General features: G+C 32.9%; 4 protein-coding genes and 2 long non-coding RNA genes across 10 annotated transcripts; 4 read left to right on the forward strand and 2 right to left on the reverse strand.

Annotated features, from left to right (window-relative positions):
- Positions 1 to 24,358: 24,358 nt before the first annotated feature.
- On the forward strand, positions 24,359 to 28,629 carry LOC118056901 (probable disease resistance protein At1g61300). Of its 2 annotated transcripts, none has more exons than XM_035069321.2 (2): positions 24,359 to 24,497; positions 25,245 to 28,629. In XM_035069321.2, the coding sequence occupies exon 2, from the start codon at positions 25,268 to 25,270 to the stop codon at positions 28,295 to 28,297; it is 3,030 nt and encodes a 1,009-aa protein (XP_034925212.1). In that variant the 5' UTR covers positions 24,359 to 24,497; positions 25,245 to 25,267; the 3' UTR covers positions 28,298 to 28,629. The 2 variants fall into 2 exon arrangements, with proteins under 2 accessions (XP_034925212.1, XP_073267306.1); XM_073411205.1 differs by lacking the exon at positions 24,359 to 24,497 and adding an exon at positions 24,597 to 24,733.
- A 5,531-nt stretch (positions 28,630 to 34,160) lies between these two features.
- On the forward strand, positions 34,161 to 36,756 carry LOC140955476 (uncharacterized). The gene is made up of 4 exons (XR_012169589.1): positions 34,161 to 34,845; positions 35,077 to 35,180; positions 35,262 to 35,381; positions 35,475 to 36,756. It is a non-coding gene; the product is annotated as an uncharacterized lncRNA (long non-coding RNA).
- Positions 36,757 to 36,932: 176 nt separating this feature from the next.
- LOC118056900 (desmethyl-deoxy-podophyllotoxin synthase) lies at positions 36,933 to 39,094 on the reverse strand. Its single transcript, XM_035069320.2, has 2 exons — positions 37,864 to 39,094; positions 36,933 to 37,788 (listed from the first exon to the last, which is right to left on the reverse strand). Exons 1-2 carry the CDS (start codon positions 38,767 to 38,769, stop codon positions 37,177 to 37,179), a joined length of 1,518 nt encoding a protein of 505 aa, XP_034925211.1. The 5' UTR covers positions 38,770 to 39,094; the 3' UTR covers positions 36,933 to 37,176.
- A 9,465-nt stretch (positions 39,095 to 48,559) lies between these two features.
- On the forward strand, positions 48,560 to 52,930 carry LOC118056898 (probable disease resistance protein At1g61300). Of its 4 annotated transcripts, XM_073409749.1 has the most exons (3): positions 48,560 to 48,807; positions 48,993 to 49,043; positions 49,561 to 52,930. In XM_073409749.1, the coding sequence occupies exon 3, from the start codon at positions 49,584 to 49,586 to the stop codon at positions 52,596 to 52,598; it is 3,015 nt and encodes a 1,004-aa protein (XP_073265850.1). In that variant the 5' UTR covers positions 48,560 to 48,807; positions 48,993 to 49,043; positions 49,561 to 49,583; the 3' UTR covers positions 52,599 to 52,930. The 4 variants fall into 4 exon arrangements, with proteins under 4 accessions (XP_073265850.1, XP_073265848.1, XP_073265845.1 ...); XM_073409747.1 differs by having other exon boundaries at positions 48,560 to 49,043; XM_073409744.1 differs by having other exon boundaries at positions 48,993 to 52,930.
- A 10,973-nt stretch (positions 52,931 to 63,903) lies between these two features.
- LOC140955503 (uncharacterized) lies at positions 63,904 to 66,400 on the forward strand. The gene is made up of 4 exons (XR_012169702.1): positions 63,904 to 64,601; positions 64,833 to 64,936; positions 65,019 to 65,138; positions 65,232 to 66,400. It is a non-coding gene; the product is annotated as an uncharacterized lncRNA (long non-coding RNA).
- A 260-nt stretch (positions 66,401 to 66,660) lies between these two features.
- Positions 66,661 to 68,847, reverse strand: LOC118056897 (desmethyl-deoxy-podophyllotoxin synthase). Its single transcript, XM_035069317.2, has 2 exons — positions 67,622 to 68,847; positions 66,661 to 67,546 (listed from the first exon to the last, which is right to left on the reverse strand). The coding sequence occupies exons 1-2, from the start codon at positions 68,525 to 68,527 to the stop codon at positions 66,935 to 66,937; spliced, it is 1,518 nt and encodes a 505-aa protein (XP_034925208.1). The 5' UTR covers positions 68,528 to 68,847; the 3' UTR covers positions 66,661 to 66,934.
- Positions 68,848 to 72,089: the final 3,242 nt, after the last annotated feature.

The following is a 72,089-nucleotide window of genomic DNA, read 5'->3' on the forward strand; positions in this document are numbered from 1 at the left end:
TAAAACCGAAATCAAACTAATCAGTTTTTTTTTAATTTTAATTGATTTAAAAAGTTGTTATTTTTCACGGTTAAATTTTTTCAGTTAATTTTTTTTTATTTTTTTTATTTAATTAATTTTTTAGTTTTTTTTCTAACCCTTACTGAATACTTTTAGCTAACCTGCCTTATCTGTGGATGGTCTATAGGAGGGATGCATCTTTTAATGTGCTCTCATCGCACACTTTGAAAGATATAATTAAGGAAGTATTTTATATGTTTTGAGGAAGAAAAATGAAAAGTTAATTTTCATTTATTTTTTAATAAAAAAATAAAAAGGGTTGTGTAAAGGACGGTAGTAGTGATTTATTAATTATTATACCTACATATGATTTTAATAGTCAACTTGGGAAAATGCTCCTTTCTTTCCTTGCCATTGCTGACTTTTTGTTTAAGAAAGTTACCAGGAAAAATCCCCAAAATTGACCATTTCCTTGTAAATAAACCCTTATGAAAAGGATTTGTTCAGATTTAATCAAATTTAGTTAATTTAATCCAATTGAACTAAATTGCATTAAATTGTGGGACGGAGATAGATTAAGATTCTCAATAATGTGTAAGGAATAAAATAAATTGAGAATTTTTCAGGAATGAGAAGAATATAGAAAAACAAATTAACAAAAACGACAATACATGTACACCATAATTTTCATATCTAAGTTATTTTACTATTTTATTTCTTATAAATTTTATTTTTTAAAATAATTTTTTTATTTTTAATATTAACATTTTAAAATAATAATAAAAAATAATTAAAAAAAAACACAATTAAACCACAATAGTTAATGCACGGAGTTAGCATTCAAGATTTCTCTCTTTAGCATCATTGAGAAAAATCTTGAAGACCAAGTAATGTCGAATATTTTTTTTCCTAGAATTCTTATCATTTTTTTCTCTTTTGAGACATTAATTTTTTTCATTATTTAATCATTTTCACAAATTTTTAATTATTTAAAAAAAATATTTAAGATCTTTAATTTCTTTGACTTGTTTTATATATATTTGAACTGAACAGTCACTTTACAAATTAATGCAATGAAGTATGATTGGACAATTCTGTAATCTGCTTTCAGGAGTCATAGTCACAACGAACCAATCCTTTAATTTATTTGCAGTAACAAAAGGACAAAGTGGCTAACACTCAATTTTGACGACTAAAAGAAAGTCTCCGCCGTGGTGTGGTCACCAAGAAATGGATGCGGTGATCGCCGCCTCTTGTTTCTTGGATATAAAAACACAAAGTTTGAATCAGATGGTGAAACAACAATACCTCCACCTCAAAACACAATACAAGTAGAGGCACTGTAGCTGATAATATATATATATATATTATTTAGTGTTCTATTATTTAAAAAAAATATAAAAAAATATTAAGGGTATATTTTAAGTCTTTTGAATTTGATGGCTAAATCAATCCAAAAGATAAAATGAGAAATTAAAAATGAAACTACTATTATAATTCATAGTAAAAAATTTATTATTTTACAATAATTTTTTCATTTTATTTAGCTTTTGTTATAATTATCTTTTTTTTTTTGTTATTAAGCTTGATTTTGATGCAAAGCATGTGCTACACATCTATAAAATTAACTTAATTTTTTTTTTAAGAAAACATTTAGATAAATATTGTTTTAACAATCTTCATTTTTAAAAAAATCAATAGATTTTTTATTGGTTTTTTACTGATCACTTCTCAACTTTAGATTAATATCATTCTAACAATTCTCATTTTAATTATTGATTTTTTACTAGATTTTATTTAGATCACGGATAAATTTTTGGATTTTAACCGGATTAATTTTTATTTTAATTTTTTTATAAAATCTAAATTAATTTATATTTCCAGTTAATTGCTAAGATGATTTAAATAAATTAATTTATCAAAAAAATTTCAAATGATTCTAAAAGCACATCTAATGTATGGGCTCATGTATTCATAGAAATAAAATAAAATAAAATAAAAAACGAAGGGAGTTATAATTATTTGGAGTCATGAAAGAATAAAAAGAGTTGAAATTTCAGAGATGCCAAAGGTTCCTTTCTGGTCGAATGACGACAAACCATTTCCTTGGGCAGCAAACCATTGACCCGTTCCATTTTAAGTCAGCATAGATAATTACAATTATGTGGTCGGCCTTCCTTCCAAGCTGCTCATGTTTTTGCTAAATTCTATAGTTGGTAGCTTGTGACAGTGATTCCATTAAACTGAACAATATTAATTGTCCATAAAATATAAAATTAAGTTTATGAAATCTGAGTTTTTAGGATAAAATTAATTTCTCATAGCTCTACCATCACTAAAATCTTGTTTATTTTTACGTTTTAAAAGTATATTTTTTTAATATTTGTAGATCATTTTAATATGCTAATATCAAAAATAATTTTTTAAAAATAAAAAAAATATTATTTTAATACATTTCTAAGTAAAAATCATTTTAAAAAGCAACCACAACCACACTCTTAAACTTAGAGTCTTAGTTAGACTATAACTCTTGGAAAGACTCAAAGTATAACTAAAATTTGAGATATGATTGATAGGTTATGCTATTTGGACTAATACGAAACTAGTTTGGTTTATAGGCCTTAAAAGCCTACATGCTAGGTATTAGGCTTTATTATCTATATGAGCTTGTAAATCATATGTTATAACCTTGTGATGTGAACTTCGTGAATAAAAAAAATCTAAAAATTTATAGTGAAATTGACTCTTTCTAAGAAAGCTAAGATTATGTTTGGAATTGAGAATGACACAATGATAACTTGTACGAAGACATTAAAACCATAAATAACAAAACCCCCACCCAAATGCATATAAAAATATGCAAATAAGAAGTATATAAGATATCATGAAGCCTGGTTAATTCTTTGATAAATTAGAGTAATTTAATGGAAAAACAAATATGAGTAAAATCTCTCATACACAAGAATAATTGCTGAAATCAAAATCTGTACCTAAAAATATAAATACAAGATAAATAACCATATTTATAATAAGTAAAAAGTCTCAAATAATGCAGGAAAAATAATAAAAGAGTTTTAAATAAAATAGAAAAAATAATCATAAATTAACTAGTAAATTAATGTAATTCTCACACAGTATCTTATAGAATTTATCATAAGGCCTTTCTGATGTTTAATTGCCTAAAATTTTAACCCAATATAAAACAAGACCTCCAAAAACATCTGGTAAAATTTCAGTTCGATGCAACAATCGAATAAACAAATATACTTGTTAGAGTAAAATTATGTATTGAAAAAAATAAGCCCAAAACCACCTCTAATACCAAATTAATTACCCGCCATTATGAAATAATTAGGCTTATATTGTAGATGAATCAGGCCCCTCTTGCATATAGACTAGATTGACTAATGTTTGATCATCACTTATTAAAGTTGTAATCTTATTGAAATTTACTTTAGCCCAAATACTCTAAATAAACTCATTAAATGTATCTTTGAGTTCTTTACCCTTGATCTTGTAATTGGTCCAATTAGAACTTACAATGGATTTTTTGATGTAGTCTTAACCATATCATCTCATTTCTCTTTAAAAAGATTTGTTCATGAATTACAAAGGTGACGGTCTCATGGGGTCCATGTAGAAAAAAGGAGCAATGCCTCCTTGATGCTTGAATTGAATACGTAAATGTTTGATATTGGGATGAAAATATTATTTGTTAAAAATTTAATCTTTGTTTAAAATTATTTTTTTAATTTTAAATCATTTTGATATGTTGATATCAAATATAAAATTTAAAAAATAAAAATAAATATTATTTTAATATATTTTTATATAAAAAAATATTTTAAAAAATAATCACTACTGTAATATTAAACCCTACATATGTTATCCATCTTTCTTCTTAATTAATCCTGGCTATAAAGCCTTGGATTTTGATGTTATTAACTTTTCAATAATATACGGGCCTAAGTCCTGGCTAACATTTTAAATTTACAAATATACTTAGAAACAAATAAAGAACTCAAGCTCAAACACTAAGAATATAACTCCTAAATAGCACATTTGGAACTAAAAATTGCCAATAAAATTATCTTTTTAATTTTATTTTTGAGATTTCAAAAATAATTTTGTTGATTGAGATGCCATTTCCTCCTCGCTATATATGATTGTAAAAGGATAATGACAAGGATCATGCATGCAATATCCCTTTCCCACGATATGTAAATGTCTTCCATGGTATTAGTATAGAGATAGTCAAGGCATAAACTTCATTGCTATAAACCCATCAACACCCCCAGCTGCACAACAACCTCTACCAATCACAAATTAGGAAAAAAAATAAAAATCAAGAAAGAAAGAAGAACAATGAAACAACGGTAAAGTAGCAGAAAAAGACAGCATGCCACCAAAGCTTCAAGCTCTCAAATCTAGCTCCACCGCCAGTGGTGGCTTACACTGACACTGCCAAAAGCAAGAAGGCGACGTGTTGTAGCCTCACGGGGGAGTCCACATGCCTCCCCTCCCCACCAATAAACTTAACGACATGTTGAAAGCCTAGCTATCTAGCTAGAAACGAAAACAAAATTAGGGGCAAAAAAAGATCAAAACTTTTTGACATTGTTCTCCTTCTGTAAATGGAGGTGACTTACACCGCTAACACCATGAGGAAGAAGAAGAAGAAGTCGTGCTTCCTAGGGACTAGTCCACACCTCCTCTCCACATGGTTTAGCTGAATGGTGCGACGTAATCTGAGTCACCGCTGCCAACTTTTGCAACACTGTTCCAACGTTGTTTTGTCCACTTTCACTAATTATTTTAGCCTATTCTGGTCCGCCACATCCACTCCAAAAGATCTATTTAGAGTCTAAATATTTTATGAACTATTATTTTGGTTTATGGTTGCTTTAGATGTGCATTTATGATGAAATTGTTGGATTTCAACAAACTTTAAGATTAATTATGTATTTATATGGGCGTTTTGATTTGTTGACGTGATTTCTGACATGTTGTATTTTGAATATCAATTTATTGGTAGTTTATAAAACTAGTCAAGGGTTTAGCTCACATTAAAAAGACCAACATTCTATAATCCTTTTAAAAAATATATATTTTTTAAATGCATGTCAAAAAATAATTTTTTTTTGTTATTCATTTATAGTATTTGAGGAGATAAATAGACTACTATGAACAGAGCAATCACTGCTGTCTCTGCAAATTTCATGTGGGAGCTAAGACATGATCTTGGTTGCATGGAGATTGTGTCAAGGGCATCAATTACTGCTGTCTCTTAATGACATGATCCAGTAGGAAACTAGTCAGGTCTTTATTTAAGATCAACATGAACAAGAGGAGATCCATGAAAATGGATTCCAATAATGATTAGATAAAACTCGAGTCTATCATGAAACTCTTGTGAGCAGAAAAAAATATCAATCCGGAGTAATTGTCCCTCAACATGCTGCTCTTCTGGCACCAAAAAGCCCACTGCTGAAAAGCTCTCTTCTTCTGCTAAAATGAGAAATGATCTTCTCACTGTAGCCATAAACGTCCAATATATCAAATCTGCTCACAAGTCAATATACGAGCAAAGAATAGTTTACAACATCTCATAACTTTCACATACAAAGCTGAACATGCGTCCATGAAGTATGAACTTGTGTTAATTAGTTAATGTAATTAGAGTTAGCTTAAGTGGTAATTAAAGTGAACAAGTGTAAGGAAGGTGTGTTGATTCTGTATGTATAAATAGGGTTGAATGTTTTGCAAGGAACTATAAGAGAGAGAGAGAAGAGTGAATTAAAAGTTCAGCAGTTTTAGTGACAACTCTCCCTTATTCATAGCTGACTCTGCAGAAAAATTGCAGACTTGTGTTTTCCTTGAAGACCTGCACTTTTGTTGTTTATTTGGCCTCACACAAGCTGATTATTCAGCCAATAGAAAAGCACTGGAAGATGGTTAATGAGAATTATGGAGAGATCATTTTTCGTCTTAACTAGAGCCAAAAACCTGGGACGTGGCAAGATCTGCTGATCTCAGACCATTAAAACCATAGCAGCTGTGCAAGTGGAAGCACCACGGTAGCCATACCAAACAATATTCCAGAACCAAATGGGATGAATTTAAAATCAATCCCCTTATAATCCATTGAGCTATCAAGAAATCTCTCTGGATAGAATCTCCCAGGTTCAGTCCAGTTAATGGGTTCCCTCCCAATTCCCCATATGTTCACAGTAACTCTGGATTGTGCAGGCATGTCGAAACTAGTAATCTTACATGCCTCTTTGCTTTCTCTTGGAAATAGCAACGGAATTGGGGGTATGTTCAAGAGTTTCTCAGACAAGCAACTGTAAGTAGCCCAGTTTGTGAAGACCTGCTTCATCAACATCTGCGAAGACCTGCCTGGCTTCTGCTTGTGCCTTTTCCATTACTTTTGGATGTTTTACCATTTCCGTTTTGCCCATTCCACCGTCCTAGATGATGTCTCACTACCAGCAACGAACATGTCCTGAAATTCAATTATTGTCTTATTCTAGACAACTGTACATCATTTACTGTAGAATCATACATCATATTTTATAGACAAGAAGAGATATTACATAGAACTTGCAGCTTGACCTCAGTAGTGGAGGTGCTCCATATTATAAATCTTATTTACTCAAAGTTGATGCAGGTTATGCATTGATGAGCGGGGTTTTCATTATCACGTGTTACCTATTTATAAAGGTAGAACCGCAGAACCTTGAATTTCTTAGCAGCGTCAAATTTGGCAAACTCTCGTGTGTGTGTGTGTGTGTGTAGATGAAGCAATAAATATACTAATCAAGATAATTGCTTTAATGTTCTTTGTATTCAATGTAAATTCAAGGTCTGCTTGGCCGTAAAGATTCAAAAGAACATCTACAGTATCATGTTCTTCCCCAACAAACCAGTCTTTGCCACTTTTTTTTTTTTATATATAGATATACTACTCTATTGACTCGTGCTCTTACAGGTTGAATATTTTTTTTTCAATAAAACAATCATATGCAAACTATTTTAATATGATTCTTTACCAAAACAAATTTTAATAAAAAAATGAAGAGTTTATACATATATTTAATTAAATAAATCAAGAACTATTTATAAAAATAAATATAAAAAAGTCATTAATGATACCTAAAGACTAAACTGGAAAAATCAAGAGATAAATGTATATTAAGATATTTAATCTCGCAACATAGGTCTTGGACCTGGTTGTCTTTAATGATTTTATTTATTAAAATCAATTTTTTATTTAATCAAATGATAAAAAAAAAATAGACACACACATGAAAGAGACTAAATAAAATCAAATAAAAAAATTATACAAGGTTGCACATATCTGGAAAAAAATATATTATCATTTTGAGTGAAAACCAAGTAAAAAATAAATAATATTTAATCAAAGACTAAATTGAAAAGTTAAAAAATAGATATAGATGTAAATATCTAATATAAAAAAGGTCATAAACTTAATTGTATTTAATAAATTTGTTTCTGAAACCAATGCTTCATCTAATAAAATGATAAAAAAGAAACTTATATAAAAGATATTGAATAAAATTAACACACACACACGACTACACATAAAGAATGACTTCTAATATCAGAAAAAGACATTCAAAACTTATTTGTAAACTAAGTAAAAATTAAATCATAATATATTAAAACAAATCATAAAAATAAAAAAATAAAAAAAAATCAATACAAAAACTTAATAAAAAGTCAACATTGAAGGATGCAATTAAAGAAAAAAAATATAAAAAACCTAAAAATTCAAAAAAAACAAAAATCTAGTATGCGAACCGGGACCAAGTTTTATTTTTTATTCTTTTTCGTTTTCAAGGGGTGGATGACACGTCACCTGCTAAGGTAGATGATGCATCATATGCTGGTCTAGTTTCAGGCAACTGAAAGGTCATTAAAAATTCAGGCCATTTTTTTTTTTTGTTAAAAAACTTGATTTTAATAAATTTTGATCCAAAATACCTAGAAAAAACCCTAAACACCTTAACAAACCTATTCATTGCATCAATAACCCAGGATATTATCTAAAAAACTAAAACCAATAGTAATAAAAAACCTTCCCGAGCTCATATCAACCACTTTAGCCAATGGGAAGGGAAAATAACACTTAGATGGAACTTCTCTCATCGAATAGATCCTGTTGACACCAAAATCATTCTTTTCATGACCCAAATTAGTGTCAACCGAGATTTTCTCTCTCTACAACCAAAACCCAACCACTTTCTATCTCTTCTTTTACATCAGAAACTAAAAAAATAAGAAAATAAAGTTTTGTACCACAATTGAATTTTTAAATAATTGAGGGATTGAAAAGTTATATTTTATAAAGTTAGAGAACCAAAGTGAACGTTTTAAATGAATTTTGGAATTTCCACCTATTGTGTTTGCCTTTTTCACTTTGGTCCCTTTCTTTGAATTTTGTCCTCTCTTAACAAATGTATTTAAATTGGTTATCAATTTGGTTCTATAAGGGAAAAATAACATAAAAAATAGGGATGAAGAAAGACACTATAACAATTCATAACACTTTGTGCCTGTGTGAATAGTGTGGTTAACAGAGTTTTCATCACTTCTTTTCAAATTTATCATAACTAGTTAGTTGCCTATGGAAACTCTCCAGTAATGTTATTAAATCAAGCCAAGCTCGTTGGGTCAACATAATGACCTAAAAACCTAGGACGAAGCCAAGTATCAAAGTAAACCAGGTGAGAATTGACACGTGACCCAGTCAACTTGGTAAGTGCGCCTACTACTCGGTTGACCTAGCAAAACTAATTTTGAATTTAAAAAATAAATTAAAAACAAAGTTGCTTTGATGTTTTCCTTATGAAAAAAGAAAAGAAAATTAGAATGACGACGTCATGGATTGACTCAGGTCAAACAAGGTTAACATGTATAACTTATGACTTAGCTCATGGTTGTGGCCCTGGCTAGGTTAAATAATCTTGCTTTTTAGAATCTTTTTTTATTTAATTAAATGATTATAAGAAGATGTATTTACAAGAAATTTATTGATTTATATTTAAAAATTAAGTGCAATGTCTAGTAACATGTCATGCTCCTTCAAATATTATAATACCCATATATGGTTTGACTTAATCTTTTAGTGACTAGTTTTTTTTAATATAAGTATTATTCATTCATCAATAATATTTCAATTTAGATATTCAAGCATGAAGTATTTCTGCTCTATCAAATCATGTTTATTCTAATTTTTCTATTTTATTTTATTTTTATAATGATAATTATAAAAAAGAAAATAAAAAGAAAGAAAAGAGTTTAGAAGGTGAAATAAAAAGAAACATAAACCAAATGGATTGATATTGTCATAACCCGAATTTTTACCCTTTTATTCTTACTTAAAAAAAAATCCAAAAACTAGAAAAAAAAAACATTAAAAAAATCCAAAAAATATATTTTTGATGTAATTGTGTCGTTTTTTGCATTACCAGCTTCTTTTCTAAAGAATTAAAAATTCAAAAACTTACTTGCAATGCATTTAGTTTTTACCACGCTCATTTTAAAATCATTGATCAATTTTATTGTGTCGATATTGACGTTGTCTTTTCAAAACAAATATCAAAATACAATAAATAAGAAAAATAAAAAAGAAAAATAAGAGACCAAAGTTTTTTTAGTTGTTTGGGGACCAAGAAATTAGGAGGAAAATGACAAATTATTTTGTCTATAAATAGGGGGAGGAATCTTATGAGGGAATTAGTTAGAACAAAAATGACCCATACACCAAAACATTTTACCACACTTTTCTCACTAACTCACACACTCTTTAAAAAGGCACACTTAAAAATCCTAAATCTATTTTTGTTTAGGCCAACCGTTAGTTACAGAGGAGAATAAAAGGGGATCATCTTCAACCTATCATCCTCTTTTCCTAAATGCAAGTAAACATTGGCCTTTCAGCTCCCCTCCAAAACCTTCATTTTCCAAGAAAAAAAGTAACAAAACTTGTGACCTCACTCTTTCTCTTTAAAATGAAGAACAAAATATGAACTACCTTTTTCCATCTTGGACCCATGTGCCACCATCTCCTTCACCTTCATAATGGACTCCACCAGCCCTTTTTCAGGACAACTTACCATCTTCTCTATTGAGCAAAAAAACCCTTCTCCATGGTCAAACCTCAACACCACTGTAAGCTAAACATCACTGCCCCCTCCAAAACTAAAACCAACGCCAACCACATAACAAAAACAGCCACCCCATCTTCATCCTCTCTCTACACCACTGTCAGCCACCAAGAATTCATCATAGTTAATCACACGAGCCTAGCATCACTAACTACCATACCCAACCATAGACCTCAACTTCTAATGCGACCATATTATTTGATAGTTTTACTCATATTTACCTAGTATTTTACCTATGTTTTATATATAAAATACTTTGATATTATTTGTTCTATATTTTGAAGGTACTTTTGAATATAAGATTAAAAAAAGAAGTAAATTCGAGATAATTGGCAGATTTAACCAACGATTGATGTTTTTTGCAGAGCTTGAGCTCTAGAAGTCAAATCGAAGTGATTCCAGTTGAATTAGAAAGATAACATCCATACCTTTCTATATATATATGGCAAGAAAAAAGAAAAAAAATAGAGCATATAAATCGCAGCCTTCAAAGTCAAATCTTGCATTTTGCCAATGTTGACCTTCGACTATTCCAACTTGAATATCTTGAGCTAAAGAAGTCCATTTGATACAAATTCAATTTTTATAGATTCGTGACTCGAAGACCTATTAGTCTACCAAAGTTCAGCAGAAAAAGAGCTCATATGAGAAAAATATTATTTTTTAAGATGACATGAATTCTGCCAACAGAGAGGTTTTGTTAAGAAACAAGTCCAAATTACGTCCCAAAGCATCCAAACTGACATCCAAGTCTTTATTTCAGAAATTTAGCTCCTCTAAGTCAAAAGTCAAAGCTTGAAGATTTTATGCAATGCTATATCTCTTTTTTTAAAAAAATAGTTAGTGAATTAAATTACTAGTGCGGACACTGTGGTTGTTTGATGGTTAGGATTAGTTATACAACGAATATGCTAACTAATCAATGTAACAATAGATAAATATTCAGAGTATAAATTGATGTTTCATTTTCATGATCAATTCTAATTTATGTGGGTAGACGTTTACTTGTGACCAAGGTTTGTTTTCTTGATAAATTTTGGTTTTCTTTTATTTAACATTGATCGTTTCTTTTTGTTTAATATAACATAGCATAGATAACTTCAAAACCCCTCCAGTTGCATATCATATAGCATAAAAATCCGAACTAAACCTTCTTTGTGGGATCGACCCCTTGCTTGCTCCATACTATCTTGTTTATTTAAGCTAGAATAATTAATTTTTTCGATCACGACATTGCAACAATCTCTCATCTGGTTCCCTCAAAACTGGCACCCCATCAACAACCTTCAACTCAGCAACCAAAACCAACCCTAAAACACCTTAAAAAAGCCCTTCAATAGCAATACTCGTCGACAATAACTCCTTCTAACAGCAGCTACCTTCCTCAAACCATTAAAGTCGCACCCCTACAATTCACAGACTCCAACTCCCTTCTCAATTTCTTTAAATCTGGGCTCATCTTCATCCTCTTGCTTTTAGCTAGTAACTCATTTCCTTCTCTTTGTTCGCCAACTTCATGGATTAAGAAAATCAACCACCATGATCACCAGTCACCAAAACCCAACACCACCGATGGTTTAATTTCTATAACCCTTAGATTCTAATGATGAAAACAACATCAAATTGAATACATAAAAGGAATGATGAATTAATTATAGTTGAAAGAAACTAATAATAAAAAAATCCAAAACTTTGCTTGTGAATTTTTTTTATCTTTGCAAGAGATGGTGAACATCACCGCTAGTATAAGAAGAAAGAGGAGGAAACATTGTTCCAGATCCATCTGGTCTCAGCTTCCCATAAGTGGGAATGCATAGTTCCATGCATTACTAGTGGCAGCGACGTGTGTATGTGTTCCTTCGCTTTGCAAAGTCCTATAACACTGTTTCCTTGGTTATTGCAATCTCTCTAATTAATTTCTCATCCTTAGAAGGTCGATTTATAACCCCAAATCAATTTTTAGACAAATTACTAAAGCTGTGCAATTTTAGGACCAAATGCTTATTATTGTGTAATTTTGAACAATTTGGATATTATTTAATTTGGTTTGAAGAGTGTTTTTTATTTGAAAATATGTGATTATTTGTGTTGAATTGTGAGATTATTTTTAGGATTGAGATTTTTTTTTTTTCGACATTAAGTTGGTGCATGAGTTATGTTTGGATTTCTTTTGAATTAGTATACAATTTGAATATATGTGGGTGAAATTAATAAAATTTATATGGATGTTTGGTGTTATTCAGTTTTAAGTTGATGAACGATAATTTTTTTTGAATTAATATCTTGGTTAAAGTAGATTTGATAAAAATATTTTATTTGTGTCTTGTCAAACACGGTCTTCATATAATTTTTAATAAATTTTTAATTTTTGAAAGATCATTTTGCAATTAATTCTGAATTCCCTATTTTTTTCTAGCTTCATATATTTAATATTGGAATTGTGGTCTACACATGAGACACTTTTTGTATTAAACAAATCAGTTTCCTTCCACATGAACAACAAAAGTCTTTTTTAAAAAAAAATGTAATTTTATTTTAATTTGTATATGGCCAAGTCTCTCAAAAATAAATTATATTTTCATATTTTATCATATTAAAAAAATCACAAAAATAGTCTGTTTATTTTTACATGTATTTTTGAATTTAGTAACCAGTTTAATAAATTTATATTATATTTTCATATTTTATCATAATAAAAAAAATCACAAAAATAGTCTTTTTATTTTTACATGTATTTTTGGATTTAGTAACCAGTTTATTAAAGTGATTAGAATTTGGCTATTTAAAAATACCAAAAGGATTATGAACTTGGCTACAGTTTATTAAATTTATTTTGTTTGTCCCAATATTAAAGATTGCGAACTTATATGTAAGATTTATTTTCATTATTAAAATAAAAAAATATAAAAATATGTTTTGACTCTAGAATGACCAAGTTTTAACCTGATAAGATAAGAACTTTCTTACCAAGAAATAATTTTATTAAACCAAAGACAAACCAACATCTTGAAACACAATAATATATTAGTTTATATTAAACAAATAAACAATGCAACTTACCTTATGTAATTTTCTTTCAAAAGGCATTTTATTTCAAGTTAAGCCCTTCAGTCCAATGGTAATTTTCTTTTTAAATAGCATTTTACTTCAAGTAAATTCCATCAATCTAATGGAAAATTTCTTTGAAATAATATTTTCTTTCAATGTAAAGCCCATCAGTCCAATTACATATTTTCTTTCAAATAACATTTTATTTTATCTCAATAATATTTGTTTCTCTTCTAAATTGTTTTAAGGGTAATTACCTCTCAATTAGACTTGTTTTTAATGTTTTTTATTTATTTATTTAGAGGGCAGTCAATCTTTATGACATTGTTTTGTTTTTTTAACGGCAATCACCTCTCAATGAGACTTGTTTGTTTTTAGAATTTTAGTTTTGAGGATAATCACCTCTCGATGAGACTTGTTTTTAAAATTTTGTTCTTGGTAGTCCCCTTTCGATGAGACTTGCTTGATTTTTAAATTGTTTTGAGGGTAGTCACCTCTCGATGAGACTTATTTTGATTTTTTCTAGTTGTTTTGAGGGTAGTCGCCTTTCGATGAGACTTGTTTTGATTTTTAAATTATTTTAAGGGTAATCACATCCTAATAAGACTACTCATCCAATTATTTTATTATCAGAGTAGTTGTCTTTCAATGAGACTTGTTTTGATTTTTTACTTGTTTTGAGGATAGTCGTCTTCCTGTGAAATTTGTTTTGATATTTAATTTTTTTTAGAATAGTCATCTCTTAATGAGATATGTTTTGGTTTTTTTAATTGTTTTAAGGGTAGTCACATCCCAATAAGACTACTTATCTAATTAGTTGATTATAAGGATAGTTGTCTCTAGATGAAAGTTGTTTTGTTTTTTTAATTTTTTTAGGGTAGTTGTCTCTCGATGAGATTTGTTTTAATTTTTAATTATTTTGAGGGCAGTTGCCTTTTAATGAAACTTCTTTTCATTTTTTAATTATTTAAATGTTAATCACCTCTTAACGAGATTTATGTTGCTTTTTATATTATTTTGATGGTAGTCATCTCTTGAAGAGATTGTTTTACATTGAAACAAATTCTTTCTGATGTTTTTGTTCTTTATAAACTTACTATACAAAGTTAAAATAAAATAAAATAATGTGTTTAAAGAGTGAAATAAGAAAAAAGAGAGAGCAAAAGGACTTATTTGATTAAGAACAAGAAAAATAATAAGAGATTATGTAAAAGAGAAAATAAATAAATAAGAAGGATAAAATAAAACTTAAAAAAAAATATATGAAAGAGATCCTACACATTAAGAAGATGAAATATAATTAATTAGGAATCAATGGTTAAGAAAGAAATAGTATAATTGCTTGACATTATTTTTTCAAATTAGTTTTTTCTTTTTTGTAAGGGACGCTAGACAATATAAATATGATACACTCAGATAGTATGAGGAGGGCACACATAAAAATTGAAATGAGAGACTCTTGCAAAAAAATATAGCAAAAAAAAATGAACTAGTAAAAAGAATACAATAAGAAGGGGGGACCCAAGCACAAGAAAAAAAGAAGAAAAAAATAGTAGTTTTCTAGATTTTCCAACAATAGACTTCAACTTTAGAGCCTCTGATATCCCATTTTGATGGAGGTGGCATGCAATTGCCACCGTAAAAAAGATGAGAAGCAATTTATGGACTAACCATATACCTTTTTTTTTTTTTTTTGATTTACGTGGATGTCCGGGCCAACTTGCGTGCACCACGACTAATCCCATGGCTCACTGAATATCCTGCAAACCTAGTGAGCATGTAAGGCACCGCGGGGATGACAGACGTACACGCTGAGGCTTGAACCCAGGATGCAGAGGCAAGGAAGCCCTTACCACCGCTGGGCTACAAGCCTCGGTGTAACCATACACCTCTTTAACCTTATGGCATGTGGAACAATGCTCTAAAAGTAAACATGTCATTTGGTAAATGCAGTACACGCACTAATATTATTATTTTTCCAGCATTTTTTCTTTGTTCAATCTTTTCGATCTAATTCTAATTTGCTTTGACAACTCATAAAGGTCAATTTTAGTTTTCACATGTGATTTATGTTCTTAGCTCAAAAATTTTGTTTGTTAATTTTTGACTTGCGTGTGTGTATTAATTTGTATGTTGTTTTAAATAAATTCACGATGACCACATGATTTTTTTTCATGTTTATACTCATGTTAATTGAATTGGTTGGGATATTTATGGTTATTTATGGTGAATATTTTGGAGAAAATAAATAATTTGTGATGGATTAATATGAATTAGATATTTAAAGGAATTGCTTCAAAAATCAAGTCTCTTTTGCTATTATTTCAAATCTTGTCCTATAATTAAAAATTGATGATCTGGCTTCTTTGTAAAGCAAAAATCACAAATCACTATCCTAGAAATATCTACCTCTAATAAGCATAAGTATTTAGTTTAGATGAAATATTAGCATGGATATATAATATGTATTTTTATCATTAAAATCAAACAACAATGCAAATTACTTAAGTTAAGATGTTTTACAATGATTTTCATCTTTTTTTAGCATAATCAGCTCTTTACCCAAAATAATTTAAAGAACAGTTAATGTTTCTAGTAACCATTAAAGCAGGTGACAACTCCTTTCCTTATTTTCAACCCTTTCAAAATAATTAAATTTGTTTATATGTCTTATTTTACCTTGTCATTAATTCTTTAAATAAGATTTTAAACTCTTTTCAAATCTTATTCCAACTTGTATAAATATTTCACAATCAATACTATTTAAGAAAATTTGAAACATTTTTTTTTTAATTTACCTAGGGTGGTAAATCCTCTATTAATCACTCAAATACATTTATATAGTTTATGTTATATCCAATATTTGTTTATTTATCACCTTTGATTGAGGCAACATACAGTTAGAATTAAAATATATCATTCCCTATATAAAATCATTTAGTGATCTCAAGTCCAAGGATCATTTACACAATTTTTATATGAGTCTTTTCATAGATAAGGGTTATCTCTCCATATGGAATCCTCATATGGGTTAGTTCAATATAGTTATCATTTTATAAACATCTATATATTAGTTTTAAGTATCCTTCATACCCTAACTTATAAGAATAATTTTTTTTCTTTTATAAAGGAAAAAAACATAATATATATTAGTCTTAATTATTCTAATTAATGTCTAGTCTTAATAGAAACATTGACCATGAATATCTAGGAACAATATTTTGATGGGAAAAAATCCTTATAATTATAACCATTTTACAATATTCTTGGCAAAGCAATTTTTTCCCAATGACTTTATCTTTACCCTTAACTTATTAATCAAATATAAACGAATATTAAAGATAAAAATACCATTATAAATAAAAGATATGCTTTATATGAATAAAACTAGTGTCATGTGTAACCAGCTGATTGGTTGCAATATATATACTCTAACAATCTCTCACTTGCATTAAAGTTAATTACTCATGTATCTAATATCATATCACTCTATATAAAAATCTAGTTTCTTCTAGGATAATGACTTAATGAGAGGATTAACAAGATTCTTTTTAATGGATATTTATTTTATCTTTACATCTTTTTATATGATTTATTTAATCAAATGGTATCGTCTAAGTATATGTTTGAATCCTTAATGAGATTTTGATTTCTTTGCTTATATAATGGCTTCATTGTTATGATAGTACAAGGTTACCAAATCAATAATGCTCAGAACCACTCCTAGTTATGTAATGAACTTATTAATCTAAACAACTTTTTTTACTGCTTTAGACACTGAAATGTACTCAACTTCAATTGTAGAATTTGTTATGGTCTCTTGTTTGTAACCCTTTCAACTCACAGTACCACTATCTAGAGTAAAAATATATCTAAACTAGGTAAATTCATATCATCAATATCTTATTGAAAACTAGCATTCAAATAATCATAAACTATGAGTTTATCTTCTCTACATACTAGAAAGATATTTTTAGGTCTTTTTAAAAGAATGTTTATAATTATTTTTCAATGACCCTCACCTGAATTAGATTGATATCTACTAATTATACTCAAAGCATAAAATACATTTGGTCTTGTATATGAAATCCATCATATATGTGATGCCATGTACAAGATATATAACATCACATATATGACGGATCTAATAGTTAAAGCATCTTTCATGCAAAATAGGTAAGTATCATTTTGTGAGTTATTTCATTATAAATTATTCTAACATATTGTTTATATACTTAGATTATGCCAATCCAAGCAACATAAGATCTATCTTTATATATTTTTATTCCCAGTATATAGGTTTCTTCTTCCATATCTTTCATGAAAAAATTCTTGGACAACCATATATTAATTGAATAGAGTAAATGTATGTTGTTTCCAATCAATAATATTTTATTTACATATAGCACTACGAAAACGACTTCATTCATACTAACATTTATATAAACATAAGGCTCATCCATATTTTTTTATAAAATCAAACTATTTAATTGTCTCATCAAAATAGAAATCCTAACTCCTTGTAGCTTGTTTAAGTCATAAATTGATTTTTATAGTTTATATATTTTATTTGCAAATCCTTTGTATTCAAAACCTTCAAGTTATGTTATATACACCACTTCATAAAAATTTCCATTCAATGGTGTATTTTTGACATTTATTTTTTAAATTTCATAATCGTGGTATGCAACTATAACAAGTATAATCTTTATGGATTTTAACATAATTACCAACAAAAAAGTTTTATCAAAATCAACTCATTATCTTTATCCATAATCTTTGGCAACTAGTTTGGCTTTATACATTTGCACATTACTATCCATATTAGTCTATCTCTTAAAGACTTACTTACATTTAATGGGTTTTATTTCTTATATGGATTAATCAATGTCCAAACATGTTTGGTGTGGAATCTATTTCATATTTCATGGTATTTAGCCATTTTACAGAAAGTATTGCTTCTATATAGTTAGTAGGCTCATCAAATATGAGTAATTCATCATTTTTAGCTTTCATGATAAGTCCATATCTCATTTATTAATGACTTGTCATAATATATCTATAAAGATGTTACGTTACTTGAGTCAAGTTAAACATCCAATGTTATAGCTTCAGGCTCGAATTCTATTTCAATGTTAGTTTATGGTTCTTAAACTTCTTCAAGTTTTATTTTTCTTTTATTTCCTTTTTTTTATAAAAAATTCTTTCTTTAAAAAGGTAATATGCTTTGAGACAAATATATTTTGCTCAATAAAATGGTAGAAATAATATCCAATAATTTCTTTTAGATATCTCATAAATTTGGATTTATCCGACTTAGCTCCTAACATTTCTGATACAATATGCTTCACGTAATCATCATATCCTTAAATATTTAATTATGATAATTCTGGTCTCTTACTTATCCATATCTCATATGGAGTATTATCAATAGATCTTATTGGGACTTTATTTAAAAGGTAAGTGACAATTTATAGGACATAGCCTTGAAAAGAATATGAAAGATTTGCATAGCTCGTCATGGATCACACAGTATCTAATAGGGTATAATTTCTCATTTTAAAAACTCTATTATGTTATAGTGTTCTAGTAGATGTTTATTTTGAGATATTATCATTCACTTTTAGATAATCTTGAAATTCTTAACTCATGTATTCTCCACTTTAATCTAATTGAAGCATCTTGATGCTTTATTTTTTTAGCTTTATTTCTGAATTATTTGAGCTTTTCAATTGACTCAAATTGGTGTTTCATCAAATACACATAAACATATCTAAAATGTTCATTAGTAATTATGATGAAATATGTGTATCCATCTATATTATGAATCGTCATTGGTCTACATGCATCTATATGTTTTAGATCTAATAATTTTTTCGTTATTTCACTCTTTTCAATAAGGGGTGTTTTTGTCGTCTTATTAATAAGGAGTGTTTTTGTCGTCTTATTCAATAAACAAGATTTATAATTGTCATATGATCCATAATCAAAAGGATCACAATATATTTCTCTATGTAACTTAGTGATTATTGTTTCATTTATATGACCAAGTCCACATTGTCATAAATATAATGGATATTGATTATCGAATTTATTACTCTTTTTATTTATATTGAACATAAACATTTCTAAATCAAGTATATATAAATGATTTGTATAAATAACAAATCCATTATAAACATCATTATTATAAAAGAAACAACATTTTCTCTCAATAATAAATTTAAATCCATTCAAAGATAAATAAGAAATGGATATGATTTTTCTAGAAAATATTGAAATAAAATTATAATTATCAAGTTCTAGTATCATTCCTCTTTGTAAAGTCAAATAATAAGTTCCTGCAGCTAAAGCATCATCTATTGCTCCATTACCACCTCGTAGATCCACTTCATCTTTAAGTAATCTTCTACTTCTCTATAGTTCCTACACATTCTTATAAATGTGAAAACCACATATGATATCGAATACTTAAGAATTTTCATGTGAAGTAGAAAGATAATTTTCAACCATAAACAATATATGGGTGTTCATAGAGGAACCTTTTGCCAAGCGAAACAATTTCTTAAAGATTTCATACCTCTTAATCCTACAAGCTGTATATATAAAAAAAAAAAAAAACTTTTTAAGATGCATAATCATAGTATACACATCAATATTCTCAAATTATATTTGAATTTTATATGACATGTTTGCTAATATTACACATATAGCCTACCTATTATCATTAATATGACATTAATATTCAGTTTTAGCTTAATCATTAATGACTATATCAAAGACATGAGGAATTGGGTTTTCAAGAACATAAAATCTTTTTTCTTGTTTAAGAACAAGTCTCACATTGTGGTACCAGTCCAATAAGTTTAATCCAATCAATTTTCTTACATCAAGTATGCTACGACAAGGACATATTGCTACTCATAGTGATCTATCAATTCATTCATATAAAAATAACATGTATTAGTTTTATATAAATATCTATAGAAAAATTTAGATGAGATTTTTAATTATAATTTATTCTCCCATTATTTTCATGCAAATTAATAGCCCTATCAATTAATTTGAGAAATATAGCTTATATATCCTAGTAGGTTAGGATCAAATTTAATTTATATGATTTTAAGTTACTCTATAAGTCAAAATAAATTAAATTAGATAGATAATATAGTATATCAATCACATCTTTATATGACTTCTAGATTAATTAGATGACAACTCTTTCTTTAAACTCACCTAACTACAATCTCTAATCTTAAGTGTTTATGAGCATATCATATGACTCATACAAATGTTGTTAATTAAGACCAGAATTTTATAGGATTAAACATATTCGATGTACAATAACCTTTGATGACTCAACAAATTATTCATAAATGGAACTCTCATTTTATGCTTATAAAATTAGATGACAATAAATCATATTCTTAACATGTATAATATAAGGAATTTTTATTTATTTATTAATTAGGTCTCCTACATTGGTATGGTTGTTATATCATACATAAAAATTATATATAAACATGTATCTCTAGCATTTAATTCTAATTGAATAATTATTAATATATCTAAACTAATTTTCTCTAGCCATCAAAGAAATATAGGTTGTCAAATCCTAGGTAGTTAATGCACATCTTTATAAGTTCTTGTGAGCGCCATGATTGTATGCTTTTACGTTATTTTTCTTCATCTTAGATTACAAAATAAGTTTTCTATTTAAATTATTACCTTTTTAAATTACATAATATTTATATAATTGAACAAAAATAACAAGATACATTCAAGAGAAATTAGATGAGAAAAATAGCAAAACAAGAAGGCATATAGGTTTTATTTAATATTACAATCAACCAAAAAAAAAATTCACATCAGTCTTTTAATATCCGTACTCATCCATTATTTACAAATCACACACACATATATGTGTGTGTTACATGCTTCAATTCTAATTATTAGCTTTATGTATAATTTTAAAATAGTATTTTTAACTTTTGGAAATATTAAATAAAACTTAATAAGAAATTTATTTAATTTATTTTTTCTTGAAATTTTATTTTTCAAGATTTAATAATAAAATTGATCGTATTAAAATTCTAAACTACTTTAGGATCTATTAAATAAAGTTTTTGAACTTAAGAACACTCTTTATTTTAAAAACTTTTTTTTCTAAACATAGTTTAATTAAATATTTTTAATTCAATTATAATTCAATTGGGATTTTACAAAAATATTATATATATATATATATATATATATATATATATAATTAAATAATTTAATTCAATCCTCGTCTAATTAGAAAAATTAATTTTATAATTAATTTAATTTGGGGTCTTTATATACAACATAAAATTAATATTTTTTATATACAGGGGTAACATCATATTTATGCCCCTTAAATACCCTAATTATAAAAATCATAATTCTAACCCTTATTAACTAATATTTTAAAATGCGTGGGGAAAGTATTATAGCTTTCCCCACATGTTTTTTTTTTTCATTTTTCATTTTTTGTTTTTTTTCCATTCCCCGTATGCTTTCTTTTTTTGTTTTGTTTTTAACGTTGCTCACATGTGTTTTTTTTTTCCAACATTATCTTTTTTTTTATTATTTTTTGTTTTTTTTTTAAATTATCTTTGTCGATTTTTTATTTTTTTTTGCTATTGAACTAGTTGAGAATTTAGCAAAAAACCAAGAAACCTTTTCCCATCATATATGGGTTTTTTTTTTGGATTTTTTTAAATTGGCTTACATTAAATCAGGCTTTAAAATTTTCTTTTTAAACCAGGAAACCGGATTTTTCATATGGCAAGGAGAAAACACAGGCACAGAAAGAAGATAGATTTTACAGCATCTTTTATATGAAAGGCATAGAGAAGTTCAAGATAGAAACTTCCTTGATGGAGCTAGATGAAGGATAATTATCTTTAATATCCAAAACAACTCCTCCATGGTTTCCACTGCCATTATCCCATCGATCTCAGCCATTATCACGAATACTTACCACAAGAAAGATTGGTTGGGAGATTTTTGAAATTGACAAAAAAAAGTCCTCAAGTCCCGACCCACAAATGAATAGGAAACAGGGCGAGGGTCTTTCATTAAAGGGGGAAAGGAAGGGCGGGGCTTTGTTTTGGGGGGGCCGCCTTTCGCAACTTTAGAAAGGAAAACCTTGAGTTGCAGGAGTGAAAGAAAGAGTCTCGACTAAGAACTCAAAGTAGAGGAGTCTAAGGTATAGCTAATAATGAAAAGGGAGGAAAGATAAGAACAAGAAAAAGATACAAGAACTGACAAAGATACGCAAAGATCACTGTACATCAATTTTCTTTGGATGTGTATGTGATGTTGAAAAATGTGATCTTCTCATTGAAAGCTCATTCAACAACCCATCGGAAAGGAAGATTGGGAAACTGGAAAAGTAAGATTGGGAATTAATTGAGAGGAAGATTGGAAATTTCTCTGGGGAAGGGGGTGACTTTTTGTCAGAGACAGTAAAATTATGTTAATTGTTAGGGTTAGGTTATAATTTAACTATTTATACCTCAAATATTTTTGTAATTTTTAGCTTTTAGTGGGTTTGGTTCGGTTTGTGCTAGTTTCTGGTTCAAAACCGAAACCGAACCAGACCTGTTAAAATTTATAATTTTAACAATTGGTTTAATTGGTTTCTCATTTTGATTCGATTTTTCAGTTAATTTTTCTTCAGTTTTCTCGGTTAATCGGTTATTTTGAACACCCCTAGTTATGGTTGTGATGCCAATAGCATAGGTAAGTTGGCGATGTCTAGATAGGGTAGAACCTTTGACCGTAGCTTTTTAACCAGCGACTATTTCGTCTAGAATATGTTTGTTTTTTTTATTTTAAAAATAATAATTTTTTTATTTCAAATTAATTTTTTAATATTTTCAGATCATTTTAATGTGTTAATATTAAAAATAATTTTTTTTAAAAAATATATATTATTTTGATAAATTTCCAAACAAAAAACAATTTAAAAGATATCTATTCTTACACTCTTAAACACCCAACATTATGCATTGGTTTGGTACGACAATATTAGCAGTGTCATTGGTCCATTGGTAGCTAAAAAATATTTTTTAAAATACATAAGAGAAAAATAGTTTTTATTAGGAAATCAATATTTTGCATATGAATTTAATTTATAATAAATGTCAATAACAATCAAAATATTCAATCGACAAGTTAATTATTTAACGATGATGATTTTGTTGTGCTATTGGGTATTTTGAAAGATAAATGCAATGCAATGAAAATAATAAATTAAAAATTTCAAGTTTTATAGATTTTATTAGACAATCTGTTAAGAATTTATAATTTTTTTAAAAAATATTTTTATTTCAATAACTTTACTTTTCAGACCAACTTTATACCAGTTTAAGGTTCTGGCAAGATGGAATCTAACTAAAAGTGCTCACTGGTATAATTTTTGTTATCATCATCATCATCTCACAAGCTCTCAGTTATGAATTATTTTATTATAGGTAGTGGTGGCCCATCGATATTATAAAAAAAATCGTAAAAAATAAACTTATTTTTAGTTTCTCCTTTAAAATATTTATTCCAGTCAATGGACCTGCCACTATACAGAAAAGCCAATCTTTATTTTTAAAATTATATATAAGCTATTTCTACAGCCATCTCTTGATGGAATCTCATAGAACAACATAGAAATTATAAATCAAGCTTTAGAATTATATATAAGCTATTTCTACAGCCAGCTCTGTCCAAGTTTCTACATCAATAACTTAAATTAACAGTTCATCCTGCTCTGTCCAAGTTTCTGTCCAATTTCGTGGATGTCTGTCCTGCATTCTTTGTTTCTATTCTCTCTCCTGTTCATGTGCTTACACTTTCATATGAGCTTCATCAAAGTTTGAACATTGCGGTGGGTCCACACGTTAACTCACTCAACAATTAGCATCTGATTCTTTTGCATATAATTCTTAATTATATGCAGCACTTGCATATAATTAAAGGTTAAAAGCAACTTGCTATATCTTATAATATATATAATCTTGGGTAGGAAAGCTGCTGCTTCCTTCTTATTAAACAATACAACTAATAATTAATTATTTTTAAAAATGACATTGTCTTCTGCTTGATCTCTCTCAGTATACCATTGACCTCCTAATTTCCCTCGCCAAATTTCTTAAACCTTTCTCATGATCTGTGATTCCCTTTTCTGATTGAATCGAATCATCTCATCTGGAGTTCAACAACTTTCTTGCTTGCAAGGTGAGTTTTACTTTCTTTTCCTGTTTTTCTACCACTAATTTTGTTTCAAATAAGATCTGCCCATTTGGTTGTAGAACCTAATTATATGTGTTGCTTAATCTATCTTAGAACTCAAAACTCATATTATAGCTTTGTTCTTACATGTTCATATTGCCTTCAACTTCAACTACTTGTCTTAAAAACAGCTGCTCTCAAGGTTTCTTTTGTCTGTTGAGTGCCTCTTGTCAGCTTGATAGGTGACTAGTTACAGTACTCTTTCTCGTATTCTTGCGCTTACATTTTCAGATCACTCCGTAGTTAGCTTCAGATTCTTTTGTTGAAATTCTTTTGAATCCTTTTTAAGTACAACACAAGTTTCCAAATATAAATCAATTTACCTTTCTTAATTAGTTTTTATAATCCATGCCTTGTGGAGTTCATACCAAGTTCATTGTTTTTTCTTTTCATGTTCTTTGCTATTTTTAACTTCTTATTTTAGTTTCAACCTTTCCTTCCACTTGATCAATTTTAGAACTCAAAACTCATATTATAGCTTTGTTCTTACATGTTCATTTTTCTGTCAACTTCAACTACTTATCTTCAGCAGAATTTCTTCCAAATTTTTATTTTAGATTGCTTTTCTGACAATTATTTAAATTATTCAATATTTGTTATAATTTTTTTATCTACTTGAAGTACATCTCTATAGGAAAATATATAGTTAAGTGTCTGCCTTACTTTTGACAATTTTTTATGTGATGTTTGAAGGGTCAAAGAAGAAAGCGGAGAAAATGGCTAGACAGAATGATCCATTTTGGGATTTTGTTGGGAAGCTGAATGATGGTCGTTTCAACTGTACATTTTGTGACTATGAATATGCAGCTGCTACTTCCGTCACGAGGATTAAATGGCATTTGTCAGGAGTCCAAGGGCGTGGTGTTACAATTTGTAGACAAGTGCCTGAAGACGTTCAAGAAGCAGCTTTTCAAGCTGTGCATGGTGGCAACAAAAGACATAAAAGCATAGCAAGTTCGAGCAATGTAAATGATGATGCCATTTCAACCATTCCACAAGAACAAAAGAATAATGAAGTCGACAATTTAGCAGGGGATGCAGGAAGGATACAAGCACCAGTTACAATGGTTCAAGCACTTGGAACATTTTTGGAAGAGATCACTAATGTAATGGAGGATGATATAGAGAATGAGACTGGAGGAGTAGTGCAGCCTGGTGCAGGAGCTAGCTCTTCTGCAGGGCTTACAGGCAACACAAATGAGATTCCAGGAGACGCAGTGCCAATGACAAAGCTGGTGGGTCAAGCATTCGAAGACCATAAGAAGACTATCTGGTCTTGGTTGATGCACGACGAAGTTTCAACAATTGGCATCTATGGGATGGGCGGAGTGGGTAAGACAACATTGGTGAAACATATATATGATCAGCTTCAAAAAAGACGACACAGTTTTTGTCATGTTTACTGGATTACTGTTTCACAAGATACCAGCATTAGTAGATTGCAAAACAGTATCGCCAGACGGATTGGTTTAGATCTTTCTAATGAAGGTGAGGAGCTGTATAGAGCTTCCGCTTTGTCAAAAGAATTAATGAAGAAACAGAAATGGGTTTTGATTTTAGATGATCTGTGGAAGGCTTTTGAGCTACGCAAGGTAGGAGTTCCTATCCAAGCTGTTAAGGGATGCAAGCTGATTCTTACAACACGATTAGAAAAGGTTTGTCACCAGATGGATACCCAACACAAAATCAAAGTAAGTCCTATATTGGAGGAAGAAGCTTGGACTTTGTTTATTGATAGACTTGGACATCAAATGGCACTTTCTCCAGAAGTGGAACAGATTGCAAAATCTATCACAAAGGAGTGTGATGGTTTGCCTCTGGGAATTACAACAATGGCTGGAACCATGAAGGGGGTGGAGGACATACACGAGTGGAGGAATGCTTTAGAGGACCTGAGACAATCAAGAGTTAGGAAAGATGATATGGAGCCTGATGTATTCCACATACTGAGATATAGCTATAACCATCTAAGTGAGGCAGCACTGCAGCAATGTTTCTTGTACTGTGCATTATTCCCGGAAGACTTTGAGATCCCTAGAGAGGATTTGATAGCTTATTTGATTGGCGAGGGAGTGATTAAAGGGCTGGAAAGTAGGGAGGCTGAACTTGACAAAGGCCACTCGATGCTTAATAAACTTCAAAGTGTCTGCCTTTTGGAAAGTGCTAAGAAAATGAACGCTCGTCGTGGATGTGTCAATATGCATGACTTGATTAGGGACATGGCCATCCAAATACTACAAGAGAACTCTCAAGGCATGGTTAAAGCAGGTGCACAATTAAAAGAATTGCCGGATGCAGAGGAGTGGACAGAGAATCTTACTAGAGTTTCACTGATGTATAACCAAATTCAAGTAATTCCTTCCAGCCATTCACCAAGGTGTCCCGGTCTTTCAACTCTATTGTTATGTGCAAATTCAGAGTTGCAATTTATAGCAGATTCATTTTTTGAGCAGTTGTGTGGGCTCAAGGTTCTTGATCTGTCTTATACAAGTATCACAAAACTGCCTGATTCTGTCTCTGAATTGGTGAGTCTCACTGTATTGTTGATCAAACACTGTAGGGAGTTAAGGCATGTACCATCATTGAAAAAGCTGAGGGCACTAAAGAGGTTAGATCTCCATGGTACCACACCTGAAAAGATTCCTCAAGGTATGGAATGTCTATGCAACCTGAGGTATCTTAGAATGAATGGATGTGGTGAAAAGGAGTTTCCTAGTGGGTTGTTACCTAAGCTCTCTCGCCTGCAAGTCTTTGTATTGGAGGAGTTGATTCCTCCTACCAAAGATAATATAATAGGACAATATGCTCCGATAACAGTTAAAGGAAAGGAAGTGGGATGCTTGAGGAAGTTGGAAACTTTGGTATGCCATTTTGAAGGTTACTCAGACTACGTGGAGTATCTCAAATCTCGGGATGATACCAAATCACTAAACACATACAAAATTCTTGTAGGACCAATGAAGTATTATTATGATTATGATTATGATTATGATGATTGCAGAATAAAAGAAATTGTTTGGGGTAACTTGAGTATCGACAAAGATGGAGATTTTCAGGTTATGTTCTCGAAGGACATTCAACAACTAAACATTAATAATTATGATGATGCAACAAGTTTATGTGATTTTTGGTCTCTAATAAAGAATGCAACTAAACTGGAGGCTATCCATATTAATAGTTGCAATAGCATGGAGAGCTTGGTTTCATCTTCTTGGTTTTGCTCTGCTTCAGTACTATTGCATTCTTGTAGTGGTATATTTTCTAGTCTTAAGAAGTTCTTTTGTTTTGGATGTACTAGTATGAAGAAGTTGTTCCCTCTTGTCTTGCTGCCCAACCTCGTAAACCTAGAAATGATTGCAGTTGAAGGATGTGAGATGATGGAGGAGATAATAGGTGGAACAAGATCAGATGAAGAAGGGGTTATGGGTGAAGAAAGCAGCAACAGTGAATTCAAACTCCCCAAGTTACGATCTCTGCGCTTGGTTGGATTACCAGAACTCAAAAGCATTTGTAGTGCAAAACTGATTTGCGATTTTCTGCAATATATTCATGTAGAAAATTGTGAGAAGCTGAAGAGGTTGTCAATTTGTCTTCCGTTGCTTGAAAATGGCCAGCCATCTCCTCCCCCTTTTCTTGGAAGAATCTATGCAACGCCAGAAGAATGGTGGGAGTCAGTAGTGGAGTGGGAGCATCCTAATACTAAGGATGTCCTTCGGCCATTTGTAAGGTTTCGAATGATAGGGTAGGAGATGACTTTTCCCTCTGTAGAGATTGATGGGTAGGAGACGACATTGCCCCTTAATTTAATATTGAATTACGGGTAAGCACGTCCACTTAAAGACTGATGTGCTTCTTCCCTTTGTAAATTTTGAAATGATGAACATCTATAACATTGCCCTTTGCAGAGATAGGACTTAGGGGACGACATTACCCCTTAATATAAAAAATGAATTACATGTAAGCTTATGCTTTAATTCCTCCTTTTCTCTCTCTGAATATCAATCTCTTCCCTCTCTCTTGAAAACATCAAACGCTACCCAAGGCTGTCAGATTTTGTTATTAGTTTTATCTTATAATATTCTTGTTATCATCCCAACCTTAAAAACTTCATTCTCTTATTTATATTGATTCCTCTGTTTATTTATTTGTAGGATTTTTTTTTTAACTTGTTACTATCTTCACATGGAATTGGATGACTCTGTCTTTTTAGAGTTGGGTTTTTAATGAGAATTTGATTGGCTTCAAAGTCTATGGCTTTTAATTCTTGTTGATGATCTTTAAATATTGGAGAATCTTAATTATAAAAATCAAGATCAAATCATGCTTGAGCTTCGGATTTGCACCTAATTACGTGTGAGAGTGGCAACAGGAATGTTGTAGCCATAGTGACTGGAACAGTAGCCAGAGCAGTTTTCGTTGCCCTTCTAGTACTAGGTGCCATGCAGAGAAATGGCTGGCTTGGTGGCAGAGTCTATGCATATAAAGGTATTGGTATTTCTTTTGGAGTCCTTATAAAAAGGGGGAAGAAAAAATAACAAGCTCTTTGGCATCTCTACTTGGACTACCAGATTAATGACTCAATTCTCATTATACTTTTCTTTGAAGATTTAGAAATATTGTCTGTGAATTGTTAACTCTTCAATAATTCATGTCGACTACAATTGCTCTGTTTAATATTCTCTTGAAGATGCTGAAAACAGAACATAACTTTTTCTATGAACTTACGAGTATTCTCTTTGACATCCAAAATTGTGGCCTGACAGAGCTTAGAGGCCTAGATCTGCAAACAGGACTTTTCACACTAAGATGAAATCTGGTACCAAGAACTTCGATGCGGAAGACGAAGTCGGCGAGGGTGGTTTCAGTTTTGCTTACAAGGTAACTGCATGTTTAATGGTTCCTGTAAAGTTGTATAGATGTTGTGTTGAAGGAAACCAATTAATGCTTGGGTAGGAGTACATGCAGAACAATTGCATGTCCTGTGTAATAACAAACAAAAAGCACAAATCCTGACTTCAAACGCAAGAGAGAGACCATGTCTTTATCAGAAAGTTACACAGGTCAATCTTTCAAAAAAGGCATTTGCTCAGTTAATTTCTTCCTTCCATCAGAAGCATTTTGGAAAAAAGGTATTTGTTTAGCTTTAAAAAATTGAATGTCTTTTTTCTATAATTTACAGGGAAGGGTGTAAAGTTCTGATTGAAACTGGACTGGCTTATCGGGCAGAAAAATTGCCTGTAATGTTTCCTCAAATATTCAAACTATTCATCCTCATAATCTGACGAAATTGAATTTCAATTGAGCTACAGCATTGAGCAGAAGAGAGAAGCAGGAATGCAAAACCATGTAAAGAAAACAGATAAGTTAGCATAAGAACTCCATTATAGGTCTCCCAATCAGACTTAAACAAGCACATCCCAGGAAAAAAAAAAAAAAAAAAGAAAGAAAGAAAGAAGAAAGAAGCTCAGCTGACCATGATGGGAAAGATGATATCAAGGGCAGTAGGCATCACTGTTACAGCTAACATGGCAGGACACCCAAAATTGAATTGACAAAGCATAGCAAGGTTGTACTATGCAGCAATATATATATATAGAAAAAACAATTGAAATCAAATCAAGCTGGAAATTCATACATAAACTCTCCCAAATCAAAGAAGATGGAATGGGCCATCGAAACCAAATCCAGTTGAAAAGGCAAGCACGTTCGTCCAATGTTACGTGGAGGCCCCGAGGGTACCGCATGGGAATACAAATTCAATGGAGCTGCAATGACAATGGTGGTAACATCTGCTGGTGGAGTCTAAAGAGTATCAAGGGAGGATGGTGACCTGGAGAGGAATGTAGAACATGCCTTAAAATTAAGTTGGGTTGAGATCAATGAAATGATAATGAAGGATGATATAGAGAATGGGACTCGAGGGGTAGTGCAGCCTGGTGGAGGAGCTAGCTCTTATGGAGGGCTTACAGGCAACACAAATAAGACTCTAGGAGATCCATTACCTACTAGCTCTAAAAAGCTAGTGGGTTGAGCATTTGAACAGAATATAAAAGTGATATGGTTTTGGTTAATGAATGATGCAGTCTCGATAATTGGTATTTATGAAATGAGGGGAGTTGATAAAACGACAATGCTGCAAAATATTCATAATAAGCTTCTAGAAAGACAAGACTTTTCTCATTGTGTTTTTTTGGTGACTATGTCTCCAGATTTCAACATTAAAAGATTACAAACTCTTATTGCTAAATGTCTTGGCTTAGATTTTTCAAGTGAAGATGAAGAACTGCGTAGAACTGTCAAATTGTCAAAAGAACTAAGGAAGAAACAAAAATGAATTCTCATTTTAGATGATTTGTGGAACACTTTTGAGCTACACAAAGTGGGAATTCCTGTCCTAGTTAAAGATTGCGATTACGACAACACGATCAAAGGGTTTGTCAATAGATGGGTAGCAAACACAAAATCACAGTGAAGCCACTTACGGAGACAAAAACTTGGACATGACAGAGCACTTTCTCTAGAAGTGGAACGAATAGCAGTAGTTATTGCAAGGAAATGTGCTGGTTTGCCTCTAGAAATTATAACAATGGCGAGAACCATGAGGGCAGTGGTTGACATATGTGAGTGGAAGAATGCATTGGAGAAATTGGAAGAATTAAAAGTTAGAAAAGATGATTTGGAACCTGACATATTCCACATATTGAGATTTAGCTATAACCATCTAGTGATTCACCAATGAAACAATGTCTCTTTTACTATGCATTATTCCCAAAAGACTTTGAGATCCCTAGAGAGGATTTGTGTCACGACCCGATTCCCGGATTCATGACCAACACATAGGCAAGGTTCCCCTCCAAAGTTCAATACCTATACGAACCCAAATTTACATGCAAACTTATCCTTCAAATAAGTCAATCAAAGTTCAACGCAGCAATAACAACAAACTAACTTCATAATATAATTTAATTGTCTTAATACAAGAGTTAATATAATTTTATAGTTATGGAGCACTAACTAGACATAAAGGGAAAACACAAATTACAACAAAAAAAAGAGCATATTCTGAAATTACAACAAAAAAAGAGCATGTTCTGAAAGTCCAACAAAATGATTCGCTAATAAGCTAAAATCTTGAAAAGATATATAATAAGAGGGTGAGTTCAACAACTCAGTAAGTAAATAACGTTCAATACACACACACAAGGTAATATAACAATGATGAATATATACACAATTATGGCTCTAGGTTCTTATAGGAAGGTTTCTCAAATAGGCCATAACAAGAATATCATAAGGTAAAGCTCGTCATAAAATCAAAATGCAATGAGCATGAGGCTCCGTACTATATGATGATCAGTCCACATAGGTTGGTGACTCCCTCGACCAACTAGGGTTCAGATACAATGTGCACGAAGACTAACATTTACCCTGTTAGCATGGGTATTTTGACTAGCATACCATAGGTTCATAATCATAATCAAATGGACATATTCATATCTCAAGGCTCAACTCATGACATCAATCAAATAAGGAGCTATTAATTCAGAAGTCAATTCAAAATATATATTTGTTCATATCAATAATTCAAATTCAACAATTGATCATGCTTTATCGTAACAAGGATATATATATATATATATCAAGAAGCATGATTCAATTCATATTAACAACTCAAATATTTATAATATTTCTCATGCATACAGAAAATTATCCACTCACTCACTCAAAACAAAAAGAACTCGAAATCAGATACCGAAGAAAATCTTACTAATATCTCGTCGGTAGAATATTAAAATTATCTGAATACAAATGAGACATATTCAAAATGACTCGAAAGAACATACAACTTATTTAATACACTTAGTTAAGGGTCTATTCCATAACCCTATATATTTGTAAACTAAACTAGTCATTTTTTCCAAAAACCCAAAAATTAAACGATTTTTCTGAAATCTAATCCATAATAAAATTAATAGTAAGACTTGATAATAATTCACTAAATAACCCTCAATTATTCATCAAACCAATCTGAAAAATCTAATATTATAGCTAGGGACCAATCTGGAATTTATCATATTTTTAAGGGTCAAATTGTAACTTTGTCAAATTGAATGACCAAACTAAAAATATCATAAATTCATGACTATACTGGAATTTTGTTCATAATTCATCCTTATTTCTGTCCAGAATCTCAAATTATACTCCAAGGACTATTCTGGAGTTTTATCAAATTTTTAGGGTCAAATTGTAATTTTTGTCAAATAGAAGGACCAAATTGAAAGTGTTAGAAATTCATAACTATACTAGAATTATGCCCATAATTCATCTTTTATTATGTCTAGAATCTCGAAATATGCTCCAGCACTACAAGATTTAATAGTTTTACCGACAGAATTGTTTTGTCGGTGTAAGACACATATTCCATCGGTAATTAATTTACCAACGAAATCATCGACGAAAATGATATGTCGGTGAATCTTTCATCGGTAATTTTTTATCTGTCGGTAAATTTGTTGGTAATAAAAAAATATTATTACCGACTGATTTACTGACGGAACAGACGCGTCGGTAATTATTTAAAAATATATTTTTAAAAAATTATAAAACAATTAAATTAACATAAATCAACACTCTATAATATATACTCAAAATGCTTGGAAAAAAGAATAAGAAAATCAACTCAAACAAATTTACAACAAATAAATAAAATGAAAAAATAAATTCAACTAAAAAAATTCATAGATTCTAGACAGAATTGAGGATGAATTATGGGGAAAATTGTTGCACAACTATGAATTTATGACATTTTCAGTTTGGTCCTCCAATTTGACCCCTTAAAAACTGATGAAATTCTAGATTGATCCCTAGTTGTAATATTAGCCTTTTCAGATTGGTTTGATGAATAATTTAAGGTTATTTGGTGAATTTACTATAAAGTTTTATGTTTTGTTTTCTTTTGAATTAACTTTAAGGAAAACCATTTAATTTTTGGATTTTTGAGAAAAATGACTAGTTTGGTTAACATATAATGTTATGAGTTAGATCCTTATTTAAGAGTATGAAATCGGTTGTAAGTTCTTTTCGAGTTGTTTTTTATTATGTTTCCTTTTGTATTCAGATAATGCTAATATTCTACATGCAAGATATTAGTAGGATTTCCTTCTGTATCTACTTATGAATTATTTTCACTTTTAAGTTAGGCAAGTAAATAATTTTTCATATGCATGAGAAATAGTATAAATATTTGATTTGTTAATATGAATTGGACCATGCTTCTTGATAATATGTATGTTGATTTTTATCCTTTATTATAATAAAGCATGATTAATTGTTGAGTCTGAATTCTTGATATAAGCCAATGCATTTTTTTGAATTGACTTCTAAATCGATAGCTTCTCATTTGACTGATGTCATGAGTTAAACCTTGAGGTATGATTTTGTTTGTTTGATTAAGATATGAATCTATGGTATGTTAATCAGAATATCATTGCTAACATGGCAATGTTAGTCTTTGTGCACATCATATTTGAAATCTTAGTCTTTGTGCACATCGTATTTGAAATCTTAGTTGGATGGGGGAGTCACCAACCTGTATGGACTGGCCATCCCACACTACAGAGCTTCATGCTCATTGCATTTTGATTTTCTGACAAGTTTCACTTTATGATATTCTTGTTATGACCTCTTTGAGAAACTTTTCTATAAGAACCTAAAGCCATATTTGTATATAAATTCCTCATTGTTGTATTACCTCGCGTATATATATTGATGTTATCTACTCATTGAGTTGTTGAACTCACTCTCTCATTATTTACTTTTTCAGGCTTATAACTTGTTAGCAGGAAACTTTTGTTGGACCTTTAGAACCTGCTCTTTTAGTTGTAATTAATACTTTTTATTTATGTCTAGTTAGTGCTCCATAACTATGAGTTTGTATAAACTCTTATATTAATATAATCAACTGTTGCTTTGAACTCGATTGAGTTATGTAAATGATAAGTTTGTATATGAGTTTGGGTTCACATAGGTATGAAATCCTAGCGGGAGATCTTGTATGTGTGCCGGTCATGGATTCGAGAATCGGGTCGTGACATATACCTTCTAGCATTGCTTCCTTGACCAGACTAAGTGATTCGTAAGCAATCAGAATATCTTAATATTGTTTTTATGTCTAAATAATGTATTTATGACAACATGATTTTATGTTTTATTATACTTGCAGGAGGATCAGTGACATAACAGGAAGAGGATCTTCCTTCCCACCTCTTAGTAATATGGACTCCATAAAAACATTGTGAGTTGGAGTTCTTCTAGTTTTAGATCCTTTTCTGTTAATGCTCTTGTCCTTCGATTTGTTCATGACATAGCTATAAATGCTTGACAAAAGATTTTCCTGTTTGAATCATCAACTCAATTTTATCTTAGAAAATTATTTGATTGTCAAAAGATATAAATACTTGACAAAAGATTTTATGTTCATTTGGAAGTACAATTAAGAGCTATGGAAACACTCCTTTTACAACAGAACAAATGCCTAGTGAAGAACTAGAAAACTGATATCTTCAGTTGATCTCAGCCCAAAGAAGATAAAACAGGGGCTGCTGAGCTTCTCTTTTGAGAATCCTAAAGGTGCACCACATAGTTCCCTTTTATTTATTTACTTATTTTTCTCTTTTCTCCTCTTAAGGACTTTTATTTTGTACAATGTAGAGATGTCAGCTTCAATAACCTCACTGGATAAAGTCCCACGTCATTTGTCGAACTGGCAAAAATAGATTTCCTGGATACCTTGAAGTTTCAACACTCCTTTTGCAACTTCAAGTCGATGTGGTAAATATTTTTATTTCTTTCATATATTTCTTGGAAGAAAGCTCCTGAGTAGTATGATATTTGTCATTTTTAAATTGTTAACGTGCTTGACAGGAAACAAGCTCACTGGATCTGTTCCTCAATGGCTTCTGGAAAGAAACAAGAATGTGTATGTCCATTTTCACTAGATTTCTTTTTCAGCTTGAAGTTCTGCTCCAACCCAAAGATTTCATGTTTCAAAAGTTTCCAGAAAAAAGAACAAACAAATCCTAATTCAAGAACTTCATAGACGAGAGATATTTTGAAGTTTTGTCATCGGTTGTCTTTATATATCTTTCTTATAACAACTTCACTTGGGAAAGAGTCCAGTTGAATGTTCTCGAGGGAGTGTGTATAGAAGATGCAGAGAGCGTTTTTCAATGGAAATTCTCCTCAATTTTATTACTGTGATCTGATGTCTAACATATACTGATTGTATACACACACAAATGAAGGAGTGCACATGTCTGACTTGAAGAGTGCCCATTTAAACCAGATCGCGGAGGGGAGTGGAGCTTGAAGTGTAGTTACTGAAGAAAGGAATGTATCCACATAGTTTCAGAGGCTGCAGTAGCAAGGGCCCTGTACTCAGCTTCAGTTGATGATCGTGCAATGGCACGTTGTCTCTTTGAGCTCCATGAGATGGGATTGGAGCCTACAAAGGTGATGTATACTGAAGTTGAGGTTCGATCATCAAGGTTGCGTGCCTAGTCAGCATCAGAAAAGGCCAGCAAGTTAGCTTGAGTCCATGGAAGATGGTTAATTTTAAGTAGCGCAGCAGCCTCTCAGTTGTTGTCCAGTGGGTTTGAGGTGGTTTGTGCATGAATTGGGACAGCTTATTCACAGCGAAAGAGATGTCTGGTCGAGTGAGGGAGAGGTATTGAAGACTTCCCAGAACCCTTTTGTATTCAGTGCTATCAAAGGAAGCAGTACCATCATAGAGCTTGAGAGGTAGGCTTGTGGAAAGAGGAGTAAGAACTTCTTGAGCACCATTCATATTTGTATTATGCAAAAATCATGGATGTACTTATGCTGGGAAAGGAAGATGCCATCTCGAGTGGGTAGGACTTCCACTGCTAAGAAATAATGTAGTGCACCTGTATCCTTCAATGAAAAATTTCCAGCCAAGTTGGTCAATAATGGAACACACAAATCTGGAGTTGTTGCCAGTGATAACAAGGTCATCCACATATACTAGAAAGTAGCATATAGTGTTATCATAAGTATAAACAAACAGAGATGAGTCTGCTTTTGAATTAGCAAAACCAAATTGAAGTAGAGCATTTTTCAGAGCCGGATACCATGCCAGAAGGGCCTGTTTGAGAGCATAAATAGCTTTGTTGAGTTTGCAGACATGATCAGGTTTAGATAAATCTTTAATTATATACAATTATACAAAAAAATCTAAAATAAAAAAAATATATAATAAACGAATAAGGATAAAAAAAAAAACCTAGTATATTCCATTAGAGAGTTAAATTGAAAAGAAAAAAACTTGAATTTAAGTTATTATTGGTGTAGAAAACCTATTACAAGCTATTAACAGTACATCAATCACAAGAAACCTATTTTGGACGGAATTTGGATCAAAGAGTAGGATTATTACAAGTTCTGGGTAAAGTTAAAGATAACACTTGTTCAAATATTCAGCTGTCAAGGCAACACTGAAAAATAAGCAGCTTTTTATTACTATTATTATTATTATCGTGACTGGGCAACACCATTGGCATAAGGAAACACATAACAAGCAGATTTAAGATCATTTTCCTAGTGATTTTCAAGATCTAACAGGATGAGGATGGTGCAAAATAGGAGTCAAATGCAGAGCATTTTTTCTTCTAACCGCGGCACCAAAAGCTTCAGACATGTCTAGACTTTCTGGCTTCATGTCTCCGGGGAGCTTCCAGTCAAAATGGTAGAGCAAATTTGCTAGTAGAAGATCGACGTTAGTTATGCCAAACAGAATGCCTGGACACATCCTTCTTCCAGCACCAAATGGTGTAAACTCGAAGTTAACCCCTTTATAATCAATCGAGCTATCAAGGAATCTCTCTGGATGGAATCTCTCAGCTTCAACCCAATAATTCGAATCCCTTCCGATTGCCCATGCCTTAACTAGGACTCTGGATTTAACGGGAATATTGTATCCGTTAATCTCACATTCCTCTCGACATTCTCTTGGAAGCAGCAAAGGGACAGGAGGGTGTAATCTCATGGTTTCCTTGATAACCATCTTCAAGTAATTTAATTCACCGACACTTCCATCTCTGCCAAAGACCTCTCGTACCTCTGTTTGAGCCTTTTCCATCACTTCAGGGTGCTTTAGCAGCTCTGACATTGCCCATTCTAGAATAGTTGATGATGTCTCCGTCCCAGCAATGAAAAGGTCCTGAGAGCGAGACACGATGATCAAATTGAGGTAAGCAAATATACAGACCAAATGTACAGCAATACAAACACTTACCAGGATGACTGCCTTGATATTATCGGTCGTTAGGGAGAAGTCGAGGTTCCCATGTTCCTGGAGATGTAGAAGAACATCTACAAGATCATCTGCTTTCTTCTCGTTACTAGAATTGCCCTCCGCTTTGCGAGCTCTATGCTCTTTGATAATGCTTTCAAGTATCCTGTCAGCTTCTTGATGCAACCTTTCCATTCTGGATCTCATCCCACTTATCCATGGAAGCAATTTGATGGAAGGGAAAAGATCACTTATATTAAAACCTGCTCCCACCTGTATTATTCCCTGAACAAGCGGAACGAATATCTCTTCCTCCTTCCGCAATTTACTGAAGGCTGCTCTCGTAGTGATGTTATATGCTACGGAAAACAGCATCCTGCTAAGGTTGATTATTGATCCTGCACTAGAAGAAATACTTCCAATAAGACTGGATACCTCTTCCTCCCTGATGGATCTAAATGATTGCACACGTTTAGGACTTAATAGCTCCAGGACGGAAACTTTCCGCAACTGCCTCCAGTAGTCTCCATATGCTGCAGTCGCTATGTCTGTGCAGTTGTAAAAGATGATTTGTCCAACAAGGAGACGGGGCCTGTGAGCAAAGTTGATATCATGGACTTTCATCACTTGTTCAGCAGTTTCTGGAGAAGAAATAACAATGGTCTGAAGTTGGCCGAGTTGAAGGTGCATGATAGGTCCGTGTTTCGCGGCCAGGTCTCGCAGGCGGTGATGGGGTAGAGAACCAAATAACTGGTGCAAGTTTCCAATCACAGGCAGCTTCCGTGGACCTGGGGGTAGGTTTGGAGTTAAGTCTTTGGTTTTCGACTTTCTGAGCATCCTTAATACCATGAAGATAAAGAGGAGTGATGAGAGAAGGACCAAGGAGGAGGCAATCTGAAGCTGCTCCATTATCGAGCGTTGGTTGGTAAATTTGCTTATCTTCTATTATCCAGTTTCTGTTGAAGTTGTGAGTCTTTATTTGATAATCATACTTGTCCTGTAGTTGGGTAGTTACTCCATGTGCAGGCACAACCCAAGCTCAGGCATTAATGGAGTCTGGCCCCCCCGCCCCAGGTACAACACGCACACACGGCTAAACCATTAACATCCCCTTTGGAGACTGGGATCTTCAAAGCCTTAGCAATGGCAATAAGCTTAGTCATATTTGACTCCTCGATACCAATATGACAGGAGGAAACACACAGAAAGTCTCCCTCCCCTTATTTTTCGTTAAGAGTAGCCATCAACGTCCCATTTGTGATGGATGGGCTTATATCATTTTTAATTTTAAAATTTATAAAATTAATCAAAATGTATGTAAATTAAATTCAACATTAATTTTATTAAAAAATAAAAAGACGAGTAGGCATAGTGTAACTGGGGAGGGGGTTGCTTTATTATATACCTTAAAAAAAAAAAGTTTATATAGCATAGATATTTAACTTGGATCTCGGGTCTCAGGTTAGATTACATAGGTTCATTTGAATTAATTTTAATAAAAATAAATTTTAATCTTTCATATAAATATTAAAAAATAATTTATATTGATATAAGCTACACATGTTATAAATAATAAAGTTTAAAATATTATTTCAAAAAAAATTTTATTTCTCATTGAAAAACTATTATCTTATTCTTTTAAGTTGAAGTATTTAAACAAAAAAAATTTCTTATCCCACATTAAAAAACATAGCATTTTTTTTTCTTATTAACATAAAATATATATACTAAAGGGTTTCAAATCCAAATTGAGAAAATAAAATATTTTTCTAGTATTTATATAATGAATATCAACTGAAAAAATATAAACTGGCTTGTAGAAAAAGCACTTTTTTATATAAAACAAGGTTTTTTATCGAGTTTTGTCGGGTCACTCGAATTCTAGATTGACTCGGCGGTCGAATGATTTTTTGGATTGTTGGTTGGTAAATTTGCTTCTCTTCTATTAACTAGTTTCTGTTGAAGTTGTAAGTCTTTATTTGATATTCATACTTGTCCTGCAGTTGGGTAGCATCTAGATTATGGCCATTTTCCATTACTCCATGTGTTGATATATGACGACCTTCCGGTATCAGAATGGTAGGTACAACCCAAGCTAAGGCATTAATGGAGTCTGGTTCCCCACACACACACACACACACACACACACGGGACATTAATGGAGTCCTGTAGTTGGATAGTATGTCGTTCTAGATTGTGGCCATTTTCCATTCTACCTTTCGGTATCAGAATGGTAGGTACAACCAACTGCACCTGTGTAGCCACCGTCTCCGTCTTCCAAACTCAAGGGATTGCCCTATTACAACCATGCAACCATGTCAGATGCTCTCCTACTGCCGCGTTTTGCCAGACCATCGGCAATAGAATCTCTAGTTTTAAGAACTAATTAGAAAGCCATTCTAATCTTCCAGGGAACTTCTACCGCCCCCGCAACCCAAGCTAAAGCATTAATGGAGTCTGATTCCACACACACACGGGACTGGACCATTAACACCCCCTTTGGAGGCTCGGATCTTCAAAGACTTAATTAGCAATGGCATTAAGCTCAGCCATAGTTGACTCCTCGATACCAATATGACAGGAGGAAACACACAGAAAGTCTCCCTCCCCTGGCTTTTCGTTTAGAGTAGCCATCAACGTCCCATTTGTGATGGACGGGGTTTTTATAGAATCATTCTAAAAAATAAAATCAGTAATAAAATTCTGGAGTGGTAACTATTCGGATGAATTCTATGTTGCTTATATTTGCAGTCTTTCTTATGTTGTTCTAGTTTACGATAGTTAATATCGGAACTCAATAATTCCCAAGGCTAGTTGATGTGTATTGTTAAATAATCAAGGTCAAAAAAGATTGTTGCAAAAGTTGATGTATTGATTTACGAGAGGATAAGAAGGCTCTTTCTTAAAAAAGAGATATTCAGAAATTATTGATAGATAACACGTAGAGATAAATAATAAAATTAACTTGTTAGCTAATAATAATAATAATAATAAAGGTAGAGACAAGTTGAATAATCATTAATTAACAGAAATGAAAAAAAAAACTAGAAAATTATTTGAAGTAATAAAAAATTCATAGCTAACTTTCAAACCCGTTTCATGATAGCTAACTTTGAAACCCGTAATTTATGATAGCTACTAATATGAATCCTAATGGAATCAAATGGAATTAACGAACCCAAAATCTATCTAACTCAAGTTTGCTGAAATTATGAAGAGTTTATCATAATGGAAAACATGCTCCAAGACAATAAGACTATAAACCAACTCAATCATAACGCCTACACCTAGAAACAAGCAAAAGGAGTGTAAATTCATAGCAAAGATTAGTCAATTCTTTGAAGAGTTGAAAGTTCAATCAAGAACTACGATTGACAATCAAAAATCGGCAAAAATCAGAATATTATGGGCCAAAAGAAAAGTGTTCTAAAAATTATTTTCAAGAGTATTTATACCCCAAGCCAAAACCCTAGTTTCCCTAATAGGTCACATATAAACTCAATTTTAATAATAACCAACTCAAGCTAGAACTAGCCCAATCTAATTAAAATATATAAGTCTAAATCTCAAACAAGTGTTATCTCATAAAATAATAAAAGTTTAATAGCCCAACTAATTTAATAAGACAAGTTTGATTATTTTCGCATTCTGTATAACAGTACAAAAATTTAAATTCAAACAGATGGTTCTCTCTCGCCTTAAATAATTAGAAGGCGTTCCATATACCATTGGAAAGGTATGGAAGTCTAGTTTCCAGCCCAACTGGAATCACCTCAAAATTCAACTTGTAGCTCTAGATATGATAAAAAAAAATAAAAAAAATAAAAAGATAGCAAAAGGTCAAACTATCCGAATCTAGTATTTTTCTCACAATACTTGTATAATGGTCTTGGTTCCACCAACAAGCTCCTCTTGAATGTGAATAAGATTGATCACGGCTTACTCCTCATTATTTAATATCTTTCTGAAGTCCATCTTAGCGTATATATTTTGAAAAAATTTATTTGAAAGCCTCTTTGAACCCCTTAATTTTAAGCCTTGTAATTGAACCAATCGAAACCTCCAATGAATCTTTCAGTGCTTATATCATATTATCCCCTCTCTTCTCAAGAGAAAACCGGTGCAAGTCTCCCAGTTCCGCGTTTTGCCTAACCATCTGCAATAGAATCTCCAGTTTTAAGAACTAATTAGAAAGCCATAATTCTAATCTTCCAAGGAACTTCTACCGCCCCCACAGCCCAAGCTAAAGCATTAATGGAGTCTGATTCCCAACACACACACACACACACACACGGGACATTAATGGAGTCCTAAAAATCAGAATATTATTGCCAAAAGAAAAGTGTTCTAAAAATTATTTTCAAGAGTATTTATACCCCAAGCCAAAATCCTAATTTTCCTAATGGATCACATATAAACTCAATTTAAATAATAACCAACTCAAGCTAGAACTAGCCCAATCTAATTAAAATAAATAAATCTAAATCTCAAACAAGTGTTATCTCATAAAATAAAGAAAGTTTAATATCCCAACTAATTTAATAAGACAAGTTCGGTTATTTTCGCATTCTGTGTAACAGTAGAAAAATTCAAATTCAAACAGATGGTTCTCTCTCGCCTTAAATAATTAAAAAGCATTTCATATACCATTGGAAAGGTATGGAAGTCTAGTTTCCAGCCCAACTGAAATCACTCAAAATTCAACTTGTAGCTCTAGATATGATAAAAAAAATAAAAAAATAAAAAGATAGTAAAAGATCAAACTATCCGAATCTAGTGTTCTTCTCCCGATGCTTGTGTAATAGTCTTGGTTCCACCAACAAGCTCCTCTTAAATATGAATAAGATTGATCATGGTTTCCTCCTCATTATTTAATATCTTTTTAAAGTCCATCTTAGCCTACATATCTTGAAAAAATTCATTTGAGAGCCTTTTTGAACATTTTAATTTTAAGCCTTCTAACTGAACCAACCGTAACCTCCCTTCGGTGCTTGGTGCTTGGATCATATTATCCCCACTCTTCTCAAAAGAAAACTGGTGCAAGTTTCCCAGTTCCGCGTTTTGCCAAACCATCTGCAATAGAATCTCCGTTTTAGATTCTAATTAGAAAGCCATAATTCTAATCTTCCAAGGAACTTCTACCGCCCCCACAACCCAAGCTAAAGCATTAATGGAGTCTGATTCCACACTCACGGCTGAACCATTAACACCCCCTTTGAAGTCTCCACTTGAGTTTCTCAAAACTCCACCAATCCCTGCCAGCCCTGGCTTTTCGTTAAGAGTAGCCATCAACATCCTATTTGTGATGGAGGGGGTTTTAAGAGGAAAACTTCTAGGTTATTTTTATTTTTTCTTAAATTAAATATTATTTTTAATAATTTAATTTTTTTATTTATTACTTTTCTTTTATTTTCAGGTTTTCTTATTTATTTATGTTAATTTTAAGGTTTATTTGAAGAGTTGTAAATCTTTTATAGAATTACACTACTTGAAAAAATATTCAATAATAAAAATTTGGAGGGGTAACTATTAGGAGTATAGTTTTAAAACCCGATCCAGTTTAAAATCCGAGTTCCAAGTTTTGACCGGGTCACTGGGTTGTCTAGGTCAATTTTTTTTTTTAAAATTAATACGATGTCATTTTAGTAAAAAAAAAAAATCAATGAGTTGCAATCAATTCTTTGACCGAGTGTTGCCGAGTCAACCAGGTCACACCGGGTTTTTCTTCCACTATTGGAAATTAATTTGGTCAAATCAGGGGCTTAATTGCATAAATATTGAAGTTTAATGGCCAATTAGGGACTAAATTGAAGAAATCCGAGACCAAGGACTAAATCGTAAAACGCTCGCAAATTGAAGGCCTACTTTAAATCTGACGCGTTTTGGCGCCAAATCCATTTAAATGAAATGGCGCGTTTTGGTAAAAACGACGCCATTTCATGCACTGTTTAAAAAAAAAAAGAAATAACCCAAAACGGTGCCGTTTTGAAACGACACCATCGTCTTCTTCCCTGCGCACGCAGAGAACAGGGGAGAAGAATTTTTTCTTCTCCACTTTTCGCCGAACTTCTTTCCCTGATTTGGCGCAATAAGACGCCCGCATTTCACCCACTTGCCTCCTCCTTTTTATCCATTGATCGATAGTGGGTGGGGCGGCCAACAGTGGCCACCCCACCATGACGTCCTTCCCCTATTTTGCCTATAAAAACAGGGGAAGGGGACCGAAGAAAAAAAGAGAGAACAGAAGGGAGAAAAGAGGGAGAAGACCGAGAGAAGAGAGGAGAGAAGGCAGAGAAGAGAAAAGAAGAAGCAGAGAAGAAAACGAAAAAAAACACAGAGGAGAGAGAGAGAAGGAAAACCGCTGGCCACCGTGCCTCCGCCACCATCGCCCCCTTGCCTACGCCGCCAGCAGCAATGCCACGACGTCACCGCAGGTAATCTCTCGTCGCCCCGTCTCCTTCTCCGTTTGCCCTCGTCCGTTGTCTCGTTTGCATGCAGAACGTGAATTAATTCACGTTCTGCAGCAGCTGAAGGAGGCTGGTTATTGTGCTTAGGCACAGTAACCAGCCCATTTGGTAATGGGCCGGGCTGGCCCAGCCCACTGAAATGGGTCGGGTCCGGCCCATTTCAATTTTTTTTAAATGTTTTTTACAATTTTTCCAGCATATTTTTTTTTACAATTTTGCTTAATATCGGTCTGTATTTTACATCGTAAAAATATAAATCCGGTATTAAAATACCTGGTTTTCGTCCCACGGTACTGTTCACACATGTATTTGTGCCTGACTCGGCCCATTCAAAAAGAAAAAAATCAAAAATATTTGCTTCAGCATTTTATAATTTTTCCGTGCAGTTTTTATGTCATTTTGATTAATATCGGGTAGTATTTTACATCGTAAAAATATAAATCCGGTATTAAAATACCCGGTTTTCGTCACAACTTTCAAAATTACAAAACAATTAAAAAGAAAAAAAGAAAAAAAAATGTTTTTGGTGCATATCGGCCAAACAGGCCTTCAATTTGAAGTTAATACTAGAAAAAAATAAAATAAAATTCAAATTTTTTCAGAAGCGTTTTTGAAACGCAGAAACAAACAGGCCTACATAAATAAAAAGAATGACTTCTAATACTAGAAAAAAAAACATTCAAAACATATTTGTAAACTAAGTAAGAATTAAATCATAATATATTAAAAAAATCATAATAATAAAAAAAAAATCAAAACAAAAACTTAATAAAAAGTCACCTGCTATGGTAGATGATGCGTCATATGCTGGTCTAGTTTCATGCAACTGAAAGGTCATTAAAAATTCAAGCCATGTTTTTTCTTGTTAAAAAGCTTGATTTTTAATATATTTTGATCTAAAACACCTAGAAAAAAACCCTAAACACCTTGACAAACCTATTCATGGCATCAATAACCCAGGATATTATCTAAAAAACTAAAATCAATAGTAATATAAAAACCTTCCCGGGCTCATATCAACCACTTTAGTCAATGGGAAGGGAAAAGAACACCTAAATGGAACTCCTCTCATCAAATAGATCATGTTGACACCAAAATCATCATTTTCATGATTCAAATTAGTGTAAATCGAGATTTTCTTTCTCTATAACCAAAATCAAACCATTTTCTATCTCTTCTTTTAAATCAGAAACTAAAAAAAAAAAAAAAGTCATGTACCACAATTGGATTTTTAAAATATTGAGGGTTTGAAAGTTATATTTTATAAAGTTAGAGAATCAAAGTGAACGTTTTAAATGAATTTTGGAACTTCCACCTATTGTGTTTTCCTTTTTCACTTTGATCCCTTTCTTTCAATTATGTCTTCTCTTAACAAATTTATTTAAATTGGTTATCAATTTGGTTCTATTAGGAAAAAATAACATAAAAAATAGGGATGGAAAATTAAAGACATTGTAGCAATTCATAATACCTTGTGCCTGTGTGAAAAGTGTGGTGAATGAAGTTTTCACCACTTCTTTTTGAGTTTATCATAACTAGTCAGTTGCCTATATGTTGCCTAAGAAAACTCTTCAGTAATGTTATTAAATCAAGCCAAGCTCGTCAAGTCAACATGGTGATCCAAAAACCTAGGACGAAGCCAAGTATCAAAGTAAACCAGGTAAGAGTTGACAAGTGGCCCAGCTAACTTGGTAAGTGTGCCTACTACTCGGTCGACCTATCAAAACCAATTTTGAATTTAATATTGGTTTTTTGTTTTGCTACAGTGTGTCCCCATATAGTTTTTGTTTTCTTCTAGTATTTTTCCACATGTTTTTTTTTCTAAAATTATCTTTGTCAATTTGTTTTTTTAATATTGAGATGATTAAAAATTTAGCTTCATAGTTTTTTTTTTAAAAAAAAAAACATTGTAGATTGCTACAGTGTTTCTCCACATGTTTTTTTATGATTTTTTTTCAAAATTATCTTTGTCGATTTTATTTTTTAATATTGAGTTGGTTGAGAATTACAATTGTAGCTTTCCTCATAAAAAATTATGGATCGCTATAGTATTTCCCTACATGGGGTGTTTTTTTTTTTTTTTCTTTTGGTTTTTTATATGATTTTTTTAAAAATTGTCTTTGTTGCTGCTATTTTTTTAATATTAAGATGGTAGAGAATTCAACTTTGTATTTTTTTCTTTAAAATACTGTGAATTGCTACAGTCATTCCCTACATGTTTTAATTTGTTATGATTATTTTTCAAAATTATCTTTGTTAATTTTATTTTTTTAATATTAAGCTAGTTGAGAATTGCAACTATATATTTCCTCACAAAACACTATAGATTATTACAGTGTTTCTCTACACGGTTTTTTTCCTTTCATTTTTTAATGTTTTTTTTTCTAAAATTATCTTTGTAGTTTTTTTCTTAAAAACATTGTAAATTGCAATAATCTTTTTCTATATATAGTTTTAATAAGTCCACGACAACATACAGGTATGCTAGACCCGTTGGCATGGCATCTAGTTAACCCTAATTGTGGTTACAAAGACAGAATTGTAATTTTACTCATTGCCCTTTATTGTTGCCCAGATAATGTGCACATTGTTGACTATCGACAGCAACCACAATAACAACCATGGTTATGGTTGCGCTGCCAATAGCATAGGTAAGGGCCTGTTTGGGAGTGCTTTTCAAAAGCACTTTCGAAAAAATTTGAAATTTTTTTATTTTACTTTAAATTAATATTTTTTTATGTTTTTAAATCATTTTGATGTGCTGATCTCAAAAATGATTTTTAAAAAATAAAAAAATTATTAGCATGCTTAATTTTCTGAGTGAAAAGCACTTTGAAAAGCAACAACAACTATACTCCCAAACACCCTATTAGAAATTGCCGATGTTTAGATAGGCAGAACCTTTGACCGTAGCTTTTTAACTGGTGACAATTCTCTGGAATCTGTTTTTTTTTTTAAATATATATAAATATATATTGAAAAAAATTAATTTTTTTATGTTTTCAGATTATTTTAATGTGTTAATATTAAAACAAATATTTTTAATATTAACACATTAAAATAATTTGAAAATATATATTATTTTGATATATTTTTAAACAAAAAAACTTTAAAAAATAACTATGGTTACACTCTTAAACACCCAACACTAGGCATTGGTTTGGTACTCCAGTAGTATTAGCAGTTTTATTGGTTCATTGGTAGCTAAAAAAATATTTTTTTTAATACATAAGAGAAAAATAGTTTTTATTACGAAATCGATATTTTGCATATGAATTTAATTTATAATAAATGTCAATAACAATTAAAATATTCAATGGACAAGTTAATTATTTAACGATGATGATTTTGTTGTGGTATTAAGTATTTTGAAAGATAAATGCAATGCAATGAAAATAATAAATTAAAAGTTTCAAGTCTTATAGATTTTATTAGGCAATCTGTTATGAATTTATAATTAATTTATATTTTTAAAAAAATATTTATATTTCAATAACTTTACTTTTCAGATCAACTTTAGACCAGTTTAGGGTTCTGGCAAAATGAAATCTAACTAAAAATGCTTACCGGTATATTTTTTGTTATCATAATTATCATCATCATCATCATATGACAAGCTCTCGATTAGGAATTATTTTATTATAGGTAGTGGTGGCCCATCAACATTATACAAAAAATCATAAAAAATAAACTTATTTTTAGTTTCTCCTTTAAAATATTTATTCCAATCAATGGACCTGCCACTCTACAGAAAAACCAATCTTTATTTTTAAAATTATATATAAGCTATTTCTACAGCTAGCTCTTGATGAAAAGTGTTTTCCGTTGACCAACTTTTGTAATGGCAAACAAACACAAAAAAGTTTGGAAAGTAATTTACCGAAAACCACTTTCTGGAAAACAAACATAGCAAAGTAAAAATACTTTCCTGAAAACCAAGTCAAATTTTTCTTTAACTGAAAAGTTTTTTCTGTTGATCAGAAAGTATTTTCCGTTAACTAGAAAGTGTTTTATATTGACCAACTTTTTTTCTAATGACAAATAAACACATAAAAATTTGTGAAATAATTTTTTAAAATTACTTTTTCGGGACAAACATGGCGGAAGTTTCTGGGCAATTTCGTGGATGTCTGTCCTGCATTTGAACATTGCGGGGTCCACACGTTAACTCACTCAACAATTAGCTTTTGATTCTTTTGCATATAATTAAAGGTTAAAAAGCAACTTGTTATATCTTATAAAATATATAATCTTTGGTAGGAAAGCTGCTGCTTCCTTCTTATTAAACAATACAACTAATAATTAATTGTTATTAAAAATGACACTGTCTTCTGCTTGATCTCTCTCAGTCTCAGTATACCATCGACCTCCTAATTTCCCTCACCAAATTTCTTAAACCTTTTTCTCTTGATCTGTGCTTCCTTTTTCTGATTGAATCGAATCATCTCATCTGGAGTTCAACATCTTTCTTGCTTGGAAGGTGAGTTTTACTTTCTTTTCCTGTTTTTCTACCACTAATTTTGTTTCAAATAAGATCTGCCCATTTGGTTGTAGAACTTAATTATATGTGTTGCTTAATCTATCTTAGAACTCAAAACTCATATTATAGCTTTGTTCTTACATGTTCATATTGCCTTCAACTTCAACTACTTGTCTTAAAAACAGCTGCTCTCAAGGTTTCTTTTGTCTGTTGAGTGCCTCTTGTCAGCTTGATAGGTGACTAGTTACACTACTCTTTCTCGTATTCTTGCGCTTACATTTTCAGATCACTCCGTAGTTAGCTTCAGATTCTTTTGTTGAAATTCTTTTGAATCCTTTTTAAGTACAACACAAGTTTCCAAATATAAATCAATTTACCTTTCTTAATTAGTTTTTATAATCCATGCCTTGTGGAGTTCATACCAAGTTCATTGTTTTTTCTTTTCATGGTCTTTGCTGTTTTTAACTTCTTATTTTAGTTTCAACCTTTCCTTCCACTTGATCAATTTTAGAACTCAAAACTCATATTATAGCTTTGTTCTTACATGTTCATTTTTCTGTCAACTTCAACTACTTATCTTCAAAACAAGCAGAATTTCTTCCAAATTTTTATTTTAGATTGCTTTTCTGACAATTATTTAAATTATTCAATATTTGTTATAATTTTTTTATCTACTTGAAGTACATCTCTATAGGAAAATATATAGTTAAGTGTCTGCCTTACTTTTGACAATTTTTTATGTGATGTTTGAAGGGTCAAAGAAGAAAGCGGAGAAAATGGCTAGACAGAATGATCCATTTTGGGATTTTGTTGGGAAGCTGAATGATGGTCGTTTCAACTGTACATTTTGTGACTATAAATATGCAGCTGCTACTTCCGTCACGAGGATTAAATGGCATTTGTCAGGAGTCCAAGGGCGTGGTGTTACAATTTGTAGACAAGTGCCTGAAGACGTTCAAGAAGCAGCTTTTCAAGCTGTGCATGGTGGCAACAAAAGACATAAAAGCATAGCAAGTTCGAGCAATGTAAATGATGATGCCATTTCGAACATTCCACAAGAACAAAAGAATAATGAAGTCGACAATTTAGCAGGGGATGCAGGGAGGATACAAGCACCAGTTACAATGGTTCAAGCACTTGGAACATTTTTGGAAGAGATCACTAATGTAATGGAGGATGATATAGAGAATGGGACTGGAGGAGTAGTGCAGCCTGGTGCAGGAGCTAGCTCTTCTGCAGGGCTTACAGGCAACACAAATGAGATTCCAGGAGACGAAGTGCCAACGACAAAGCTGGTGGGTCAAGCATTCGAAGACCATAAGAAGACTATCTGGTCTTGGTTGATGCACGACGAAGTTTCAACTATTGGCATCTATGGGATGGGCGGAGTGGGTAAGACAACATTGGTGAAACATATATATGATCAGCTTCAAAAAAGACGACACAGTTTTTGTCATGTTTACTGGATTACTGTTTCACAAGATACCAGCATTAGTAGATTGCAAAACAGTATCGCCAGACGGATTGGTTTAGATCTTTCTAATGAAGGTGAGGAGCTGTATAGAGCTTCCGCTTTGTCAAAAGAATTAATGAAGAAACAGAAATGGGTTTTGATTTTAGATGATCTGTGGAAGGCTTTTGAGCTGCACAAGGTAGGAGTTCCTATCCAAGCTGTTAAGGGATGCAAGCTGATTCTTACAACACGATTAGAAAAGGTTTGTTTCCAGATGGATACCCAACACAAAATCAAAGTAAGTCCTATATTGGAGGAAGAAGCTTGGACTTTGTTTATTGAGAGACTTGGACATCAAATGGCACTTTCTCCAGAAGTGGAACAGATTGCAAAATCTATCACCAAGGAGTGTGATGGTTTGCCTCTGGGAATTACAACAATGGCTGGAGCCATGAAGGGGGTGGAGGACATACACGAGTGGAGGAATGCTTTAGAGGACCTGAGACAATCAAGAGTTAGGAAAGATGATATGGAGCCTGATGTATTCCACATACTGAGATATAGCTATAACCATCTAAGTGAGGCAGCACTGCAGCAATGTTTCTTGTACTGTGCATTATTCCCGGAAGACTTTGAGATCCCTAGAGAGGATTTGATAGCTTATTTGATTGGCGAGGGAGTGATAAAAGGGCTGGAAAGTAGGGAGGCTGAACTTGACAAAGGCCACTCGATGCTTAATAAACTTCAAAGTGTCTGCCTTTTGGAAAGTGCTCGTCGTGGATGTGTCAATATGCATGACTTGATTAGGGACATGGCCATCCAAATACTACAAGAGAACTCTCAAGGCATGGTTAAAGCAGGTGCTCAATTAAAAGAATTGCCGGATGCAGAGGAGTGGACAGAGAATCTTACTAGAGTTTCACTGATGTATAACCAAATTCAAGTAATTCCTTCCAGCCATTCACCAAGGTGTCCCGGTCTTTCAACTCTATTGTTATGTGCAAATTCAGAGTTGCAATTTATAGCAGATTCATTTTTTGAGCAGTTGTGTGGGCTCAAGGTTCTTGATCTGTCTTATACAAGTATCACAACATTGCCTGATTCTGTTTCTGAATTGGTGAGTCTCACTGTATTGTTGATCAAATACTGTAGGGAATTAAGGCATGTACCATCATTGAAAAAGCTAAGGGCACTAAAGAGGTTAGATCTTCGTTGTACTACACCTGAAAAGATTCCTCAAGGTATGGAATGTCTATGCAACCTGAGGTATCTTAGAATGAATGGATGTGGTGAAAAGGAGTTTCCTAGTGGGTTGTTACCTAAGCTCTCTCACCTGCAAGTCTTTGTATTGGAGGAGTGGATTCCTACTACTACCAAAGATAATATAATAGGACAATATGCTCCGATAACAGTTAATGGAAAGGAAGTGGGATGCTTGAGGAAGTTGGAAACTTTGGTATGTCATTTTGAAGGTTACTCAGACTACGTGGAGTATCTCAAATCTCGGGATGAAACCAAATCACTAAGCACATACAAAATTCTTGTAGGACCACTGGATAAGTATTATTATGATTATGATTATGATGATTGCAGAAAGAAAGAAATTGTTTGGGGTAACTTGAGCATCGACAAAGATGGAGATTTTCAGGTTATGTTCTCGAAGGACATTCAACAACTACACATTAATAATTATGATGATGCAACAAGTTTATGTGATTTTTGGTCTCTAATAAAGAATGCAACTGAACTGGAGGTTATCAAAATTAATAGTTGCAATAGCATGGAGAGCTTGGTTTCATCTTCTTGGTTTTGCTCTGCTCCAGTACTATTGCCATCTTGTAGTGGTATATTTTCTAGTCTTAAGAGGTTCTTTTGTTTTAGATGTACAAGTATGAAGAAGTTGTTCCCTCTTGTCTTGCTGCCCAACCTCGTAAACCTAGAATGGATTGAAGTTGTAGGATGTGAGAAGATGGAGGAGATAATAGGTGGAACAAGATCAGATGAAGAAGGGGTTATGGGTGAAGAAAGCAGCAACAACGAATTCAAACTCCCCAAGTTAGGATCTCTGCGCTTGGTTGGATTACCAGAACTGAAAAGCGTTTGTAGTGCAAAACTGAATTGTGATTTTCTGCAATATATTCATGTAGAAAATTGTGAGAAGCTGAAGAGTTTGTCAATTTGTCTTCCGTTGCTTGAAAATGGCCAGCCATCTCCTCCCCCTTCTCTTAGAAGAATCGATGCAATGCCAGAAGAATGGTGGGAGTCAGTAGTGGAGTGGGAGCATCCTAATGCTAAGGATGTCCTTCGGCCATTTGTAAGGTTTCCAATTATAGGGTAGGAGATGACTTTGCCCTATGTAGAGATTGATGGGTAGGAGACGACATTGCCCCTTAATTTAATATTGAATTACGGGTAAGCACGTCCACTTAATGACTGATGTGCTTCTTCCCTTTGTAAAGTTCGAAATGTTGGACATCTATAACATTGCCCTTTGTAGAGATAGGACTTAGGGGACGACATTACCCCTTAATATAAAAAATGAATTACATGTAAGCTTATGCTTTAATTCCTCCTTTTCTCTCTCTGAATATCAATCTCTTCCCTCTCTCTTGAAAACATCAAACGCTACCCAAGGCTGTCAGATTTTGTTATTAGTTTTATCTTATAATATTCTTGTTATCATCCCAACCTTAAAAACTTCATTCTCTTATTTATATTGATTCCTCTGTTTATTTATTTGTAGGAATTTTTTTTAACTTGTTACTATCTTCACATGGAATTGGATGACTCTGTCTTTTTAGAGTTGGGTTTTTAATGAGAATTTGATTGGCTTCAAAGTCTATGGCTTTTAATTTCTTCTTGATGATCTTTAAATATTGGAGAATCTTAATTATAAAATTCAAGATCAAATCACGTTTGAGCTTCGGATTTGCACCTAATTACGTGTGAGAGTGGCAACAGGAATGTTGTAGCCATACTGACTGGAACAGTAGCCAGAGCAGTTTCGAGTACTGGGTGCCATGCAGAGAAATGGCTGGCTTGGTGGCAGAGTCTATGCATATAAAGGTATTGGTATTTCTTTTGGAGTCCTTATAAAAAGGGGGAAGAAAAAATAACAAGCTCTTTGGCATCTCTACTTGGACTACCAGATTAATGACTCAATTCTCATTATACTTTTCTTTGAAGATTTAGAAATATTGTCTGTGAATTGTTAACTCTTCAATAATTCATGTCGACTAGAATTGCTCTGTTTAATATTCTCTTGAAGATGCTGAAAACAGAACATAACTTTTTCTATGAACTTACGAGTATTCTCTTTGACATCCAAAATTGTGGCCTGACAGAGCTTAGAGGCCTAGCTTCAAACTTTTTCTACCAATTAATGCTTGGGTAGGAGTACATGCAGAACAATTGCATGTCCTGTGTAATAACAAACAAAAAGCACAAATCCTGACTTCAAACGCAAGAGAGAGACCATGTCTTTATCAGAAAGTTACACAGGTCAATCTTTCAAAAAAGGCATTTGCTCAGTTAATTTCTTCCTTCCATCAGAAGCATTTTGGAAAAAAGGTATTTGTTTAGCTTTAAAAAATTGAATGTCTTTTTTCTATAATTTACAGGGAAGGGTGTAAAGTTCTGATTGAAACTGGAGTGGCTTATCGGGCAGAAAAATTGCCTGTAATGTTTCCTCAAATATTCAAACTATTCATCCTCATAATCTGACGAAGACCATAAATTGAATTTCAATTGAGCTACAGCATTGAGCAGAAGAGAGAAGCAGGAATGCAAAACCATGTAAAGAAAACAGATAAGTTAGCATAAGAACTCCTTTATAGGTCTCCCAATCAGACTTAAACAAGCACATCCCAGGAAAAAAAAAAGAAAAAAAAGAAAGAAGCTCAGCTGACCATGATGGGAAAGATGATATCAAGGGCAGTAGGCATTATCAAGGATACTGATGAATTCAAATTATTGCCAATACAAGCGTAGTTGTCACCAGTAAAAATGCCAGATTTTGTGCTCTTCATAACTGCAGAGTCAGTCGGTTATTCCTGAAGATATTGCTATTGATTATGTATGTAAATATTAGTCAGTTACAAACATTTGAATTCCTGAAATCAATATTAGTCAGTTACAAACATTTGAATTCCTGCAATCAAGCTCTTAGGACTGTATAAAGATTACAAGTGATTGAATGAAAATTGTGTGATTCATATTACAATAACAGTGCAGTGTAAGGCTTATTATGGTATCAGAGCTAAAAACACTCTAACGAGTATTCATCCTCCTTACCCTCTTTATCTGCTTCCTGCAACATGACCACCCACCCTTCATCATCCACCGAATCACCAACCTCACCCATCATCACAATCAATACAGCTACAACAATCAATGAAAAACTCATCCCCTCCACCTTTCCGCAGTGGAGGGCTCAATTTGAAGCCTTACTCATTGGCTATGACCTTATTGATTTTGTCACAGGTATACACAAATGTCCTGCCATTGATGCTTTGAATTTCACTGCATCCAAAGCTGCAAATTCCCACTAGATTCGTCAAGACAAACTCATCTTACACGCCATCCTTGCCTCCACCTCCACCACCATTACTCCCCTTCTTACTGCCTACAAAACCTCCCATGAAGCTTGGACAACACTTGCCCGTTTATATGCGGGCAAATCCAGAACTCGTGTGATGCAGCTCAAAGAAGATTTAACCTTAAGCACTCGTGGGTCTCGTACTGTTACTGAATTCCTGCACGACATCAAAGTAATTGCTGATGAACTAGCAGTTATTGATCATCCGATCTCAGATGATGATTTAACTTTATACATACTCAATGGATTGGGTATTGAATTCAGAGAAATTGCATCTTCTATTTGTGCCCGTGAGACTTCTCTGAAGTTTGAAGAAATTCATGATCTTCTTGTAAGTCATGAAAGCTATCTTCGGCGTCTTGATCATCAATCTGCTCCCTCGTTTGTACCCACTGTTAATAACTCCAATCGGTGGAGTCCTCAGTCTTCTCAATTTTCATCTAATTTCAGACAGCCTAAATGGCGCCCCTCGGCTAATTCTCGTCCTCCTAGTGACCACAATGGGGCTCACCGAAATAATTCATTTCATTCGGGTCACAGAAAATTCAAACCGAAATGCCAATGGTGTGATCAAATGGGTCATACTACCAAACAATGCCCAAAAATATCAAATTCTGATTTCACTGCAAATTGTGCCGCTTCTTCTCAACAAAAAAATCACAAGTGGCTCGTTGATTCCGCAGCATCTCACAATATGACTATGGATCTGTCTAATCTGATGATTAACTCTGAATATGATGGTACTGATGAGGTGGTAATTGGTGATGGAACAGGTTTGCCTGTGTCTCACGTTGGGTCCTTGTCTCTAAAATTGTCCAATCATACTTTTCATTTACGTGACACTCTTTGTGTTCCTACCATTCATAAAAATCTTATTTTTGTTCATCATTTCACCAAGCATAACAATGTTTACATTGAATTTCATCCTACTTATTTTTTGGTGAAGGATCAAATCACGAGGGTGATTCTGCTCAAAGACGCTTGTGAAGATGGAGTGTACCCATTTCCGGAGCATCTACCACTTTCCAAGAAAAATATTGTTGCCTATGTTCATGAACGTACCACGCCTGATGGATGGCATAAACAGTTTGGTCATCCATCGTCCAAATTAGTTCATCACCTTATTCATGCTTTTTCTCTACCTACCAATAAAAATGGTCATTCCTCATTATGCACTTCATGCTCTCAAAATAAAGCCCATCGTCAAATATTCAGCACTCATGGATTTACTAGCAATTCTCCACTTAAATTGATTTATACAGATGTTTGGGGGTCCATCTCACGATATTGGGATTAATGGCTCAAATATTATGTTATTTTTGTTGATCATTATACCAAATATATTTGGCTTTATACCATGACTCATAAATCAAATGTTTAGACCATTTTCCCACAATTTTGTAATCTTGTGGAAAATCGATTCAACACCAAAATTAAAAGTCTTTATTCTGATAATGATGGGGAATACATTGGACTAAAAACTTATCTCTATGTTCATGGAATTGGTCATTACACCACTGCTCCCCACACTCCTCAACAAAATGGTATGTCTGAACGGCGACATCGCCATCTTGTTGAAACTGGTCTCACTTTACTCACTGATGCCCACATGCCGCTCTTTTATTGGCCTTATGCATTTCAAACTGCTGCCTACCTCATTAATCGAATGCCTACTGCTACCTTGAATAATCAATCTCCGTTTGAAAAATTATTCAATCAAAAGCCTAATTATCTCAAACTCAAACAATTTGGATGTCTCTGTTACCCGTTAACTCGACCATACAATCAGCATAAACTTGAGCCAAAATCAAAACCGTGTTCATTCATGGGTTACAGTCTATCCCAAAATGCATACTTATGTTTTGATATTTCTACTAAAAAAATGATCACCTCGCGCCACGTCATTTTTCATGAGAGGTCTTTTCCTTTCCATCAAGATGATCATCTCCGTTCCATTCCTTCTTCATCTACTAGACACAATTCATCTGTCCAGATCTCGTTGCCAAAACTTTCCTTTACTGGTCTCAGCGAGTCTCCGGATATGGGTGCTGATATCTTACCAGTGTCTGAGCATGGATCACCCTCTGCACCGTCTTCTCACCAGGTAAGTACTTCGCCTCCTCCCCTGCCTTTAAATTCAGATTCCTCAATTGAATTGCATGCTCCTAGTGTCTCTGAAATTAGTATTCCAATTTCTGTTAATATTGAGTCTCGAGTTCATCGCATGGTCACTCGGTGAATGAGTGGCATCTATAAACCCAAAAAATCCTTTCTTGTTACCAAACATCCTCTTCCATCCTCATTAGAACCATCAAGTGTTACTGCGGCACTAGCTGACTCTAGATGGCGTGAAGCCATGTCCTCAGAATTGACTGCCTTAATGCGTCACAATACCTGGCAATTGGTTCCTCCTCCGCCCGATTGTAATATTGTTGGCTGTAAGTGGGTGTTTAGAGTTAAAAGGCATGCTGATGGGTCAGTTGATCGGTTTAAAGCCCGGTTAGTGGCTAAAGGGTTCAATCAACGACCCAAACTGGATTATAAAGAGACCTTTAGTCCTGTTGTTAAATCGGTCACCATTCAAACTGTATTAGCTATTGCTGTGATGCAGGGTTGGTCTTTGAAACTGCTAGATGTCAATAATGCATTCCTTCATGGGTATCTCACTAACAGAGTGTATATGCAGCAACCACCAGGTTTCCGAAATCCAAACTATCCTGACTATGTTTGTAGTCTTACTAAGGCCATCTATGGTCTGAAACAAGCACCTCGTGCTTGGTATTCTGCTCTTAAACATGCATTAACAGAGTTTGGTTTTATTAATTCTAAATCTGATTCCTCTTTGTTTGTGTATCATGTTGGTGCCACTCTTGCCTATTGTTTGGTGTATGTGGATGATTTAATTATCACAGGCAGTGATTCAGTTTTTGTTGCAAGTATTACTGATCATCTTGGAACAAAATTTTCTATCAAGGACTTGGGATCACTGCATTTTTTTCTTGGTGTTGAGGTTATCCCTACTACAGCCGGGTTGTTTCTTAGTCAGCATAAGTACATCCGTGATTTACTTGCCAAGACTAGTATGGAAGGTGTCAGGGATGTTACCACTCCTCTCTCAACATCGGCTCCTCTACAGCTGAATGATGGTTCTTCTTCTGCTGATTCTACAGAATACTGTAAAGTCATTGGAGCCTTGCAATACCTGTCTCTCACAAGACTTGATATCAGCTTTGCGGTCAACAAATTATCCCAATTTATGCATTAACCCACACAGACTCACTGGACGGCCACAAAAAGATTACTGCGCTACTTGAAGAACACCATCTTTCATGGTGTTACTATCAACAAAAAATCTAGGACAACACTGACTTGTTTTTCTGATGCTGACTGGGCTGGCAGTTTGGACGACAGAAAATCAACATCAACCTATCTATTATTTCTTGGCAACACACCCATTTCCTGGAGTTCTAAAAAGCAGCGTGCCATTGCCCGATCATCAACTGAAGCAGAGTATCGAGCTTTGGCAATGGCTGCAGCTGAATCCGTGTGACTGTTATCCTTGCTTCAAGAGCTGCAGTTCACTCTTTCTCAACCACCACTCCTGTTATGTGACAATTTGGGTGCAACACAACTGAGTTTTAATCATGTTCAGCATTCTAGGATGAAACATATCCAGATTGACCTTCACTTTGTCCGTGATTTAGTTGCGAAGAATATCCTTGTTGTTCATCATGTCCACACCTCTGATCAACTAGTTGATCTGCTCACCAAGCCCCTCTCTCAGCAACGAACAGAATTCTTACGTAACAAGATCGGTCTATCTGATGGTAGCCCGTTCTTGCGGGGGCGTATCAAGGATACTGATGAATTCAAATTATTGCCAATACAAGCGTAGCTGTCACTAGAAGAAATGCCAGATTTTGTGCTCTTCATAACTGCAGAATCAGTCGGTTATTCCTGAAGATATTACTATTGATTATGTATGTAAATATTAGTCAGTTACAAATATTTGAATTCCTGAAATCAATATTAGTCAGTTACAAACATTTGAATTTCTGTAATCAAGCTCTTAGAACTGTATAAAGATTACAAGTGATTGAATGAAAATTGTGTGATTCATATTACAATAACAGTGCAGTGTAAGGCTTATTAGGCATCACTGTTACAGCTAACATGGCAGGACACCCAAAATTGAATTGACAAAGCATGGCAAGGTTGTACTATGCAGCAATATATATATATAGAAAAAAAAAAAGAAAAAGCTCAGCTGACCATGATGGGAAAGATGATATCAAGGGCAGTAGGCATCATTGTTACAGCTAACATGGCAGGACACCCAAAATTGAATTGACAAAGCATGGCAAGGTTGTACTATGCAGCAATATATATATTAAAAAAACAATTGAAATCAAATCAAGCTGGAAATTCATACCTAAACTCTCCCAAATCAAAGAAGATGGAATGGGCCATCGAAACCAAATCCAGTTGAAAAGGCAAGCACGTTCGTCCAATGTTACGTGGAGGCCCCGAGGGTACCGCATGGGAATACAAATTCAATGGAGCTGCAATGACAATGGTGGTAACATCTGCTGGTGGAGTCTAAAGAGTATCAAGGGAGGATGGTGACCTGGAGAGGAATCTAGAACATGCCTTAAAATATGCATTCTAAGACAGGGAATAGCCCAAGAAGATGCATGGAGTGACTAAATTAAGTTGGGTTGAGATCAATGAAATGTTAATGAAGGATGATATAAAGAGTGTGTTTGGTATTGCGGTAGCTTTTGTGGTTGTGATTTGAAAAAAGTTGTTTTTATAAAAAGTACTTTTAGTTGAGGTTGGTTTAAAAAAAATAGGTGTTTGGTTAAAACTGTAGTTGAAATTGAGGTTGAAAAAAAAAATAGTTTAATGTGTTTGGTTAAAAAAATGCTTTTCAAATTGAGGTTATAAAATAATTTTAAAAAATATATATTAATATTGATGATTTTAAATTTAAATATTGTAGAATTAATTACTCCTATTACATCATGAAATAAATAATACTTTATATAAAATATTCTTTATTATTCCATTAAACTATTTATAATTCCATTACGTACAAAATTCATCCGATAAGGACTATAGGTTCCATGGTTTTTTGAGCGTGCAATAAAATCAGGTAAAATATCATCAGAAATAAAATTAAAATTGTGATCAAATTACACAAATAGTACGTCATCATGCGATATTATTTTAATTTATGTAGTGTTATTAAATAATATTAAATATTATTTTTTGAGTAAAACATAATTTTAAAAAAAATTAAATTTTTTTTTACCGGTCCAATGAATTATGCTTGCGTTAATAGTGAAAAAAATTCAACAATGACAAGTTAATGCTTCTCGCATTACAGGTGAATTAAATTCACTTGGGCACAACAATGCCAAGGTGAATTTAATTCACCTGTCATTATCTGCAATAGGCACTGTTACGAACACAAATAAGACTCTAGGAGATCCATTACCTACTGGCTCTAAAAAGCTAGTGGGTTGAGCATTTGAACAGAATATAAAAGTGATATGGTTTTGGTTGATGAATGATGCAGTCTCGATAATTGGTATTTATGAAATGAGGGGAGTTGATAAAACGACAATGCTGCAAAATATCCATAATGAGCTTCTAGAAAGACAAGACTTTTCTCATTGTGTTTTTTTGGTGACTATGTCTCCAGATTTCAACATTAAAAGATTACAAACTCTTATTGCTAAATTGTCAAAAGAACTAAGGAAGAAACAAAAATGAATTCTCATTTTAGATGATTTGTGGAACACTTTTGAGCTACACAAAGTGGGAATTCCTGTCCTAGTGAAAGATTGCAAGTTGATTATGACAACACGATCAAAGGGTTTGTCGATAGATGGGTAGCAAACACAAAATCAAAGTGAAGCCACTTACGGAGACAAAAACTTGGACATAACAGAGCACTTTCTCTAGAAGTGGAACGAATAGCAGTATTTATTGCAAGGAAATGTGCTAGTTTGCCTCTAGAAATTATAACAATGGCGAGAACCATGAGGGCAGTGGTTGACATATGTGAGTGGAAGAATGCATTGGAGAAATTGGAAGAATTAAAAGTTATAAAAGATTATTTGGAACCTGACATATTCCACATATTGAGATTTAGCTATAACCATATAATGATTCACCAATGAAACAATGTCTCTTGTACTGTGCATTATTCCCAAAAGATTTTGAGATCCCTAGAGAGGATTTGTGTCAAGACCCGATTCCCGGATCCATGATCGACACATAGGCAAGGTTCCCCTCCAAAGTTCAATACCTATGCGAACCCAAACCTACATGCAAACTTATCCTTCAAATAAGTCAATTAAAGTTCAACGTAGCAATAACAACAAACTAACTTCATAATATAATTTAATTGTCTTAATACAAGAGTTAATATAATTTTATAGTTATGGAGCACTAACTAGACATAAAGGGAAAGCACAAATTACAACAACAAAAAAAGCATATTTTGAAATTACAACAAAAAAAAAGAGCATGTTCTGAAAGTCCAACAAAATGATTCGCTAATAAGCTAAAATCCTGAAAAGATATATAATAAGAGGGTGAGTTCAACAACTCAGTAAGTAAATAACGTTCAATACACACACACAAGGTAATATAACAATGATGAATATATACACAATTATGGCTCTAGGTTCTTATAGGAAGGTTTCTCAAATAGGCCATAACAAGAATATCATAAGGTAAAGCTCGTCATAAAATCAAAATGCAATGAGCATGAGGCTCCGTACTATATGATGATCAGTCCACACAGGTTGGTGACTCCCCCGACCAACTAGGGTTCAGATACGATGTGCACGAAGACTAACATTTACCCTGTTAGCATGGGTTTCTGACTAGCATACCATAGGTTCATAATCATAATCAAATGGACATATTCATATCTCAAGGCTCAACTCATGACATTAATCAAATAAGGAGCTATTAATTCAAAAGTCAATTCAAAATATATATTTGTTCATATCAATAATTCAAATTCAACAATTGATCATGCTTTATCGTAACAAGGATATATATATATATATATCAAGAAGCATGCTTCAATTCATATTAACAACTCAAATATTTATAATATTTCTCATGCATACAGAAAATTATCCACTCACTCACTCAAAACAAAAAGAACTCGAAATCAGATACCGAAGAAAATCTTACTAATATCTCGTCGGTAGAATATTAAAATTATCTGAATACAAATGAGACATATTCAAAATGACTCGAAAGAACATACAACTTATTTAATACACTTAGTTAAGGGTCTATTCCATAACCCTATATATTTGTAAACTAAACTAGTCATTTTTTCCAAAAACCCAAAAATTAAACGATTTTTCTGAAATCTAATCCATAATAAAATTAATAGTAAGACTTGATAATAATTCACTAAATAACCCTCAATTATTCATCAAACCAATCTGAAAAATCTAATATTATAGCTAGGGACCAATCTGGAATTTATCATATTTTTAAGGGTCAAATTGTAACTTTGTCAAATTGAATGACCAAACTAAAAATATCATAAATTCATGACTATACTGGAATTTTGTTCATAATTCATCCTTATTTCTGTCCAGAATCTCAAATTATACTCCAAGGACTATTCTGGAGTTTTATCAAATTTTTAGGGTCAAATTGTAATTTTTGTCAAATAGAAGGACCAAATTGAAAGTGTTAGAAATTCATAACTATACTAGAATTATGCCCATAATTCATCTTTTATTATGTCTAGAATCTCGAAATATGCTCCAGCACTACAAGATTTAATAGTTTTTACCGACAGAATTGTTTTGTCGGTGTAAGACACATATTCCATCGGTAATTAATTTACCAACGAAATCATCGACGAAAATGATATGTCGGTGAATCTTTCATCGGTAATTTTTTATCTGTCGGTAAATTTGTTGGTAATAAAAAAATATTATTACCGACTGATTTACTGACGGAACAGACGCGTCGGTAATTATTTAAAAATATATTTTTAAAAAATTATAAAACAATTAAATTAACATAAATCAACACTCTATAATATATACTCAAAATGCTTGGAAAAAAGAATAAGAAAATCAACTCAAACAAATTTACAACAAATAAATAAAATGAAAAAATAAATTCAACTAAAAAAATTCATAGATTCTAGACAGAATTGAGGATGAATTATGGGGAAAATTGTTGCACAACTATGAATTTATGACATTTTCAGTTTGGTCCTCCAATTTGACCCCTTAAAAACTGATGAAATTCTAGATTGATCCCTAGTTGTAATATTAGCCTTTTCAGATTGGTTTGATGAATAATTTAAGGTTATTTGGTGAATTTACTATAAAGTTTTATGTTTTGTTTTCTTTTGAATTAACTTTAAGGAAAACCATTTAATTTTTGGATTTTTGAGAAAAATGACTAGTTTGGTTAACATATAATGTTATGAGTTAGATCCTTATTTAAGAGTATGAAATCGGTTGTAAGTTCTTTTCGAGTTGTTTTTTATTATGTTTCCTTTTGTATTCAGATAATGCTAATATTCTACATGCAAGATATTAGTAGGATTTCCTTCTGTATCTACTTATGAATTATTTTCACTTTTAAGTTAGGCAAGTAAATAATTTTTCATATGCATGAGAAATAGTATAAATATTTGATTTGTTAATATGAATTGGACCATGCTTCTTGATAATATGTATGTTGATTTTTATCCTTTATTATAATAAAGCATGATTAATTGTTGAGTCTGAATTCTTGATATAAGCCAATGCATTTTTTGAATTGACTTCTAAATCGATAGCTTCTCATTTGACTGATGTCATGAGTTAAACCTTGAGGTATGATTTTGTTTGTTTGATTAAGATATGAATCTATGGTATGTTAATCAGAATATCATTGCTAACATGGCAATGTTAGTCTTTGTGCACATCATATTTGAAATCTTAGTCTTTGTGCACATCGTATTTGAAATCTTAGTTGGATGGGGGAGTCACCAACCTGTATGGACTGGCCATCCCACACTACAGAGCTTCATGCTCATTGCATTTTGATTTTCTGACAAGTTTCACTTTATGATATTCTTGTTATGACCTCTTTGAGAAACTTTTCTATAAGAACCTAAAGCCATATTTGTATATAAATTCCTCATTGTTGTATTACCTCGCGTATATATATTGATGTTATCTACTCATTGAGTTGTTGAACTCACTCTCTCATTATTTACTTTTTCAGGCTTATAACTTGTTAGCAGGAAACTTTTGTTGGACCTTTAGAACCTGCTCTTTTAGTTGTAATTAATACTTTTTATTTATGTCTAGTTAGTGCTCCATAACTATGAGTTTGTATAAACTCTTATATTAATATAATCAACTGTTGCTTTGAACTCGATTGAGTTATGTAAATGATAAGTTTGTATATGAGTTTGGGTTCACATAGGTATGAAATCCTAGCGGGAGATCTTGTATGTGTGCCGGTCATGGATTCGAGAATCGGGTCGTGACATATACCTTCTAGCATTGCTTCCTTGACCAGACTAAGTGATTCGTAAGCAATCAGAATATCTTAATATTGTTTTTATGTCTAAATAATGTATTTATGACAACATGATTTTATGTTTTATTATACTTGCAGGAGGATCAGTGACATAACAGGAAGAGGATCTTCCTTCCCACCTCTTAGTAATATGGACTCCATAAAAACATTGTGAGTTGGAGTTCTTCTAGTTTTAGATCCTTTTCTGTTAATGCTCTTGTCCTTCGATTTGTTCATGACATAGCTATAAATGCTTGACAAAAGATTTTCCTGTTTGAATCATCAACTCAATTTTATCTTAGAAAATTATTTGATTGTCAAAAGATATAAATACTTGACAAAAGATTTTATGTTCATTTGGAAGTACAATTAAGAGCTATGGAAACACTCCTTTTACAACAGAACAAATGCCTAGTGAAGAACTAGAAAACTGATATCTTCAGTTGATCTCAGCCCAAAGAAGATAAAACAGGGGCTGCTGAGCTTCTCTTTTGAGAATCCTAAAGGTGCACCACATAGTTCCCTTTTATTTATTTACTTATTTTTCTCTTTTTCTCCTCTTAAGGACTTTTATTTTGTACAATGTAGAGATGTCAGCTTCAATAACCTCACTGGATAAAGTCCCACGTCATTTGTCGAACTGGCAAAAATAGATTTCCTGGATACCTTGAAGTTTCAACACTCCTTTTGCAACTTCAAGTCGATGTGGTAAATATTTTTATTTCTTTCATATATTTCTTGGAAGAAAGCTCCTGAGTAGTATGATATTTGTCATTTTTAAATTGTCAACGTGCTTGACAGGAAACAAGCTCACTGGATCTGTTCCTCAATGGCTTCTGGAAAGAAACAAGAATGTGTATGTCCATTTTCACTAGATTTCTTTTTCAGCTTGAAGTTCTGCTCCAACCCAAAGATTTCATGTTTCAAAAGTTTCCAGAAAAAAGAACAAACAAATCCTAATTCAAGAACTTCATAGACGAGAGATATTTTGAAGTTTTGTCATCGGTTGTCTTTATATATCTTTCTTATAACAACTTCACTTGGGAAAGAGTCCAGTTGAATGTTCTCGAGGGAGTGTGTATAGAAGATGCAGAGAGCGTTTTTCAATGGAAATTCTCCTCAATTTTATTACTGTGATCTGATGTCTAACATATACTGATTGTATACACACACAAATGAAGGAGTGCACATGTCTGACTTGAAGAGTGCCCATTTAAACCAGATCGCGGAGGGGAGTGGAGCTTGAAGTGTAGTTACTGAAGAAAGGAATGTATCCACATAGTTTCAGAGGCTGCAGTAGCAAGGGCCCTGTACTCAGCTTCAGTTGATGATCGTGCAATGGCACGTTGTCTCTTTGAGCTCCATGAGATGGGATTGGAGCCTACAAAGGTGATGTATACTGAAGTTGAGGTTCGATCATCAAGGTTGCGTGCCTAGTCAGCATCAGAAAAGGCCAGCAAGTTAGCTTGAGTCCATGGAAGATGGTTAATTTTAAGTAGCGCAGCAGCCTCTCAGTTGTTGTCCAGTGGGTTTGAGGTGGTTTGTGCATGAATTGGGACAGCTTATTCACAGCGAAAGAGATGTCTGGTCGAGTGAGGGAGAGGTATTGAAGACTTCCCAGAACCCTTTTGTATTCAGTGCTATCAAAGGAAGCAGTACCATCATAGAGCTTGAGAGGTAGGCTTGTGGAAAGAGGAGTAAGAACTTCTTGAGCACCATTCATATTTGTATTATGCAAAAATCATGGATGTACTTATGCTGGGAAAGGAAGATGCCATCTCGAGTGGGTAGGACTTCCACTGCTAAGAAATAATGTAGTGCACCTGTATCCTTCAATGAAAAATTTCCAGCCAAGTTGGTCAATAATGGAACACACAAATCTGGAGTTGTTGCCAGTGATAACAAGGTCATCCACATATACTAGAAAGTAGCATATAGTGTTATCATAAGTATAAACAAACAGAGATGAGTCTGCTTTTGAATTAGCAAAACCAAATTGAAGTAGAGCATTTTCAGAGCCGGATACCATGCCAGAAGGGCCTGTTTGAGAGCATAAATAGCTTTGTTGAGTTTGCAGACATGATCAGGTTTAGATAAATCTTTAATTATATACAATTATACAAAAAAAATCTAAAATAAAAAAAATATATAATAAACGAATAAGGATAAAAAAAAAAAACCTAGTATATTCCATTAGAGAGTTAAATTGAAAAGAAAAAAACTTGAATTTAAGTTATTATTGGTGTAGAAAACCTATTACAAGCTATTAACAGTACATCAATCACAAGAAACCTATTTTGGACAGAATTTGGATCAAAGAGTAGGATTATTACAAGTTCTGGGTAAAGTTAAAGATAACACTTGTTCAAATATTCAGCTGTCAAGGCAACACTGAAAAATAAGCAGCTTTTTATTACTATTATTATTATTATCGTGACTGGGCAACACCATTGGCATAAGGAAACACATAACAAGCAGATTTAAGATCATTTTCCTAGTGATTTTCAAGATCTAACAGGATGAGGATGGTGCAAAATAGGAGTCAAATGCAGAGCATTTTTTCTTCTAACCGCGGCACCAAAAGCTTCAGACATGTCTAGACTTTCTGGCTTCATGTCTCCGGGGAGCTTCCAGTCAAAATGGTAGAGCAAATTTGCTAGTAGAAGATCGACGTTAGTTATGCCAAACAGAATGCCTGGACACATCCTTCTTCCAGCACCAAATGGTGTAAACTCGAAGTTAACCCCTTTATAATCAATCGAGCTATCAAGGAATCTCTCTGGATGGAATCTCTCAGCTTCAACCCAATAATTCGAATCCCTTCCGATTGCCCATGCCTTAACTAGGACTCTGGATTTAACGGGAATATTGTATCCGTTAATCTCACATTCCTCTCGACATTCTCTTGGAAGCAGCAAAGGGACAGGAGGGTGTAATCTCATGGTTTCCTTGATAACCATCTTCAAGTAATTTAATTCACCGACACTTCCATCTCTGCCAAAGACCTCTCGTACCTCTGTTTGAGCCTTTTCCATCACTTCAGGGTGCTTTAGCAGCTCTGACATTGCCCATTCTAGAATAGTTGATGATGTCTCCGTCCCAGCAATGAAAAGGTCCTGAGAGCGAGACACGATGATCAAATTGAGGTAAGCAAATATACAGACCAAATGTACAGCAATACAAACACTTACCAGGATGACTGCCTTGATATTATCGGTCGTTAGGGAGAAGTCGAGGTTCCCATGTTCCTGGAGATGTAGAAGAACATCTACAAGATCATCTGCTTTCTTCTCGTTACTAGAATTGCCCTCCGCTTTGCGAGCTCTATGCTCTTTGATAATGCTTTCAAGTATCCTGTCAGCTTCTTGATGCAACCTTTCCATTCTGGATCTCATCCCACTTATCCATGGAAGCAATTTGATGGAAGGGAAAAGATCACTTATATTAAAACCTGCTCCCACCTGTATTATTCCCTGAACAAGCGGAACGAATATCTCTTCCTCCTTCCGCAATTTACTGAAGGCTGCTCTCGTAGTGATGTTATATGCTACGGAAAACAGCATCCTGCTAAGGTTGATTATTGATCCTGCACTAGAAGAAATACTTCCAATAAGACTGGATACCTCTTCCTCCCTGATGGATCTAAATGATTGCACACGTTTAGGACTTAATAGCTCCAGGACGGAAACTTTCCGCAACTGCCTCCAGTAGTCTCCATATGCTGCAGTCGCTATGTCTGTGCAGTTGTAAAAGATGATTTGTCCAACAAGGAGACGGGGCCTGTGAGCAAAGTTGATATCATGGACTTTCATCACTTGTTCAGCAGTTTCTGGAGAAGAAATAACAATGGTCTGAAGTTGGCCGAGTTGAAGGTGCATGATAGGTCCGTGTTTCGCGGCCAGGTCTCGCAGGCGGTGATGGGGTAGAGAACCAAATAACTGGTGCAAGTTTCCAATCACAGGCAGCTTCCGTGGACCTGGGGGTAGGTTTGGAGTTAAGTCTTTGGTTTTCGACTTTCTGAGCATCCTTAATACCATGAAGATAAAGAGGAGTGATGAGAGAAGGACCAAGGAGGAGGCAATCTGAAGCTGCTCCATTATCGAGCGTTGGTTGGTAAATTTGCTTATCTTCTATTATCCAGTTTCTGTTGAAGTTGTGAGTCTTTATTTGATAATCATACTTGTCCTGTAGTTGGGTAGTTACTCCATGTGCAGGCACAACCCAAGCTCAGGCATTAATGGAGTCTGGCCCCCCCGCCCCAGGTACAACACGCACACACGGCTAAACCATTAACATCCCCTTTGGAGACTGGGATCTTCAAAGCCTTAGCAATGGCAATAAGCTTAGTCATATTTGACTCCTCGATACCAATATGACAGGAGGAAACACACAGAAAGTCTCCCTCCCCTTATTTTTCGTTAAGAGTAGCCATCAACGTCCCATTTGTGATGGATGGGCTTATATCATTTTTAATTTTAAAATTTATAAAATTAATCAAAATGTATGTAAATTAAATTCAACATTAATTTTATTAAAAAATAAAAAGACGAGTAGGCATAGTGTAACTGGGGAGGGGGTTGCTTTATTATATACCTTAAAAAAAAAAAAGTTTATATAGCATAGATATTTAACTTGGATCTCGGGTCTCAGGTTAGATTACATAGGTTCATTTGAATTAATTTTAATAAAAATAAATTTTAATCTTTCATATAAATATTAAAAAATAATTTATATTGATATATAAGCTACACATGTTATAAATAATAAAGTTTAAAATATTATTTCAAAAAAAATTTTATTTCTCATTGAAAAACTATTATCTTATTCTTTTAAGTTCAAGTATTTAAACAAAAAAAATTTCTTATCCCACATTAAAAAACATAGCATTTTTTTTTTCTTATTAACATAAAATATATATACTAAAGGGTTTCAAATCCAAATTGAGAAAATAAAATATTTTTCTAGTATTTATATAATGAATATCAACTGAAAAAAATATAAACTGGCTTGTAGAAAAAGCACTTTTTTATATAAAACAAGGTTTTTTATCGAGTTTTGTCGGGTCACTCGAATTCTAGATTGACTCGGCGGTCGAATGATTTTTTGGATTGTTGGTTGGTAAATTTGCTTCTCTTCTATTAACTAGTTTCTGTTGAAGTTGTAAGTCTTTATTTGATATTCATACTTGTCCTGCAGTTGGGTAGCATCTAGATTATGGCCATTTTCCATTACTCCATGTGTTGATATATGACGACCTTCCGGTATCAGAATGGTAGGTACAACCCAAGCTAAGGCATTAATGGAGTCTGGTTCCCCACACACACACACACACACACACACGGGACATTAATGGAGTCCTGTAGTTGGATAGTATGTCGTTCTAGATTGTGGCCATTTTCCATTCTACCTTTCGGTATCAGAATGGTAGGTACAACCAACTGCACCTGTGTAGCCACCGTCTCCGTCTTCCAAACTCAAGGGATTGCCCTATTACAACCATGCAACCATGTCAGATGCTCTCCTACTGCCGCGTTTTGCCAGACCATCGGCAATAGAATCTCTAGTTTTAAGAACTAATTAGAAAGCCATTCTAATCTTCCAGGGAACTTCTACCGCCCCCGCAACCCAAGCTAAAGCATTAATGGAGTCTGATTCCACACACACACGGGACTGGACCATTAACACCCCCTTTGGAGGCTCGGATCTTCAAAGACTTAATTAGCAATGGCATTAAGCTCAGCCATAGTTGACTCCTCGATACCAATATGACAGGAGGAAACACACAGAAAGTCTCCCTCCCCTGGCTTTTCGTTTAGAGTAGCCATCAACGTCCCATTTGTGATGGACGGGGTTTTTATAGAATCATTCTAAAAAATAAAATCAGTAATAAAATTCTGGAGTGGTAACTATTCGGATGAATTCTATGTTGCTTATATTTGCAGTCTTTCTTATGTTGTTCTAGTTTACGATAGTTAATATCGGAACTCAATAATTCCCAAGGCTAGTTGATGTGTATTGTTAAATAATCAAGGTCAAAAAAGATTGTTGCAAAAGTTGATGTATTGATTTACGAGAGGATAAGAAGGCTCTTTCTTAAAAAAGAGATATTCAGAAATTATTGATAGATAACACGTAGAGATAAATAATAAAATTAACTTGTTAGCTAATAATAATAATAATAATAAAGGTAGAGACAAGTTGAATAATCATTAATTAACAGAAATGAAAAAAAAAACTAGAAAATTATTTGAAGTAATAAAAAATTCATAGCTAACTTTCAAACCCGTTTCATGATAGCTAACTTTGAAACCCGTAATTTATGATAGCTACTAATATGAATCCTAATGGAATCAAATGGAATTAACGAACCCAAAATCTATCTAACTCAAGTTTGCTGAAATTATGAAGAGTTTATCATAATGGAAAACATGCTCCAAGACAATAAGACTATAAACCAACTCAATCATAACGCCTACACCTAGAAACAAGCAAAAGGAGTGTAAATTCATAGCAAAGATTAGTCAATTCTTTGAAGAGTTGAAAGTTCAATCAAGAACTACGATTGACAATCAAAAATCGGCAAAAATCAGAATATTATGGGCCAAAAGAAAAGTGTTCTAAAAATTATTTTCAAGAGTATTTATACCCCAAGCCAAAACCCTAGTTTCCCTAATAGGTCACATATAAACTCAATTTTAATAATAACCAACTCAAGCTAGAACTAGCCCAATCTAATTAAAATAAATAAGTCTAAATCTCAAACAAGTGTTATCTCATAAAATAAAAAAAATTTAATAGCCCAACTAATTTAATAAGACAAGTTTGATTATTTTCGCATTCTGTATAACAATAAAAAAATTCAAATTCAAACAGATGGTTCTCTCTCGCCTTAAATAATTAGAAGGCGTTCCATATACCATTGGAAAGGTATGGAAGTCTAGTTTCCAGCCCAACTGGAATCACCTCAAAATTCAACTTGTAGCTCTAGATATGATAAAAAAAAAAAAATAAAAATAAAAAGATAGCAAAAGGTCAAACTATCCGAATCTAGTATTTTTCTCACAATACTGGTGTAATGGTCTTGGTTCCACCAACAAGCTCCTCTTGAATGTGAATAAAATTGATCACGGCTTATTTCTTATTATTTAATATCTTCCTGAAGTCCATCTTAGCGTATATATTTTGAAAAAATTCATTTGAAAGCCTCTTTGAACCCCTTAATTTTAAGCCTTGTAATTGAACCAACCGAAACCTCCAATGAATCCTTCGATGCTTATATCATATTATCCCCTCTCTTCTCAAAAGAAAACCGGTGCAAGTCTCCCAGTTCCGCGTTTTGCCAAACCATCTGCAATAGAATCTCCAGTTTTAAGAACTAATTAGAAAGCCATAATTCTAATCTTCCAAGGAACTTCTACCGCCCCCACAACCCAAGCTAAAGCATTAATGGAGTCTGATTCCACACACACGGCTGAACCATTAACACCCCCTTTGAAGTCTCCACTTGAGTTTCTCAAAACTCCACCAATCCCTGCCACCCCTGGCTTTTCGTTAAGAGTAGCCATCAACATCCTATTTGTGATGGAGGGGGTTTTAAGAGGAAAATTTCTAGGTTATTTTTATTTTTTCTTAAATTAAATATTATTTTTAATCATTTTA

This window comes from Populus alba, chromosome 1 (genome assembly GCF_005239225.2).
Source record: "Populus alba chromosome 1, ASM523922v2, whole genome shotgun sequence".
NCBI lineage: Eukaryota > Viridiplantae > Streptophyta > Magnoliopsida > Malpighiales > Salicaceae > Populus > Populus alba.

Bases quoted from the DNA above. Each gene is read 5' to 3' on its own strand.
- LOC118056901 (XM_035069321.2), top strand. From the start codon at position 25,268: ATGGCTAGACAGAATGATCCATTTTGGGATTTTGTTGGGAAGCTGAAT.
- LOC118056900 (XM_035069320.2), bottom strand. From the start codon at position 38,769: ATGGAGCAGCTTCAGATTGCCTCCTCCTTGGTCCTTCTCTCATCACTC. The intron at 37,789-37,863 runs GTAAGTGTTTGT...TCTCGCTCTCAG, and splicing joins ATATCAAGGCAGTCATCCTG to GACCTTTTCATTGCTGGGAC.
- LOC118056898 (XM_073409744.1), top strand. From the start codon at position 49,551: ATGTTTGAAGGGTCAAAGAAGAAAGCGGAGAAAATGGCTAGACAGAAT.
- LOC118056897 (XM_035069317.2), bottom strand. From the start codon at position 68,527: ATGGAGCAGCTTCAGATTGCCTCCTCCTTGGTCCTTCTCTCATCACTC. The intron at 67,547-67,621 runs GTAAGTGTTTGT...TCTCGCTCTCAG, and splicing joins ATATCAAGGCAGTCATCCTG to GACCTTTTCATTGCTGGGAC.